General features: G+C 31.5%; 1 protein-coding gene across 1 annotated transcript; it reads left to right on the plus strand.

The window, feature by feature from the left end:
- Positions 1-18,726: 18,726 nt before the first annotated feature.
- Positions 18,727-50,725, plus strand: LOC124532650 (lachesin-like). Its single transcript, XM_047107678.1, has 11 exons — positions 18,727-18,859; positions 18,971-19,204; positions 37,367-37,464; positions 40,420-40,627; positions 41,603-41,761; positions 42,705-42,833; positions 43,579-43,716; positions 45,074-45,223; positions 45,600-45,632; positions 47,412-47,474; positions 48,738-50,725. Exons 2-11 carry the CDS (start codon positions 19,102-19,104, stop codon positions 48,836-48,838), a joined length of 1,182 nt encoding a protein of 393 aa, XP_046963634.1. The 5' UTR covers positions 18,727-18,859; positions 18,971-19,101; the 3' UTR covers positions 48,839-50,725.
- Positions 50,726-72,089: the final 21,364 nt, after the last annotated feature.

A 72,089-nucleotide genomic window follows, 5' to 3' on the forward strand; every position in this document is an offset into this window, starting at 1 on the left:
AGTAACGCGATGACTCCGGCTTATCACTATCGGCGCCGCAGTACATCATGCGATAACACGATGGACCGCCTCGTTGAACGCATAACGTTTTCTACATTTGCCACACACAACCTTAATGTATGAATTTTGATATTCATTTAAAATTGATGTTACGTCAATGTCTTTATAAAGTAAAATAACAGCCTGTAAATGTCTCATTACTGGGCGAGCGCCTCGTTTTTAGGAGAAGGTATGAAGCTATTCCACCACGGATACAATACGAGTGGCAGATTTTCGCACAGTTTTAGGTTTATTATAAACGTAAAATAACACGATTTTTTTTTAAATAAATTATCGATGTAAAAGTATATTCAATTATGTTCATAAACGACAAAGAGGCTCTATGTAAGATTGTTAATTTCTTATTGTTTGAATAAATAATTAAGCTAACACCATTAATGCATTACCAACTTAAGATCTTTGAGTTTTTACGAAACTTGTGCCCGTCGTTATAATTGTTTGTAAAATGTTCTTCCCTTTTTCTTTCTTCTATATCTCGATATCTGAATTTGTTTCAGATACCAAAACGTATTGATTTACTTAATGAATTAATTAAGTAAAATGAAAAAATCGATTTAGTGTTATGGGTTTGATTTGAACCTAAACACTCATCGGATACATCTAGGGAATGATTATACCTTGTTGATATTTCTTCTAGTAAACTCAAGATGGAATATATTTACTGGTAATAAGGCAGCGGTAATAACCAGTCGGTTACATATATGTAAGTATAAGTACTGAAAAACATTAACAAAAATCATTTTAGTTTAACGTTCACATTTTTATTAAACAATACGACTTACACATAAGATATTACTTGGTGGTAGGTTGTGCAAGCCCGGCTAGGTGGGTGCCACACAATCATCAGATATTCTACCGTTAAACAACAGTACGCAATATTGTTGTGTTCCGGTTTGCAAGGTGAGTGAGCCAGTGTAACTACAGGCACAAGGGACAAAGCATCTTAGTTCCCAAGGTTGGTGGCGCATTGACGATGTAATTAATAGTTAATATTTCTTACAGCCTCATTGTCTATGGGTGATGGTGACCAGTTACCATTAGATGGCCCATATGCTAGTCAGCCAACCTTTTCGTAAAAAAATAAAATATCGTATCCGATCACTTAGTCTAAGATATTTTATGTAAAAAGAATTTAACGATTCAGCGTTTCTATTTAGTGTTGCTATTGAGGTTATTGACATCACATGCAGGCACGATTCTCGTATGTATTTTTCATATACAAGCAGATTAACTAACGAAAAGACTTTTATTCATTGTGAGAATTTAATAACTGTGAAAAGTAAAACAAACAAGCGGTAAAACGAAAACCTCGTAGATCTCCGCAAATCCTCGACCTGAGTCGCGACAAAGTCTGTTTGGGGAAATTTGTTTAACTCAAGTTGAAAAGGGGCAGATATCTGCAAACAAAAGTAAAAGATTCAACGACCGTTCCGAATGACAACAACGTAGAAAATCTTATTATAGAGCACTTACCCACCATTTAAAATTTGACAGGTGAAACGTTCCCGCCGTCTTTAATTGAATTATAGAAATTAATTTACATAAATAACAGAAAAACAAGTTTTATTTTTTATTTTTGTATCTATTGGTATATAATTTAATGGTTATTTGCTATATTTATATATTAGCTACCCGTTTCCGGGTTCACGCGGATTTCAATACCTACTATAAGGGTCTGATCACTAATTTTAGATTGAAGGAATAACATTAAAAAAAATATTGCATTTTCCGGCTAGCAAATTTGAAATTCTATACTATAACATACATGTACTATACATATACATTTTACTTTTGAAATACTCTATTTAATTATGAAAAATATTTGGTTAACGGTATGTAATGCGGTTTATCCGCATTACATTCATACATTAAGCTGTTTGGGGGGAAGCGAATTTGTTCCATATCTTATATAGAGATTTTTATTTTTTTATCGATAATACTTAACTGGCTCACCTGGGAAAGTTAAAAATATCTGCCGATTTTTAAATATAGACTAAAGATACATTTAATAATGTTTGTATCACAATTAATTAGTCAAACGTAAAACTAAATCTTAAAAGGAAAAATAACTAAATTATAACGAACATATATAAATATTTAACGAACAAAAAGCGTGAAATCTAACTTACCCCAACTGTTTGATGTGTAATTTTCGCACGTGATCTCTTAATGAGCTCACTACGTTTCACATATTTTATGTATACATATACTTCTACACTACAAACTCTACTACTAAATGGTCGTTTATGATAGAACAATTTCGTTTGTATTGCTCATTTGATTATATTGTTATGATAAATTGCATACACATATGACACACGTTATTTGTTGGCGTGGATAATAAATTATTCATAGAACATATTTCTCAACGGTAGAGTTTGTGTAAGCCCGTCTGTATCTAGGTACCACCTATCTAGCAATTGGTTGGCGGACGAGCGCCACAAACCTTGGGAACTAAGATGCTATGTCCCATGTGCCTGTAGTTACACTGGCTAACTCACCCTTCAAACCGGAACACAACAATACTGCGCACTATTATTTGGCGGTAGAATAACTGATGATTAGGTGATACCTACACAGACGGGCTTGCACAAAGCCCTATCACGAAGAAAGTGGTAGAAGGGAGATTACGGGAACAACCATCATTCTAAGTTACTGAGTTGTGTCAATATGGTGACCACGGTCAGTGTACTTATTTGTCTGGTGGTTGGTTTTTTTTATAAAAATGTACATTCAGTGGTAACAAACTCGTAATGTTCGTGTGAACTACTGGACTATCTTGGCAATTTAATTGTATTTGATTATCACTACATATTATAAAACGAAGTCCCCCGAACGCATCTGTCCGTCTGTATGTTCGCTATAAACTCCAAAACTACTAAAAGGATTTTCATGCGATTTTCATTAATGGATAGAGGGATTCATAGGAAAGGTTTAGCCGATTCATAACCTGGGTCGGGCCGCTAGTTATTTATGTTATTGGTGTATAAGATTGACCACTGATTGTCCTGTTTATTTAGTGGATCGTATGTTCTTAGCCCGTTATTATATTAAACATCTTGTAAAAGGATTCATAACTGCTCACTTGAATCTACTTGAACTATATTTTGATTTTGTTTCTCCGATGTACTTGGGATAAGGAAAAGTGTGCAAATTTGCATCTACGATACATGCAATATACGAGATCTGCCAAATGATCAACATCTTATGCATCTATTAAGCACGAGAGTTTTCGTTAAAACGAAAAATTTAAGTACATAGTATGTCGCTAAGCTGAATCGGTTTGGCTCCAGCCCAGTTCCGAGTCCGGGGGTTGAAGGTGGACAGCATTATGCAAATTACCATACTCTTTGTTCTGTTCCGTAATGTTATTTACATCTTATTTATTTAGAACAATGTAATGGCCCGGTCACGATGCCATCTACTGCTGGGCGGCTTAAGGGAGGATTCAGGGATATGTAAAATATTCATGATATTATAAAGTTTACGTTGAAAAATAATTATTCTGACAAAAATAGTATTACTTGTTTTATGTTATTATGAATCCTTTGCGGTTTTATATACGGAATTTTAGGAAAATATGTTTTAGTATTTTTCATCATGCTGATGTCCAAACCGAATGATATGATCTTGATGAATGAGAATCAAAATGTAATCTCAATAGTCTTAACATACCCGTATGCGTGTACGAAGTTCGAACTATAAGGATTTCTATATCTTATAATTTTGTCTATATGTTGCAATTAGATTTTTATAAAACAAAAATAGATAAAAGATCTTCAAAAATCGAACGAAAAATCATTCGAAAATCGAACAAATTGACAAAATACATGATCTTTTATAATAGATATATTATGTATATCAAAGAAAAAAAATATTGTGTTTAGTGTAATTGTAAAAAAGTGGTACAAACTTTTTTCTCAACGTTTTTATACCGCCCACAACTTGAGAACACAAGCGGTAACGTCGATAAAAATGTAGGCGTTCTTTTCTATTTCTCTGGTTTTGATATTAATACTTATATAATTGAATAATATTTTACCGTGACGCTGTGATCCTAATATAGACCTCTAATTATCTGGGGATAACTTTCCGACACTCAATCTTAATGGAGTCGATCAATTAACTTCGGCGCTTCTTCCGGCATCTTAACGTTGTTGGTTCTAGCTCGGATTTTTTGGGGTTTGTAAACTCTATTTACATATACATGTGCAATATAATATACAAACAATGATTACTATGATATATTCACTAAGATGGCTCACTGGTTAGAACGCGTGCATCTTAAACGGGTTCAAACCCAGGCGCGACTGAATATTCATGTGCTTATTATAACTCTTCTCGTGCTCGGCGGTGAAGGAAAAAATCGACGAAATCTGCATGTGTATAATTTCATAGAAATTCTGCCACACGTGTATTCCACCAACCCGCATTGAAACACCGTGGTGGAATATGTTCTCAACCTTCTCCTCACAGGAAAAGGAGGCCTTAACTCGCCAGTCCCACTGCTGAGTTAAGGCTTTAAAGGCTGTGTAAATTTATAGACTACGATATTACATATGAGTTAAAATAAAGGAACATTCTGTAAATGTAACCCCAAAAATCTCATACAATCCTTAGATAGTATTTTCCTTGTATTGTATAATATGAGTTCAAAGAAAACTCAATGCGTATAAAATTAACAGATCTTTATTTGACGTGCGTATAGGTTGGTAATTTAAATGTGTCTCTACAATGTCATGGCGAATACGACGAGCTTCTCGGAACAATTAGATGTGCATAGCTTGATTATTTTATGCGTACCGTCTAGAACAGTAATATGTGGTCGCATCCGTATACAATAGGTCGTAGATGTTGCTATGCTATTTATGTCAGGCACTAACAAAGTATATATCACAAATGAAATGAATTTAGTACTTTCTACATATTACTAAATTATGATATGCGTTTAGGGTATTTTTTATTCAAATCGTTAGGGTAATTTTCGAAGAGTATGCAACGAATTTTTTAAATCGTAATTGATCGTTGAAAATTTTGTCGCTTGAAAAATCTAATATATAAATGATCTTAGTGATTTAATTTGCATTGTCATTACGAAGAGACTGAGATGATCAAACGGCACTCATAATTGAAAGCGAGCGTATCTGGCGTGCGCACAAACACGGACTGTGGACAATGGACTGATGGAATGTTTACCTTTCTGCTGCCGTACACTCATGTTATTAGGGTTCTGGAGAGATCTTTATGTCTTTTAAATTTTATGAACTCTCTATACTAATATAAATATATAATATATAAATGCGAAAGTAATACTGTCTGTTAACTCTAAATCGTTAAATCGATTTGTATGAAATTAAGCATGTAAGTGATTTTTTATTTTACCCCAAAGGAGTAAAATTCGGGTGACAGTTTTTGTACTATAAGTAAAGTTTTATTAATTCGCATGTAAAACCTCAGGTTCAGCTAGTTGTTAATAATATAAAGAGGTGAAATTTTATGGAGGAATCTCCAAGACATTTATTTTAAAGTCCGATTCAAAAATTAAGTAAGCCATATTATTCCTGAGTAAGTTAGAGTATCCATTATAATAATATCGTTTTATTTTGTTTATTAATAATTTGCACCCGTGTGATACTGGGGAGGGTTGATCTATTTGTTATGTTTTAGAAATATGATGTAAATGATGAACCACGGTTAGTGTCCTGGAATGGAAAGTAATAATATAATAATTTATTTACATTATTAACAGATCGCTTAAGTTTTTAATTTTATAGTCATCAATTCCTATTCATAATTTCAATTCTCATAAGAAAGTAGATTGAAAACCATCAAGTTATCAGACAAGTTAAAATAAATTTGACTTATCTGATATGACATATAACATTAAAATCGTTTATTTTATTTAACAGGAGCTCTTTATTGTCAGCATTTGAGGGAACCGGAAGAGCAAATGGACTATCTGATGGAAAGTGGTATTGGCACTGTGAGAAAGAAACATCAATCGCCGTAGGATTTAATATATTACATACATTGTGGATGTAATCACGGAATCACTCACCTTTCATCCAGAACTCACCTATACAGAGTAAGGATGTTTGGCAGTAGAATAATTTATCGCAGATGGTATCAACATTGACGGGCCTTTGTCAAGCCCTAGTGGAAGCTTGATCTGCGACATGATCCGGTTTCATATTTATAATTATGGACATTCAAATGACAACTTATGAAAACTGATAATAGTAGCGATCCTCTTAATTTAAATATAATTTTTTTTATGTCTTCGTAATCTCAACAACAACAGCCTGTAAATTCCCACTGCTGGGCTAAAGGCCTCCTCTCCCACAACATATCCCACCACGCTGTTCCAATACGGGTTGGTGGAATACACATGTGGCAGAATTTCTATGAAATTTGTCACATGCAGGTTTCCTCACGATGTTTTCCTTCACCGCTGAGCACGAGATGAATTATAAAGACAAATTAAGCACATTAATCAGCGGTGCTTGCCTGGGTTTGAACCCGCAATCATCGGTTAAGATGCACGCGTTGTAACCACTAGGCCATCTCGACTTTCGTAATCTCATATAATATTAATGATAAATTTTGTTCTCAACTATGAAGATTTTTATAGTTTGGTGCCAGGCAGAATTTCTTATAGAGTTATGAAAATAGTTCATTGCAAAAACATTTTATACGTGACTAACAGAAGCTCAGATTTATTTCACTGCATGACGTGCGACTTATTTTGTGGGCTTCTGACAATGAGCCTACATTAAATTTGCGATGGAGCTACAAACTACTCAACCAGCTACACAGAAACAGAATTCAAGATTATATTTTATTAAAATGTATAAACCGTTAAAATACGGTGCCATCAGTAAAAAAAGTAGCGATTCTGTTTAATTTTAAAATTTGGAGCAGTATATTAAATACCCATTGAAATATTACAATGATAAATTAAAATTTTATCAGGGAATATTATTACATTTTTAAAATAAGAACAGTATTGTGTGACATTTTTAGAAATTTTAATCACAGAGCATAAAACTAATCTATACATACGGAACACAGTCGATGTACGATAGTATCACGGGAACCCTGACATCACCCTGAACGCGATCTTATATTGCACTCTACGGGGTCACTGTAGGTCATTGTAGGTCAGCTGTTTAAGTTGACAATCGGTAACAAATCATATATTACTCGAACGCGAACATACGTTAGTTACTTTAGAAGAAAAGGGATGTTCTAAATTTAAATAGTTTTCAAACCAAAAACTATGATCTTTTTAATTTTTTTTTTCGGATGGTTTAGATAATCCAGATCAATCTTAAATAAAAAAGATTCTTAGAAGACGCAATATCAAAATTGTAAATTGAAAGTATAACACTAAATATATATAAATTAATATAACATTTAATTAAACACAAATTTATAATATCTTACGTAAAGTGCTAACAGAAATAGTTTTCCTGGTAATATAAACCTAAAGTAGGTAAGAACCTCTTAAATATTATATGACCAAGTATAATATAGGTAAATTTATTATCTCTGGTGGAATTCTTTAAAAATGAGGTACTTGTCAATTTGGACTCATAATAATTTAACAATTTATCAAGCGATCTTTGTATAATAAGATAAATGTCATTGAACGTATAAAAAATGTAAACTTCAAAAGCGCTATAAAGCGGTCTGGCGATGTAAAAAGTCGTAGGATCGATTCTGACCCCTTTGGCTATTGTCATCCCCACTCCTAACACACGTCATAAACTCAAAAGAAGGGGTAAAAAGGAATATTAGTAATCCCTCAATTAATTTCCTATAGTGGTTTCTTTCAGGTGTTAAATATATTTAAATACAAATTGAAATTAAAGAAAGCTTCCGTAAGCATAATGACCGCTTAGAATAATCGCAAGAATGCTTGTAGATTTTTCCGCATTTTTTATTTTTTTTTATTTGTGCGATATGAACCAGGTCTGTTATTAATCTGTGGAAGAAAGAAGAGGTGTTACTTGGTTCCGCCACTTTTCTTTGATGATATATCCTTGTTTAATATTTTAACAAATATGGTCGTGAATATGAAAAAAAAATGTATGAAAAATGTTTATTTTAACACAGAACAGTTTCAAAGTTATTTTAATTTATCCGTTGTTGCCCATACTAGGTAATCCTCGTGGGTACCCATTTCGAATTTAACAATAGCTGTACATTATATTGTAAACCTGTTTTTATAAAACATGATATATATATATATATAAATTAAAAAATAATTATTATTACAAACTTTGCACGCATTTGATAACAATCTTAGTCTATAGATGAAAATTATTTGATGATTAAAGAATATTTAACGATTACTTTTGTCAGAGGTTAGTGCAAACCCGTCTGGGTAGGTACTCTACCGCGAAACAGCAGTACCCAGTAATGTTGTATACCTGTTTGAAAAGTTGGTTAGCCAGTGTGACTACAGGCTATAACATCTTAGTTCAATGGTTACTTAATTACTTTGGGGGTTTTATTTTTAGTTTTATTTAAATTTAATTACCATCACCGCTCTACGGGCCTTAAATAAATAATAGTCTACAAAGAATGTTTATAGTAGGTATATATATACCTAATAGTTTGATATATTCAACAATTATCGTTATTTATATTAACAAAGCATTGATTAATAATACAACTAAACCTTTTTAATGCATCGATCTCTTCATTGTAAAAAGCCTCATGAAAATTTCCCGTTCATACAGTAATTAATCGTTTGATGGTTTTTGAGTTTATCGCAGTCAGACAGACATACAAGAGGCCTTTGTTTTATAACGTCTAGTAATCTTAAACCGGTTACATCCTTGGATTTGTAAATTTAAAAAAATAATAATTATAATTATATTACTTATAGAGACTTTGAGTTAAAGACATAGCTCGTAATTTGAAATTATTATATTGTTTCATTTTGTTATCATTTTTAACTTTGCCGTTTCGTAAATTCAAATCGTTTGTAAAAATACATTGGTAAAAAAAGCATATTATTCGATATAATTTATAGATGATAAAAAAGCGTGGAGTTAATACCTGTTGACTTCCAAGCTGGATATACTAATTTAAATAATTGTATAAACTAACATGACTTTGTATTTTTTAAATGTTGAAAAAGAGTAAATACAGAGTTTCTTGCCGGTTCTTCTCGGTAAAACCTGTATTCCGAACCTGTGGTAGCTTCACATAATTGTATAAATAAAAATTTTAACAAAAAGAAAAACCGACTTCAAACAAAACACTATTTTAAAACAAATGAATATGCACGAAAAAGTAATAAAAATAATTGCGTACTCAACATATTTTTTAGAGTCTTCCTAAGTTAAATGAAATGAAAAATATTAGACTACTTAAAAGTCGATTAACGATTATATCATGTAGTTATAGTTATTGGTATATTTGGAGCCGGTGTCAGCCACGGTGCCCTTGCCCCAACAATCAAAATTGATCCAGTATATTATTGTAAAAAAGGTAATTTGTAAAAAACATATTTGTTAAAGTATTCTCGTATTGTTTTTTGATAGATATACTGTAGGGTTTTATTGGCTGACACCGACTCCAAATATAACAATAATTATAACTACATGATATAATCGTTAATCGACTTTTAAGTAGTCTAATATTTTTCATTTCATTTAACTTAGGAAGACTCTAAAAAATATGTTGAGTACGCAATTATTTTTATTACTTTTTCGGGCATATTCATTTGTTTTAAAATAGTGTTTTGTTTGAAGTCGGTTTTTCATTTTGTTAAAATTTTTATTTTTTTTTTATTTTAAGTGAAGCTGATGTTGACTAACTAATTTTTTTTTAATATGGATAGATTAAGCGTTCCGTTTATATGAGTCAGAAACTACTTTGAGGACAATTTCAAAGGAAACTTGCGAATAAAGCAAAAATAGACTTTCGAAAATGCGGATTTAATACGTCACGCGGCGTAAACTACAAGGATCCCTCGAAAGAGCTGTAATCGAACTCAGCAAAAAAACTTTGAAAAAGACCAACTATATTTTGGACATCATATGACATCACATCACATACACAAAATTTGATTAAAGATAGTAAGAAATTCTGCCCCATATCGCACCCTAACTGCGAGCCGTATAGGAGTTCCATCACTACATAGTATAAAACAAAGTCGCTTTCTCTGTCCCTATATCTTTAAATCTACGCAACGGATTTTGATGCGGTTTTTTTTAAAAGATAGTGTGATTCAAGGGGAAGGTTTATGTATATAATACATGAACAATATAGTAAAGAAACACTGATAATTTTAGAAGTTTGCGATGTGATGTCGTAAATACACAAATTCTGTAGTATATTTAGTATCAGTATTGCACCCGTGCGAAGCCGGGGTGGGTAGCTAGTTGATTATAACATTCGACTATGATAATTACATAAACATAACCACATTACGGAAGGTGACTCAAATATCCAAATAACCTATAAATAAAAGATTTGACTGAGTATCGCTAACGTGCTCCTCAGAATTGTTCCGTTCCCTTAATTTGTCATGGATCCTATACTCAGAACCTTACCAAACTTTCACCAAACTACCCTTAAAGTATATCCTTTATAATAAAAAAAGAATCATCAAAATTGTGCCAACCAATTTTGAGTTATTCACCTATTTATCGCGCACATACATAATGCAAATTTAAGACTTATGTCGTTTTCATACGGATACCATCATCGGAAAAAAATAAAAAAAAATGGAACCCCACGGGAAGCACTACCTTTCAAACAAAAAAAAAATTATCAAAATCGGTCCACCCAGTGAAAAGTTATGAGGTAACAAACATTAAAAAAAAAAAAAATACAGACGAATTGATAACCTCCTCCTTATGGAAGTCGGTTGAAAATGACGACGTGTGTGTAAAAGCCTTCTTTAATAAAGTTCATTTTGATTTGATTTTGATTTCTTAAATTAATGACAATTAAAAGCAATACACGTCGACAATCTATACTATTATTATAAATGTGAAAGTAACTCTGTTTGTGTGTCGCTCTTTCACTACCAAACCTCTGAATCGAATTTGATGAAATTTGAGAAAGGACATAGGCTACTTTTTTGCCTCACACGACGACCAAACTCCAAAAACACTAGTAAAGCCGCGGGATACAACTAGTACAAGCTAAGTCCGACATGCATAGATCATTAATTGGAAAGTTTAATAACGTCTGACGGATTTGTAAGCGTTGCAGAAACCGCGAACCGTATCTGACATACCTAACATTTCTATTTCTGACAGCCAGCCTTGATGATAACGAAATTATTACATCTTAAGTCAGTCAGAGTTATTGATGCTGTATTGTTTGCAAACTAAGCTATATGTTGCATATTCGATAATAAATTGTATATATGACTGTAGTGTTGTGCTCTAGGTTCAAAATTAAAATATTTTGAGATATGTATTTGCATATAGGTAGAATTATCGAGAGCTGAGATGGCCCAGTGGTTAGAACGCGTTCAACTTAACCGATGATTGCGGGTTCAAACCCAGGCAAGCCCCACTATATATATATGTTCTTAATTTGTGTTTTTAATTCATTTCGTGCTCGGTGAAGGTAATCGTGAAGAAACCTGCATGTGTCTAACTTCATCGAATTTCTGCCACATGTGCATTCCACCAACCCACATTGGAACAGCGTGATGGAATATCTTCCAAACCCTCTCCTTAATGGAAGAGGAGACCTTATCTCAGCATTGGGAAATGTAATGGCTGTTACTAGAATGATCGTGAAATGTCAAAAGTGATATGCGAAATAGACCATAATAATTATAACATTTAAAGTATATACGCACGATTAATCAGCGTAATATTATAAGTACGGGAATATATGGGTTGTATATTAAAATATCTATCTATATTTATAAATAGTATAAAAATAATGTCACTTAACAACTAACATTTCTACATAATAATAGATCTTAAAATACATTTTTTTATAGGGAAAATTATCAATAGCGTATTTTTATCTTCTATGTTACACTTACTATAACTATTTTAATTCATTACATTTTTTTTGTATAGTTTAGTTTTACAAGTAACCAAGAATTGTAAAACTAAATTCTTATTACTAAGCAAGGATTTGTTGATGGCTACCTGATTGTATGTGGTAAGAAATATTTGTCATTCCATCCGTCAAAACATTGCGCCACCAACCTCTGGAGCGAAGATTTTGTCTCTTGTACGTGCAGTTACACTGGTTCATTTAGCCCTCCAAGCCGGAATATAATAATGCAAAATCTGTATGAGAATCATACAACATTGTATTAATATATTATTTGTATAATTAAAATAATCCTCTTTATAATTTAGGTATATATTGTAACCTAAATCGTCGGGATATGTATTTACATTATTCAGTCCACGTTTACATATAAAAAATAAACCATTATTATTCTTTGGTTCAATGAGGAGGCTTGAAAAAGCTAAACATTTAATCGATAGCGAATAAAGCAAAGACAAATTTGCCCTAAAACGTAAATAAAAAGGAAATGAAACTCGATACGTCCTTGTCAAACCTTCTCGATTGTACTGCTAACGAATACTTTTAATTGATGCTAAATACACGACTACAAACACTTTGTAAATTCCTTCCTAGAAATTGCTACGGAAAGGGCTATTGAAAGAGGAATATACGTACTGTTTAACAATCCTTTGGATATGTGAAATGTTTACCTACTGATTCTGTCGCATGATATATTATTTGGTTTTATTTTGGTACAATATAAGATATTATGTTATATCTTGGCTCAATAGCACTGTGATGGCTTCCTCCAGAACAGAACGATATTTCTGAAACGGCGGACATTCAAGAGAAACTTACCATTTGGGTACATCAGTATGAGCCCAAACCCATGATACACTATTACATTCTGATGACAAATTTGACTCGACCGTTATAAAAATTCGGCGGCTGGGTTACTTATTTTACGTATTTTCCGAGGTAGCCTGAATATTCGAGTTTCACGGAAGTGTAAGCATTGTCGACATTTAGACTTCATGTTGCGACTGAGAATTTCTAGACATTTTCATTTTATTGGATCGGCCCGGGATTTGAATCTTGGACTTTTTAAAAAAAACCAGGATTAAATATTTGATTTTAAGCACTGCAGCTTCAAACACTATACCAACAAGACACTGTTACAACTGTAACACCTACAAAGCACTACCAATTCTTGACAGAAGAGCGTTAATAAATCTTGGCAAATTAAGTTCCACGAACGCATACAAGGGTTTCAGCCGATTGAAATAGACTAAATTAACCCAATTGTGCCTACAAAAACACAATTTTGGATTCATCAAGCAATCATAGAAAACGGGCAAAATAAATGTAATTAAATTTAGTTAAATTTTGGATTTCTTCTTTGTCAAAGAAATCCAGAAGTTCAGATCAGAGAGGCATTTGACGTTTTACTTTAACCAGCACTAAGAAAAAGTCAATATTCATTATTTGACATATTTGTCAAACATAAGCCTGCATTATTCATTTACATTTCTAGAACGTCACCTACAGTATGAACGACGAGTTGTTATGCGTCTGGCATAAGCCAGTGTAATTAAATCCTTAACCCTATTCATACTCGAACTAAGCGATTCCTTTTGGTCTTAAATAACTTTGTTATTTATATAAATACATTAAAAAGACAGACAGACAATAATTTCGTGGCGACCACCTGCATATGCATTAGAGTCGTAAGAAATATTAACCAATTCTTACATCGCCTTATATAGCACTAAAATGCTGCGTCACAGCAATACTAAGTAGTACTGTTTGCCAGTAGAATATGTAAGGAGAGGGTGATACCCAAGGGGGCTTGCACCCTAACCGTCAAGCTTGTTGGTCTTTGATAGGCGGCTGATCAGCCGTGATTCAGTAAGCACATACATTGTATCTTATTAGTGGAATTTTGAAACCGATTTTTCTGATCTTGTGTTTATTGTTGTTTCGAGTCAGTTCTGGCAGAGAAGTTTTACAGATTACATCAAATTATTGTAATGTACTTTAAAATATATGTACTTTTAAAGTTTCAAATCTGTTCGAGAATAATAAATAAAATTATGATTTTTTTCCAAGCGAACCTAGTAAAGACAGGAGTTATATGTGCCACAACATTTCAAAACATTCTAAAAACATAAAAAAAATACACGCAATCGGCGTACGTCAATTGGTATAATTATTGTAAGGGTTCACGGCTACGATAGACTTTATTTCCTAACTGAAACTTCTGCGTACTGTTATCACAGGATCTGTTTAAAGTTCGCCAAACAAATTTAGCACGGGTCATTAATTTTAAGACTGCCTGTTTTTATCAAGAAGTTTAAAACACTTTTTCAGTTCGGAAATGTCGTATATTTTAATCATTTGTGAAGTTTACGCGTGTTCGACCTCGTAACTGGTACAGACTGGTACCGAGTGTCGCTTTATCTGTTAAGTCACTTTTGTTTCACTATTAACTCTGAATGGTAAATAATAGTCTTATAACATTCGGGTGTAACAAGAACATAGTACTTTGATGGATTTGTTTTCTTTGACTGTAGCTGTGTTTTAATTTAAAATTTTATTTTAACCAGTAATAAATACATCGGTATATACAACCTTTTTTTTAGTAATTGTTTAATTTTATTAGACTTTGAAATTAAACAAAAAAATACAAATCTCTTGATGACATTAAATTGGTGACAGCCATTTTATTTTTTATTTCGAAATTTTTATTAATTTCAAATCTATAAAATGAGGTTCTAAAATCGAAATTCTTTTTTGGAATCAGATACAATAAATACGTATTTATTAAATATTAAGTAATATTAATTTCAATGCATAAATAAGTATTTATAACAGAAGTAGTAAAATACGATTGTATTTATTTACTTAGTGTGAAGAAATATACCCTGTTGAAATACGAAGTGTAGGGTTGCATAATACCGTTAGGAATCTTTAGTTATGACTTATGACATTTCATTGGCTTCATGCTAATTTGTGACTTAACGTGTTTAGGGAAATAAAGTCGATGTAAGTAGCTGTTAATTATTAATTAGCAACACGTATACATGAGTTAAAAACAAGGACAAAAATTCAAATATGTACTATCATTACAATTTCAATACCTTCGTTTTCAGGAAGTCCATAGAATTGACACGATGACGCGTTCTTATTAATATACAATGACATTTCTAAGGCCGTTTACATGTTAGGAGAAAAAGGCCTAAGTTCGCAGAAACAATGCAGCGGCGACGTCCAGTCGGCCTGTCGGGGTTTCCTAGGAAAACAATAAATAATAAAATCCTTACAGTTTTCGATTGATTTTTTTGTCACGACTAGTTGGTATGTATATTGTGATATATTTACACGTATTATAGATGTACACGAGACTTGTTTAAACTAATATTATAAAGAGGTAATATTGACAAGATATGCCTCTCAAAACTTAAATTTGTAGCAGATATACCATTGATTACAAATTATATGTTACCAACAAATCGTTCGCTGTGAAATGGGCAATTGGAAAACCGGCTGTAACGAAACGAACAACAAATGAATTAACAATTTATTTATAAAGAAAGTTATTAATTAATTTTTACCCAAGCGATGTCAGGGTAGGTGTCAGATGCCATTAGTGTATTCTATATATGTACACAAATATGCAATTACAGAGCAGCTATAATTATATACAAAAATAAAAGTTTCTAATTTTACTGTATAATATAGTTACATATAAATGTAGATTACTCAAAATAAATTCGCTTGTATCCTCATAATAATTTAGAAATGAATTAAAACACAGTGACGATATTTTAAAATGTAATTATTATTTTAATTATTAAAAGCTTCCTAGTCTTTGTACTCCATCAGATAAGTCTAAAAATACGACTACAAGAGCTCGTATCAAGATCAAAGACTTTTCGCATTATTACAAAAAATACTCTAGAATAACGCATTGAGAATGTCCTCCTTTTTTTAAGTCGGTTAAAATATTTAAATGATTGGTCGTCATTGAAAAAAGTGCTTATTATACACCAACTTTGTTGCACACTGTTTTCAATATATAATAGCTTGATTTAATATTAATTATATTGTAGTTCATATTATTTTAGATTGAGATTTAGATAAGAGTAATGATATAAATATGCATGTTTACTGAGTATTTCATTTGATTTTAAAATATGTGAAACTCTCAGTTTGTTTGTAATTGAGATTTGAAGATTTTGATTCAAAGAAAATAAGGAAATAATTTTCCTCGACTTGTCTATTGATTATTAAATATTATACAAAGAGATGTTATTTTAGTTAAATTTATTTATGAAATGGTATAATTGGGTATCAAAATATATATCATATTTATACCGTAAAGATATAATTGCTATATAAGTTAGTAGCATTAGAGATGCTACAAGCTATCTCTTTGAACATAAGGGAGAAGATGTAGAACGTGTGACGTGTGGTAACTTCTCTCTCATTTCTACCCAGGGCGCAGTATTCCTTAGATTCTTCTCTTTTATTCGTCATCTCTATCAGATTATTCCTCACATTCTTCATTAATGTTTTCATAGGTCGTCATCCCTTCTCACCCTCTACGCTTATTCTCTTAATTCTTTTAGTAACACGTCTACGTCTCTCTGCGTCTTATACATATATCCATACAAAATCAAACGGTTTCCTTTCACTGTATCTATTGGCGCTACTTTTAGGCTTCCTGTTGTATACTCGTTCCTTATTCTATTCATTCTTGTTCTTCAGACATCATATAACATCTTCATCTCTGTTACATGCAAATGATTTTTATCTTTCTTCATCCAACGATCTGATAGTTGTAATTATGAATAAGAAGAAAATTAAAAAAAAAAAAGAATTTACAACGTGATAATTCACTATATAACAATATTACATATCATATAAATATTATAAGTGTGAAAGTAACTCTGTCGCTCTTTCACTACCAAACCACTGAATCAAATTTGAGAACCAATATGAAATTTGATATGAAACAAGCTTGAGCTCCAAGAAAGGAAATAGGCTAATTTTTTGCCTAACATATGATAACCGGGGTTGGTAAAAGCAAGCGAAGCCGCGGGCGACAACTATCATCATATAAATATTTAATCCCAATTTCAATCATGATTAGGATTTTAATCTAATTTTATGTTAGCAAAGGCGAATTGTTATATATCAAAATCAAAATCAAAATCAAAATAAACTTTATTCAAGTAGGCTTTTATAAGCACTTTTGAATCGTCATTTTACAATTAAGTGAAGCTACCACCGGTTCGGAAAGTAGATTCTACCGAGAAGAACCGGCAAGAAACTCAGTAGTTACTCTTTTTTTTTTTAACATTTAAAAAATACAGCGTCATGTTAATTAAATACAATTATTTCAATTAATGTATCCTGCTTGGAAGTCAACAGGTATTAACTCCACGCTTTTTTATCATCTACAAAATCTTGTATCGAATAGTATGCTTTTTCTACCAATGTATTTTTAACAAACGATTTGAATTTACTAAACGGCAAAGTTAAAAATTTCTGCGGGATTTTATTATAGAAACGGATACCTTGCCCCAAGAAGGATCCATTGACTTTGCGGAGTCGGAAACTTGGCGTTATAAGTTTATCCTTACTTCTAGTGCATATACAATGATTATCACTGATTTTATCAAAGTGATCAATGTTACTGTGAATATACATGATATTGTTGTAAATATATTGCGACGCAACAGTAAGTATTCCTACTCTGTTAAAAACATCCCGAAGAGAGTCTCTAGCTCCAAGATTATAAATAAACCGAATTGCTCTCTTTTGTAAAATAAAGACAGATTCAATATCTGCAGCGTTACCCCAAAGTAATATGCCATATGACATAATACTGTGAAAATAACCAAAATATATGTATTTATATGCAAAATCTACTTCAATATACGTTGAAGTGAGTTACAATCTTTCACTCTAGTTTTCAATAGCGTAGCTGTATTGAATACAATTTCTAAAAGGATCTTAGAAGGTTTCAATGTTGCTTCGAGCGTCAGAAAATATTTGGTTCACGAGGAAGTGTCGTATCATTTACAACCGCAGTATTTAAATTGAAGGTAATAAGGCTATTGTATGGATTTTCAAAACGGCCTTTTAAATTAACTAGAATTTCATATTTTAAGCCCAATAACAATATAACATCATTATAAATTTATGTTATAATATATGTATTTCATGAATTTAAACAAACTAGTGACTATTGACACAGTAGTCAATGTAATGGGTAATTACGGGTCCAATTCTCTTTCGTAAAGAAACATAGATACATTACATAAGGTACAAAAATATCTTGGTCTAGACGTTGTGTTAGCATTTCGCGTATTAAGTTAACATGTTATCATAGTGTGGGCTGTCAGTTTGGTAGGTTGTTACTGTGACGTGTTTAGTTTACACGTAATTCTTATGCGGTAAAATTCCTATTACCTATATATTATTACTCAATAAATTCAAGATATCAAATGAATAAAACAAGCCTACGAATTTATTATAATGTACTTTTCTTAGTATATTATGTCTGTAGAAAAGGGCTAACGAAAGGGGAGGCTCCGCGCCGGTGCAACCCCTTTGCACTGTTCTTCAACATTCAGTAGTCCGCGAGATACCGTGGCGAGCGGTCGTGTGCCGATTTAACGAAATCATCGTTAAACTTTTGACGGACTTCGAAGAAACAGATTATAAAGTTTACCGCCCTCTTAATCACTGCTTCGCGTGTGTTCAATGCTATCCAATGATGGTTAACGATGTGTTTCGTTCTTAAAATGCTTTATACGAGTGTGATTTTTTAGGTTTTATTTTTAATGTTCGAATGATATTGTCATTATTTTAATCATGCTAACTTTTTCAGTTCATTAATTTGGTGTCGAACGTTGATCGCTCGTTTCGATAAATTAATGGATTTAATCGTATTTTTGTTGTAAACAATATATAATAAGTGCTAAGACTTTTAAAGGCATTACTTTTGACTGTCGTATAAAAATGACAGCGATGTATAATTTAAGTTTTTCTAGACTCACAAACATTATTCTGTCATTTGTAATATTGGATTGGTTGCTCGCAAGAAGCATACACGCTACGATACGTAAGTGTTGAAACATTTATTTAATATTAAAATCGAGGCATAACGTTAACTTATTCTTTACGTGATTTCCTTGCGTTATTTTAAACCGATAATACTTTATGCTATGTTATACTTGCTGAAAGGTCAATGTCGAAACTTATAAAAATATAACTGTGAAGTATGCATGAACATATTTTTCGGTAAGCAAGCCTCTTTGGTAAAATAATTCTCATTTTCGTGAAATATGTACGTTATGTTTGTGCCTAATTGAATCTGCGGTATTTTTATTCGTTTCTGATAAATAAAAAAAGAAAGCAAGGCAATTATGTTCGCGTATGATCAATGTATTTTTAATTAAAATGTTTTTTTTTTATATATATTCATGATAATCGAGTAAGGAGATTCCTGTTGTTTTTACATTTATTTAAAAACCAACAAAAAATATTAATGTAAACAAAACAGATAAAATATAAAAAAATATCATGTATAAAACTCACATAACTTTTATAATATCCTGAACCGTTTTATTAACTGATTGCAAAACAAACATAATAAAATTGAAAATGGCCTCATTTGTCTCTTTTTTATTTTTCCCGCCAATTCCTGCTTTATCGACGCATTAATTTTGTCGACCAACTTTTCTACTCTCGCTATTTGTGAAATACATGTTACTGTTTATAATTACACAACACACACACACACACACTAGCATATTCCACACACACACACACACACACACACACACACACACATACACACATACACTTTTAAAAATATTATATTATTTCTATAATGAAACACAATTGTAGGGTTTGAATGTGTGCGTAAATCTAGGTGCATTTTTATCAGCTCACTCTTACAATCGTTTGAGACGCCGACGCGTCTGAAGAGTGTTAAGGCTCATTATCAATAACCTCCATGCGTTCTGAGGCATTGAATGTAAACACTGGCATCTTACAAAGCTTACGATAACACTGAAAACTTATTGAAAAAGAAAACGTTTTTAGTAGCCGTTTGTATTTGAAGACAAGTTTAGTCAGTCAGTAAATCAGTAAATTATACATAGATTCAGTATTACGTCAGTAAAAACTCTGTTGTTGTCTTACGATATTTTCTATGCATTTTTATAAGCATCTTGCAATACAATGAAAAGTTCATTTTCAATTAATTAATTAAATAAATAATTAAGAAAGTTTTTGGCTAGTTAATATTTTTTTTAAAGTTAAAAAACTACGAAAATTTATTTTTATAAATTTTGGTCACTCAAACAAATAAGTTTTCACACACTTAGAACATAACACACAATTTTTATAAATTGCCTTTTGGTAATGTATTAGGTAGGCAGGCTGACAAATGGGTCATCTGATTGTAATTCGTCACCGCCCATGCCAGTACCGTTAGAAACATAAACTATCCCATACATTGCCAATGTGACACTAATATTGGGAAATAAAATTGTAATTCTATGCCCTATGTTTCTGTACATTACGTACTGTTGCTTGGTGTAAATCCACCAACATAAAGTTACCTACGTGAAAAATTATTTCATTAAAATAAAACATCCAGAATACGTCAACAACAACAATAACGATATCCTGTAAATTTCCCATAGCTTGGCTAGGGCCTCCAGTCCCTTTCGAAGAAAGGGTTTGGAACATAATCCACCAAACTGTTCCAATGCGGGTTGGTGGAAAAAAAAACGTGGCAGAATTTTTATCGACTTAGATACATGCAGGTTTTCTCACGATGTTTTCTTCGCCGCCGAGCACACATATTATAAACACAATTAAGCACATGAATATTCAGTTGTGCTTGCCTGGGTTTGTACCCGCAATCATCGGCTAAGAAGCACGCGTTCTAACCACTGGGCCGTCACAGCTCTTGGAATACGTCAAATTCATTAAATTTGACGGAAGCTTGTATTTTTTCATTGATAGTAAAAAGACGGACGTGAAACGATCCTTGAGGTAAGTAATTAACTCGGGCCGTGTGTGCTGCACTTTGAGAGACATTAACGATGGCAAAGCTAAGTTTTAATACCCCTCGTTCGTTTTATTATACTGGCTCGCTTTGAATATCAGAACACGCGTTGCTTTTTAACGTAACAGTGATTGTGTACCAATTAAGATGGATTTGTTTTGAGCGCTATTGGTTTTAACCTGATTGAGAAAAAAATCGCAATGTAGTGCTTATTACGTATGTGTAAATATTATTTAAATTGTTTTTAAACATTAATAATTATATACATATCATATCTTAATAATTTAAAATATTACAAAGGCTTATTATAATTACTTGTTTTCTTATAAAATTAATATTTATGTAGTCTTTAAGTAATACTTGTGTAAATCCAGGTGGGAACAAGAATATTATATATTTAAAACAAAACGTTGGCGAAATGGTAAATGGTCTAACTAAGGGTAAGGGTCACCGACGCCCCCACTGACAATGTGAGAAATATTACCCATCCCTAACATCGTTAATAAAGACTAGATGACACAGGGGTTTGAAAAGTGTATCTTAACCGATGATTGCAGGTTCGAACCCATCATAATTTAATTTCCTCTTGTTTATAATTCATTTCGTGCTCGACGGTGAAGGAAAAAATCACGAGGCAACCCACATTTATCTAACCTCAATGAAACATGAACATTAATCAATCAGCATTAGATCAGCGTGATGGAATGTAAGAGAGAGAAGACATGTTTGTACGTATGGGTCATGTACAGTCTATAATTTAAGTTTCTTCTGACATCATCAATGCATCGCTTACCTGGACAACTACGACGTGATGACGAGGTCTTAGCCTGTATTTGCATTACTTAATCTTTTAGATCGGAACACAACAATACTAAATTGTACTACGCGGTAGAATAAGTAATGACTGGGTGGTACCAATCTAGATATGGTAAAACCCTACTAAGTAAAAAATACATTTATTAAAGATAAAAATATTACAAGATAACGTACAACATTTTTAATTACATTTTAGGGTTAATACATTCAAGAACCCGTACTTAACTATCTTACTTATTTTTTTAGTTTGTAATTAACCATGTTTATATGAAGAGGAGCAATTTTTAATGACTTTAAGTACCTCGGTGTTCTACTTTACTTGTAAAAATGTAGCGCAATGGTTTTATTACTATATATTAATAACTAGCATATATACCCGCGATTTTACAGGTCTCTACCTACCTAATGCAAACCCGTTCATTCCCTGGGTTAATTTATCCTGAGTAAACATAGTTTATGAGTATAAGCTTGATGAACAAATTAATCAACATATAATTCAATTTCCGCTTGCATAAACAGACAGAAATTATGTATATTTTATTCGCAAGCGGATCTAAAGACATGCAAAAAGTATACATATATATCTTATATATTTGGAATGATATTATTAAATTTATTGCCATACTAATTCTTGTCTTATTGAGAAAAAAATTCAATGTGTGCGCGTTTCCGCACATACATATGTTTTTATGTTATCTACTATTTAAATTGTATGTATAATACAAATATTTATTTAAATTATTATTATATGACACGTGGGCTATTTGTTTCGCCGTCAGTCAATGAAGTATGTCTACATTCTGAGAAGGAGTAGAGTTCTAGATATGTTATAGTTGTACAATAGATGTTACCCGCGGCATTTGTTTTCAGGTTTGAGGTATATGAAGTAAGAATATATTCTCCCTAGCTCCCTTCGTACCAAATTTCATCAAATTTTTTTCATTTGTTTGACTGTAAAATTGTAACACAGTTACTTTCTTATTTATTATATTAGTATAGATAAAAACAGCAGCAAAATCATGCAAAAATCACATCAAAACAATATATAGTGCATGTGTTAATACGCTTGTATTTTATCCGTTTTTAGGGTTCCGTAGTCTACTTTCCTAGTAATACATATTTATATTTTCGTCTTCTCTTATAGTTTCGTCATGTCTGTCCGTCTGTCTGTCCTGGCTCGTTCTCCGCCGTTTCTGCACCGATTGCTACGAAAATTGGTGGAGAGAGGTATATTGATAAACCAAAAATTGGTTTTTAAAATTATTGAAAAATAATTATTTTTTACGTCCATCACATACAGCGATAAGTTAATTAAAAAAAATTGACTTACCCCATCGTGTAGGGTATTGTTAAAAATATATCTTTAAATACAACAAAAATTGCCATGAACCATGTGGATCAAACCCCCCAGTCTCGAGATATATTAAAATAAAGTCAAAATTGAAGTGCCCCCCCCCCCTTACTTTTGAAGTACTATTACAATAATTCTGAAAAAAGGGTGCTGTATACCTCCAACTAAGTGAAAGTACTTTCAATGAAAACTATAGCGGACTCTGTACCATACATAGTTATTTTTATACAACTCGACCAACTTATGATGTGCAGTTGCCCTAACTAAATGGTAATGTATGGAAATAACTACCTACTAACTGTGAAATATGAAAATAAGTAGGAATGTTACATACCTACATATAGAAGTGGGCCAGGGTAGAAATAGAGATTGCTAAATTTCCATCTTATGGCCAATCTTATGGCTACGGAACCCTTTCATGTGCGTGTCCGACGCGCTCTTGGCCGTTTTTTTATAATACACATATGAAATATGTATTAATTAGTGGCCTAACCCCGACGTCGTCTCGGCAAAATTATAATATTCAGTTGACATATTTATTTTATAATGTTTTCTATTTATTAATTTATGTAATAGTCAAAAATTTTATGTTAAACGCTCAAAGTAACTAACATATTATAGAAGAAACATGAGGAGAAAACTTTGTACTCCTTTTTACAAAAATTATGCGGAAGGATGACTGTGATATTTGGCATAGTTAAAGTTTATATGGTGGAGTGCGGAAAGCTAATCTCTGCATAGTTTAAAACAAAGTCGCTTCCCGCCGTCTGAACGCTTAGATGTTTTAAACTACGCAGCGGATTTTAAAACTGTTTTCATCAATAAAGAGTGATTTAAGGGGAAGATTCTTGTATTTAATACATGATAGCATCGTTTTGTTCTAGTGGAACTCTTATATGGGTTATCTTGGGAGCTGCTGCCTTATGACACAGGTCGGGCCTATAAATTATTGGGTTTTCCTATGGAAAACATTCATTAACAACTCAAAGTCTATGAGTAAAAAAGCAAACACTCCTTGCTGTGGAAAGCACGTAAATCCGTTGGTTCTGCGACCGAGCTCTTTCGGCTTTTATTTCGGAAATTATAGCCGGGGAATGCCGAGAATATCATCTTCCCTAGCCAGAAAAGACAATCATTTTTCTATTTTTGTTGTTTAATCAATACAAAAGTTTTGTATGGACATTGATTGCACCCGAGTGAAGTCGGGAATGGTAGGGAATATTGGTTTACAGTAACTTCATGTAAAATTAATCAAAAACCTATACACATATTTAATATGAAACATTCACACCTTATGATCATACTGGCAATAAGAACATACGTCATGTCAAAGTTAAAAATCAATGACGCATTCTTTGACATTTGGATTTTTAATCGTAATAACGACAAGGTATCGTGTTATTATTCCTATGTTTTGAATTCATGAATCTTATATTATTGTTAGCAATGAATAACGGATTCTAATTTAGATCAATGAGCGACAACTAAATACATTTTATATTAATGATTAAAATTTCACTGTTTAAATATTTATATTTTATAATTAATTAATGGAGCAAGCAATTTTTTTTTTAAATATTAATGTTTGTGAATATATATTATCGTGATAGGTCTGTAATGTTTATTCTTTTTAAAGTTATTTTTATTGCCATATCACGCATCAATAGCAGTGTTATACATAAAAAAATCCGCTGGTTTGCTTGTCATAGGCGCTTTGGTTCACTTTTTGGCGCGAAATTTAAGTGCTTCGGAGATGGAATTTACGAATCATAGAATATGTAAATATCATATAAGTTATACTCTTATTGTAAAGTCAGTAGTTATAAGCCTATTCTTTTAAAAATACATTGTCACGTCTGCTTATAGTATATTATACGTAAGTCTGGTTAATTTTTTGGTTAAGCTGCACTCAAATTGTTTATTTAACACAACAACAAAAAAAAATTATGAAATAAAAACTTTTTGTAAAGCGACTAGAGAGTTTGTTATGTTATAAGAGTTGTGCATATCTGCAATTGATATATGTATCGTATGTATGTTAATTAAATATTTGGAATTAATATTTGGATGCGTATGACTCGAATAAATAAATAAATTATCGGCTACATTTTATTACATGTTTAAAAATAGATGTCAAGAGACAATTCCATTGCGTCTAAAAGCAAGGAAGCAGCTTGTTAAGTATGTTACCGGAAAACACAATCGACGCAAATTTAGTATCGCTGAATATTTATTACAAAAATATATTGAAATGAAACTAGTGCTATTTTATGTAATATTTTAATAAATCAAATATTATATGAGGTCAATTAAATCCAGCTCTTTAACCAGCTTTAGAAAAGATAATAGAATGTTTAACAAAGATATTCTATTCAAGAATTATATTTATGATAAAAATTATAATCTTCATATTTTAAGAATTAATTATTTATTCATAAAATGATAAATAAATTTAAATGTAATAGTTATGCGGTTCTTCTAGAAACTTGATCTGTGATTTTACTTTTTGTCTTGTCTAAATTCACCAGTGTGAATAAAAAAAGAAAAAAGTTTGACTCGGTTCTTATTACTATGTATATTCGGGAATTCAAAATAAATAAATAATTGTGATGTACAGGTAAAAAAATGTCTATAAATTGGTAGGTAATATACTATAGGTATAAAAAATGCAACGGTCTAAATTGAGATCGAGTCTATCTTAAATATTTTCATTTTTACCTAAATATATAAGGTATTTTTTTTAATAACAAACAATACAAAAAGTATTCGGTATAATTAATAAAACTAATCATATTTTGTAACGTGTAAATACTAGATAATATAATCGTAAAAAAATGTATCTTCAAATTCAAAAGATCCGGTATTTAGTAGTTGTTTGTATAAATGCATATCACCGAAATCACCGAAATAGTTAGAAGTTGACAAACGATACTTTGATTTGATAACATAATGGTTATACATACATATAATAAAAATGGTGTGTCTGTTTGTAATGTAAAATAAAAAGGAATATTTTATCTTTTTTACTCAACTCATACGTATGTATACACTGTACATACACCAAAATAACACTTCTTACAATTTTGTATGTCTATTTATTCTGGGTAATCTCTCAAACGGCTGGACTGACTTTGATGGTACTTTCCCTGGCATATAACTGATATAACAAGGAGTAACAGGCTACAATAACATTTTTTTCTGTTAAATTCAAACGCGTACAGTGTCGCGGGCACATCTAGTTACAAATATAGACCAATGAAACTTAAGAGAGAACGCTGTCAAAGTTTAAATTATTATTAGTTCGGATGAAGAACAATGAGCTCAGTCTAGATAGGTAATTCATCTTCATTAAATAAACATTGCATTCGGTTGCGCTGCACATGATAAGAGGGAAGCTGGAGGCTTTAATGTGCATTATTTTTCGTAAATTAAATCAAATTGAAAGCTACAGATCGTGAATGATAAATATTACAATATATGTGATTATAGCTGGCAATATTACATTGACTTAAAATCCTAGATCGGGTTTGTAAAGAATATTGGACTATCCATTGTGCTGTGATATTCTGGAAGTAGCGGCGTTTCCTTACCAGCTCATGACTCACTTTTTAACTCGCTCCGGTCGTATCGGTTTCTCGTCTGGGTGACGTGGGTGAGTTAGGGAAAATAAAATAGAGTTGTAATTACGCACACATTTAAACACTTAGGGATTTATAGGGATAACATTATTTTATCACAAAACAATCACTTATACACAGAATCAACTCTTAAGGGAACCGTCATAAAATAAGTCATACCTATATATCTTTATGCCTTTATGATTTCAAAAATCAATCACTATTAAAATTTAATTTAAATCTTGTAAAACGAGCGAGTAACGACTAACGACTAGTTCGACTAAAAAATCCTAAAAACTCGTATACATAAATTCGTACCCACAACGCGCCGCTAGTGGGTATTGCATCGCCACTGTCGAATATTTCCACACGATGATAATATATTTTTTAACGAAATTTATTACGGCCAAACTCTATCAGTGGCAATATTTGTAAAACAAAATACAAAAAGAATAAGTAACGTATTTTTAACAGTAATATGAATGTCGAAAAAAATGTAGTGTAACACTTCGTTTGGAATTAATAAACTTTCAGTAACTTTGAAGACAGTATAGTGTTGATATGCAAAACGAAACAGATAAAAAATTTGCCTTGCAAACAAAAATCAGAAAAACTGAGCCTACCTCAGTATTTCTCTTTCATTTTGTGGTAAAATACGCTTCTCCTCCTTCTACGATACAGGAGATCAGCAGTTGGGCATAAAGGTCTTTTCTTAAAGGTGGGTATACCGCTTCGTTACGTAACGCGTTACGACGACAATCTATTTGGCTGCCCTTTCTCTCACGCATATGTCAGTGGTAGGGAGGCTACTTCTCTCTCACTCTAACCCACAGCGCTAACCATATTTTGGATAGACGCTTCTTTAAGTTAATACTTCTGCCGGTCGTCCGTCAGTGTCTATAACACTTTTTTTTATTTATGAAAATTATGAAAAAGAAATAAGTTCCTATTCTACCATTTCGTATGAGACTTAAAGAAAATATAAATAACCATACATTTTAGAAATGTCTCATGAATATTACTAATTATAAAAATATTAATAGCGCTATTCATGTATTTTATTTTATTTGTTCACTATTAATTCAGATAATTGTGTTCTAAGAAAGAAGTAGTATTGCCTTATTTAAGGCATAATTATTTTTCGGAAAATATTTGATTGAAATCAGATCGATTTAATAGCTTTAAGTACACGGACTTATGAACTTTAGTCACGAATATATGAACTTGACGCATTTCCTGTAATGAAAGCGTTAATAAAATATCCGCATTAGTATTTCACCTGTTTAAACTGCTTAATAGCAATTTGCATTTGTAACTAACTCTTTAAAGTAAGCAAGATTCTACCTTATTTAATATCAGATGCTTGTTTAATTATGTGATTAATAACTAACGATAAAGCGAAGGAAAATCAGTATTTATTATTATTATTTTGAATTAATATTGAAATATATATATATATATATATATATATATATATATATATATGTGTGCGTGTGTGTGTGTGTGTGTGTGTGTGACAGAAAACACCAATATTACAAAAAATTGTGGGTTTCGGGAATCATGCAGGTCAGAACTTCGGTTCCGAACATCTTACCGAGGAAGACCAGTGCTATGACTTCTTGGCTATGTTTTTTTGTTAATACAGGTTAAATATTTTTTGCAAAATTATTTATATTTAAAGTACAACTCGAAACTTTTTTTCTGAAAGGTGCGTAACTGCAATGACTAGGCGAGAATTAGAGTTACCGGGTGATATATATTTTATTGGTCTCAAGTGTATTTTAAAGTATCGATTTCCGAAGACTTTCTTTTTCTGTATTGACTTTATGCTAAAATGCACTCTGCAGTATTCATGGCTGGTGGCGAGTTGCTCATATTAAAAAAAAGTGCATGTGAATGTAAGAGATCTATTTTAATACAGTTCTAGTATTTAATATTTAGTTTTAAACATAGTTATGTAGTACGAGTATATCAAGTTCTATAATACGAATATATGAAAACATTTAATTGCATCAAATGTACTAATATAATATTGTTTATATTATATTTTAAGAATTTTAAATTTGGAACAATAACATCATTAATATTAAGAAATGTTATCCAAAGTACGAAAGTAAATGTTTAAAAGGAAAGTAGAAAAATCTTGGTCTAGTTTTGACGTCATGGATTATAATCTTACGCAGGGTCAACGATTGTTAATAGGGTTTTCTTTCAAAAATTGTCAAAACCTTTGATTTCGGCATATATCCGTAAGCAAATAAAACCGTTGCTTTCAAATGAGAACTGACTCTTTGTTTATATAAGATTCCCATTTATCAGAGTTATATGAATAACTAGTTGACGCCCGTGGCTTCGCTTTACGGTGTTGGTTGTCATGTGTCAGGCAAAAAAGTAGCCTATGAACTTTCTTAAGAGTTCAAGTTTGCTTGATACCAAATTTCATGAAATTCGGTTCAGCAGTTTGGTCGTGAAAGAGCGTCAGACAGACAGAGCTACTTTCACATTTATAATATTAATATAGATGGTAGTACTCCTGACTTTACGTATGTAAATATATCTGAATATATATAATTATTAATTCAAATATGTCAATATCAAAACACTTAAACAATATCATTGTACATGAACATCAATAACCAATAACGTTATTACCAATCATACGTAGACAGAATGAGTTTCATACACAGGTGGTACTACAAATAGTTTCCAAGTTCGTTGGCAACGACGGTTTATATTGTAAAAGCGGGTTTCATGAAACTTCCGGAGCTGTCACTGACAAATTGCGAGCGCTCCCCGGACCAGGCGCTAATTGACTGCGCGTCAAATTTAGCCACGATAATCCAAATAGAGTGAGTGATTTTAATACAACGTTTCTAATCGTCGCTGTCAGTGCAGCTATTAGTCCGGGCTAATGTGTTAGAAAAAACATTAAGATAGTTTATGTAACAGTCAATTATCGCTTACTGAGCCCTTAAGAGCCCTTGGAGCCGTGAATTTGTAATTAACTAAAATTAGGATAGACCATGTATCCCATTTATGTTTTGTATATTTATTCATAGACATGTCAGAAATAAAACTTTAAATATTTATTAAATTTTGAAACATCAAAAAGTAAGTAGATTAAATATACTAAGTGTAATTTTAAGTATTTTTTATTAGAGTTCCGATTTTTGAATATAGAACAAACAATAAAAGATTTGTATTTTCTTAGCCAACCTTATTATAGGCTTCTATTTCATGTCCATTTGAAAGCCATATTGTATTAAGTTTTGCAATATAAAAACAACGGAATCTGTAAAATGCCAAACTTTCGAAGGACGAAACTTATAAATGTAACATTTCGATCAAACGAACGGAAACAATTTTACAGTCTGCTAAAAATATATTTTACTAAAATTTTATAATTGCCTGTTTCACATACAAGTTATACTATACATATAACTTATTTAACTTATAATATTGAGCGTTATGTTCCTTATAACCGTAATTACACTGGCTCACTCGTCTATCAATCCGGAAACTAACAAAAGTAAATATACAGTAGTATCTACATATACATAGTTCTTTAAAGTTTTGTTCAGTATTTATTTGTTAAAAATGAAGGTTTGGTCACAATAAATACCTACCAAAGTTAAGAAAAAATGGCTGGTTTCTGAAATAGTTTCAATGCAAAATTCCATCGAAAACTAGGCTAGCATATTAAATACATAGTGTTAATCTGTTGATAACTGACTAACATTCTATTAATAATAATTGTTTAGTAAATCTAATTACTAAGCCATTGTTAAATCATAGAACCAGAAAAGACGTTAATGGTCCATATCACTAAGCTACTTATAGAGGATTCTCTGGAAATGAATTTTTATTTTAAGTGAATTACTTGTTCTGCCTTAGCTATCTTGTCAAAGGTTAAGGCCAAGGCTAACTGTATTGACAACACCGCTAATGCCTTTTGCTTTAAAACATGAATATTTTAAAGTATTCGTGATCGTGCTGCGTTTTTATTTTTTTGCTCAAAAAGTAAGTTCAAAATAAGTTCTTAAAAAAGCAGTACTGCTTTCTTTAATTTGAAGCTGTAAGAATCATAGTACAACTACATGGTCATCTTGGTTCTTCTAAATCCTTTATAATAGATATACTCAAATATCGAACTGTTTTGTTAATCTAGACCAGTAGTTCCAAAACTTATTTCTCCCGTGGACAACTTTCAAAATTATCTTGGATTCGGTGGACCCCTTCTGCTTCATTTCTACCACATTCTTAAAGTCGCCAAAAAATAAAAATTGTACTGCTTCTGAGTTTTGTTATTATATTCCGATAGGTAAACTAAAAACGTAAATTAGTAGTACATTTTCTTACACTTTACTTATTAAAAGAATAGAATTACAAGAAAAAATTAATAAGGTAATATAACTATGCTTACATTTTTGCTCTTTACTATCAAAAGCAGATAAATTTTCGTGGACCCATTAACATCTTTTGGACCTCCATTTTTTTTATTCACGTCTACGTAGACCCCCATCATGTCTCCCGTGGACCCCTGGGGATCCACCTGGACCACTTTGAGAATCACTGCTCTAGACGCTGCACTCTGCATAAGGCTGCTGATCATGAGGTCATTTCAAACCCCAGGTCAAACCGCAAAAAAGTTATGGAGTTTTAGTTATAATAACGTTACTGGAAAATGTAATTTTTTTTATGTTATAGGTGGTTATCAACTAAGTAAAGACATCGACATCCACAACATCTACTTTCCTGTTCTTTTGGAAAGCACGTAAAGTCGTTAGAACTGACCTCTTGGCATTCAAACAGAGTCTACTATCCTATCCGATTACGAGGAATAGAGATTACTCTTGTGTTTGTACCGATTGTGCATTATACCCTGCGTTAGTTGGCTGGTCTCACCTGAGATAGATGGCTGTTGTTGAGGCCTAAATCGGACAGTACGACAACATCACCAGATATATATTTTAACTCAAGGTTGTTAACTTTAAGTATTACGTCTAGAGTACAAAATACTCATGGTGCAAAGAAATACAGTAACAAAGAATTGCTACTCAGAGTGGTCAAAGATTGATTATTTATGAGTCGATTTTGGTATCGCATTTAAGTGATTATCTTGAGGTCACCTTATACTGGTTATGACCTGGATTTGTTGGTACAGTCTCGTGTCGCGTGCCAACTAACTAATTTAATCAAAACATGGTTTATTAAACCGTATTCGGCAATAACGCTTCGTCTCGACTGTTTCTGTTTCTTTCTTAAGTGGACTAAATAATTGAATTACCTCAGGCAACGAACGGATGCATTGAATAATGAAAAATCCATTCCTATGTGGACAAGCTAGTTGGGTTCCGTACTTTAAAATATACGGTCTAATCCAAATCGAAAACCTGAATTAAATCAGGCTAAAGTCTATATTGAGTCGTGAAGCTGAGAGGTTAAACGACGTGCATACAAAACAATCATGCTGACTTTTCCTGACCACCGAATTTTTATGTTTGGTTTGTGTTTATAATTTATCTCGTGTTTACATCGTAAGGGAAACACCAAGATTCAATTGTGTAACGTGTATCCAACACGGAGCGGAGTTATGGAGAAACCTTCAAACCTATTTCTCAAAAACAATAGGCATTGAGACATTTACAGGGTGTTATTTGGATAATGAAATGTAGATTTTTTCTAAATTTCTTATTCTTTAAAAATCTTAATTATTATAAATGAAATAAAGCGATAATGTGATTTTCGTTGATATTCATGAATGAAAAATATAAATTCAATTGTACATAATAATGAATCACTGTTATTATCCAATGATTGGATAAAGAAAATCGTGTCGAAATTTGCAACTTTTAAACAAAATCTGAAATTTTTTTTTTACGTAGTTGATTAAGATTGTTGAGTTAAGTTACTAACTTATTTCACTACTAAGGCATTGTGTTGATACACTTATTATTCATTCTAGTTTAAAGATCATGAAAGAGTTTTGTGTAGGCTCGAAAAGGTCATTCTACCCACTCATTGGATATTCTATCGCCCACAGTAATATTATTTGACGGATTGAGTGATGAGTGAGCCAGCGTATACACAAGGGACATAATGCTTTAGATCTTTTTTTTGATGGCATATTGGTAGTCCAAGTAACGAAAGCCAATTTCTTATCATTAATACAATCACGTGTACAATAATTTGCATCGTCGATATAAATGACTACTTGATCTTGCGGCCCTCCATTGACTCCTTTAAGGGGTGAATTAAACAAAGTATCCTGTATCCTTTGCCGGGAAAGTAACTCCATAGCAAATTTAATCTAAATCGTCTCAGCAGCTTAAGCGTGAAGTGATAACAGACAGAGTTACTTTCTCATCTATAATGTATGTGTGGATTGCAAAATGTCTTCGATGAAATATAATTTCCAATGTACTTTGTAACATTCAGGAAAGATGGATTGACTTGTCGGAGTTGGTTACCCATATGGTGTATATTAAAAATTGTAATACAATATATTACAATTTATTTATAATTGAAAAACATTAAATACGTTACGTTAATATGTTGTGCTGGTATAAAGCTAATGTTCTCTAATTTCAAATAAAAAAAAAATATCAGATTACTGGCGTGGTATTTGTTATTCTGAACAATAATATATAATTGCCTTGGCTACCTCAGCTAGCTCATTAAAATGTGTATCTTGTTTCCAAATTGTTGGCTTCATTGCCGGCCGAATTAATTTTGTACATTAACTCTTAGTTTGTGTAACCCTGTACCCGTTTGCTCTGATTTGTTTTTGCTACATTGTTTATTATCCTTAACTTTGTAAACAGTACGTTGAAGTGAATGATTAGACGGTACCGCTTTTCATCCCACGTTTTAGATTTTAATTTATAAATTACTGACATTGAACCATTCAATTTTTATTTTTTTTAATTAGGTAGAAATATTTTTTAAAGATCATGTTATGTTTAAGACTTGATATGCTTGTACCTTAAATATAAAATAAGAGATTTGACAAACTATAAAAACGTGTGTCATGCGGCCTATGATGGTTAATATATTATAGTTTATATAGAAATTCATTAATTTCTAAGCCGTGAGCACTCGAAATCTATCAAAATGTTCTTTACTCTTAATAAATTGTTTTAAATTGATAGAATTGACGTCCAAATGCGTAAACGCGATAAATGGGTGTCACATTCACCCTAAAGGTGTAAGACATACACGCAATAAATTTGACATGTCTATTTCTTATGTTGAATAAGTATCCATTAAAAACATCCTATGGGATCGAATAAGAGGATACATGTATATTTTATTTTTCTATAGAACTATAATTTATTAAATAAACAGTAAAAGATCTTAGTTCCTTCGTTCTTTCACATAAAAATAGCTATATCATAAATGAGCACCAATAGTGCAGAGGTATAAGGGCCGTAAGGATTTTGACCCCTGGGGCTATTTTCAATCCCACTTCTAGCACATGCTTAAGTTTAATTGTAGGTTCAAATAGGAATATTAGCAATTCCCTTTAATGGAGCATAGCTATTAATCTTTAAGAATTTTTTTATATAAATGTTCGTATATATATATAGGTATATTTATGGGGAAGGTTTTTCTACTATTTTTTTTTAACTCACGACTGGCGATGCATAATCACATAAGCTTTTATAATGTTCAAGCGATTGCTATGACAACGGAGAGGAAAAAAGAATAACGGATTTTACTAGTAGTGAAAAAAATTATTACGAAGAAGGTTAAATATTTTTTGTAACTTTCAGAAAGTCGCTAATAAAAACACAACATGTAATAATAGTTGCGTATTTTCCCTTTTGTAGTCAAAATGAATAATTTCTATTATATCACAAAAATAAGTTTGTGATATAATAGAAAATAAAAAATATTATCATTGTTTTAAAAATCACAGTCAAACATTTATAAGAAGATTTTTTTTTACATTTAGTAACTTACACTTTTTCAACACTTTTGACTCAAAGTTTGCTCCTAAGTAACTTAGAGACGCGATATACTTCTTTCGCTCAGACTAAATTAAAACAAAAAAAGTATTAATAAATACATTTTTAAACATGTTGTATGACGTTTTTATTTCTGCTACTGTATTGTGTATGGCTGTCCGAATTAATATCCATTCACAATTTTATTACAATAAAAAAATAATAAAAAGACTGTTATGTATCATAATAATTATAACAAAAAAGCAACCGCTCAATGATCACGGATGAATTGAATATTGACGGACGGACTGATTAAACACCTGTCACAAGTACAGACAACTTTAATTCACGCCAAAATTACGATATCTACAAGAGCAGTGACGATTACACGTGCGAGCTGCGATTGTACACGAATCCGTTAATTATATATTGATACCTGCGCCTTTTGTATTTATTGGCATTATAAATGTTGTTATGCATACTATGAAATTACAAATTATACCTTCATTTGTTTTGAGACGATAATAAAGTTCACTTGTTTATACATAATAGGTCATTAAAAGAAAAGTATTGCTTGATAATATTTGTATAGATTAATGCTCATAATAATTCAATATTATTTAAATACAAATAAAAGTATTTGAATGCATATTGTAGATATTTGTAGATACAAATATTCTTTCGTTAATCTATTCATAGTTGACTAAACTGAGTGACGGTAATCCAGGTCTTCTTTTGACTTTTAGTTTCGTGTAAATTTGACAAAGACAAACTACTTTTAAGGTAATCTCTTGTTAGCGGCAGCTTATGAAGAGACCTATGTTTACTTATTTATTTTGTTAATTTTCTGATATTCAGTATTATTCGGAGTTATTTGAATATAATTAAATACAAAAATCTCAGAACTTCCTTAGGTAATATTATAAATGCGATCTCAATCGAACACCATCAAATTTAACATACAAGTTGTCAGAAGTATAAAAGGAAGTTGGGATTTTACCCCTGTCATTAAAATTATTCCAATGTAATGTTATTTAAATAGTATAATATTTTTTTACTTATCATGGCTGACTGTTCGATAACACGGTTTAGAGATGCTATGGATTACCTTTGAATTTTTTTACTGATCTTTATAGGTGTACTATCTATGTATGTCTTAAAAATGAAGTGTTTTTTTGATAAAATAATTTATACTAATATTATAAATGTGAAAGTAACTGTCTGTCTGTCGCTCCTTCACAAACAAACCAATGAACCGAATTTGGTCTGAAACAAACTTAATTTCCACTGAAGGTCATAGACTACTTTTAGCTGAAAAGCAACCCTCTAAAACGCAAGCGACGCCGCGAGCGTCAACTAGTATAATATAAATCAAAGGTTTCTTTCATATCTCGTTACTCGATTACTCGTTCTAAAGAAAGCGATGGATTTCAATTTTAATTTTTATATAGTGTCTACGATTATTATATATATATTAAAAATCAATACTTACAGAGTAGTGGGGCTTTAACGTTGCTCATATCAACGTTGATTACATATAAAATCGAAGGTCTTAAAGATAAACTCGCGACTCATATTTCTACCGTTTGTAGAATAAATAGCAAGCAACAAATAAACACTTGATTGTAGTACTTTTGTCCCCTTGGCCCACCTTCCACCCGGTCATCATAATTATGTTCCACTGCCAAATATCAATATTTAGTATTGTTTTGTTCCTTACCCGTCTATTTGAAGCCAGTGTAACTACAGGCAAAAGGGGTATAAGATATTAGTTCCCAATGTCGGTGGATCATTGGTAATAATATGATTAAATTTTTCTGATGATAATAACCGTATATATCGCTTAACTAAGGTAAATTATTTAAATAATGTACATATGGAAGCGTATTTATTTCTAATAAGTCCGAACAGTAATAAGCGTAATAATAAATACATATGTTTTAATGCTTTAATAATATATAAATAAATATAATAGGTATGTATATAACTTCAACTTGAATACATAGGCGTCTTGAAATTTCGAAGAGCGCTTTGTACTGAAGGTATTTTATTTTACGATGGTTGCTCCGATCTTAACACTTTTCAACGGAACCCAATCGACCGGTTTTAAGTGACATACTTTAAGCACACCAAAACAAATGAATATTACCTATACACTTTTATTAAATGAGACAAACCTACATTTTGTAACTATGCTTATAGTTTTACATTTCTAGAATGATTTATTATTAAATTTTGAGGTTATAATTATCTTTAATTATTATTCACATAAGTAAATACATTAATTTTTTTTAATAAGCTGCTTGCTTGTTGGTTCTTTAATATGATCCTTATTTAAACCGGCATTAGCTTGACTCATTTAATTAATATCTACAACATTTACGCCTATTCGAATAAATATATTTTTCCTTTTTTATGATTTTATTTTTTACGAATAAAAAAGAGATTTATATTTGTCGTATTGTTTCAGATGAGCCAGGGTTCAGCGGACCCATAGAGAACGTGACGGCGCCTCTGGGCAGGGAGGCGATACTAGCGTGCACCGTACACAACCTCTCCACATACAAGGTGCCTATTATTCGCTATATTGAGGCCCCTCGATACTGTATGGGTGGTATTTAGCCGAAATTCACAGGAAACCATTGAAATAAATTTATTGTTGCACCGTTATGAAACAATTGCAGGGCTTAAGCACGACGTTACTCGTATTTTCCTTTGAAAAGATTTATTTTACATTACGTTAATTATGTCCTAGAATATTTTATTTGTTAAAAATGCCGATAAGCTTTTTTCGAAATTAATTTTAATGAATACGTAATAATTAATTTATAACGCATATATTTCCTAAAATGTTAAATGAAACAAGATTTATGTTAAATATGTTAATTATAAATTGAAATGATTCATGTGACTTTTGTAAAACGAAATACGTTATGCAGTTAATATTTCATTAATATTAATGATAAAGTAGCTATAGAATGTCCATTAAGCCATACTACGTACTAAGGCAACGAAGTTACTATTTAGTTCAATAAAAGTTTCCTAAGTACATACGTGTTCTTCGCATCACAACTTGCATCTCAAATTCACTAGCAAGGCATTAACATTACGTTCAACAGTAGAGTGAATACAGATTATGTTCAAACAAGGCTTAAAACTAAACGACGTCACTGAACTAAGTTAAAAGTTAGCAGCTGTTGGTACTTTGTTGCGAAGATTTTATTGATATGTTAGTAAAGCACACTTACTCATACAACAACTTAGTCGTATAATTTATAGTACATTTTATGTTTCAGAAACAATATCTGACATATAAACAAACTACGAATGTGAATATAATTTGTATAGATTATCTCTGTTGTATTGTTTGGATAGTTGACTTGTACTATTTAATTTTCTTTGTATCATATTTTAATATAAGAGTTTGTATTCTCTATTTGAATATTATGTCAAAAGAGAACTATGCCATTTATTTGTCATCCATATATCTTGAGAAATGACTTCCAGTCTATCGAAGGATTAATATATGTGGACGGAAAATATTACAAAGCAGATACGGAACACATATAGTCACATAGAAATCAAATGTAAAAACAGCAATAATAAAATGCTGCTAGCATTCTTGCCACCATTCCACGCGGTCATGATTTATACAGTAACTAGTTTTAGTTCTTATTTGTATATATTTAAGCAATTAATGTTATTTTCTATATCATATTTTTTCTTCATATGAATGTGTGTGTACATATTTAATACACATATATGTACATAAATAAACTTCTACTGATTTGAAAGAAATTATACCGTGACGGTGTTCATAGCTCCTTATAATCTTTATATTGAAATAAAATTTAGGACTACATTAAAATATACATTTATTTTTTGTCACGATATTTCAAAACACATGCGTTGGAACTTTTGTTCATCACAAGCTCAAGAAACATACTTGCACTTTGACAAGATTCTATTAATTCATATAGTTGATCGAATGTATTTTAAACATTAAAATTTGGTATATTTTTCTTCCGTATTTTGGAAACCCTACTGGGTGTAGTCTGTGCTCTGTAACTAATTCTACGTAGGCGGGCTTTTTACCTGAACCGTGTTCCAATTTCCAAGTAAGCAAAAACGTACAGATTTTTAACGCTTTCGAAAATAGTACAAGATTGCTTTCTTTTGTAAAGAGAATACTAAATTGAATTTGAGTTCGCTTAATATATATTTACTAAATAATAGCCATAGTACTAGCTCGTCGTGAAACACAAAGAAAAAAAATCCTTTTTTATATTTAGGAAAGCGCGCTCATTATTTCGAACATTTTAATTCTACTGCTAATTGGGGACTTACAGAATTTCTTTCAAGATGTTCAAGGCGTTTTTTTTCTCACTACTAAGTAATGAAAGATATATTTTAGCTTTATGCAAATATCGGATTTTAATATCATTCATGGTGCATATGCAATTTATGATAATATTTTATATAGCCATTTATCAAGGAACGGAGGGCGTACTACGGATATCCGCATACCTCCAGTTGTGTTTATTTTCCTACTCTTATGATATAAGTATTATATTTTTGTTTTATTTTGAAAAAATATTTTCTATTTTATCAAATGTTATCAAAATCTAGAAAAGCTATTGTAAACTTTAAAAGTTTTCAATATTTCCCCGATTTTGGTATCGATTGTTATATAGAACAATGTTTTTTAATAATCTTTAGTTGAAACTAATTTTGCAAAAAAAAAAACCTAACCTATATAATTTATTGGAAAAGTCAAAAGGAAAACTAGTTTCTTTAAAAATATATATTATTCAATCTTCAAGATATTTAATGGTTGGGCTTTTTGGATGACCGTGTTAGTATTAATTAGTATTGTTATGTTACGGTACGCGGGTCCATTTCTACATTCACAATGACATTAGAGCTACGAGTGAGCAGAGTGTTGGCGCATTGGAATGTTTAAAATTTCTTACGGGACCAATGTCTATGGGCAGTATTAACTTTCTATCAGGTGGTCCATTTTCCACCCATAGACCTGTTTCATAAAAAACATAGTTTTCGTTCATGGATCAATAATGATGATTCCTAATAGTTTGATATTTCAATGTAATTGTAAATCAAAATATACTTTATTCAACAAGCCTTACAAGAACTTACAAGCACTTTCGAATCGTCATTTAACAAACTATATTAAGTGTAACTATCATGTTTGGAATGTAGATTCCATCGATAACTAGAAGGAAGCTAAATCGCTGTGTTACCGATAAGGTCGCCTCTTGTACATCTTTCCTAACCGTGTCTATGTGATTTATTTACTGGTGTACAATAAAGAGTATTTTGATTTGATTTGAACTCAGTAGTTACTCTTTTTCAACATTTGAAAATAAAAAGTCGTGTTAGTTATTTACAATTATATATGTATGTAATACATCCTGCCTGCAAGGGAACAAGTATTACGAATTCTAAATAAATAATAAATATGCTTCAGTAATGTCAGTTGTGATATTATATATTTTTCACCAGGTTGCATGGTTAAGAGTTGATACTCAGACAATACTAACCATTCACACGCACGTGATATCCCGAAGCAGACGAGTCGGTGTCACTCACAGTGACCAGAGAACTTGGTTCCTACACATCCGAGAACTGCGAGAGACAGATAGGGGATGGTACATGTGCCAGATAAACACAGATCCGATGAAAAGTCAGATCGGATACTTAGATATCGTTGGTAAGTTTTTCAGTGTCATGTAGTTTAATTTATTTTTTGTGTTATGACTTTATCTATTACTCCTTTAAAGGTGTTGGTTTTCATGTATTAGGCAAAAAAGTAGCCGTTGTAAAATGTCCTTTATTGGAATTCAAGTTTGCTTCATATAAAATATCATCAAATTCGATTCAGCGGTTTAGTCATGATAAAGCGTCAGACAGACAGGCAGACAGAGTTACTTTTATATTTGAATCGATTTTTTACTATTTCTTAAGAATTATTATTAAGTAAATAATGTCTAGTGAATTACAAACTAGCATTCGACCCATTGGTTTTTCAAATTGCTTACAACACACTCGTTTGAATCGATCGTCTCAGACAAGAAAGTTCAAATTATTTTACCACCCATGCGCTCACTTTTATTTCCATTATTAAAACTCCTTTTCAAATCTGAGGTATCGTTTCAAGCTAACAAAACATTGACGTGAAATATGCAAATATAATTCGTCTTTATCGAGTAGAGATTTTAGTTCAATTTCATTTTATCTTCCTAATGAACCTAAAGACCGCCAGAATGTTATGTTCCTTGTGTTGTTGAATGGTTTAAAGGCTCACTTACCTTCCTGACCTAAAAATTTAAGAATTGTTATTGATATATAAGTGGGTAACCTATAAAGAGGCCATGCACAAATCCTTTCTATACTTAGTAGACACAGTTAACTCCGTAGCGGAGTCTGTTCATTTCAAAATATACTTGTATTATACCTCAGTACTTAATCGCAGTAAAAGAGTATACAAGGAAACCAACCTACATGTACCACTTTATAATGCTGCAAAAAATGCACTAACAGCCGTTATCCATTTTCCTGCGAAATACTTTAACTACCTGGATAGCTAAAACCATATTTTTCTATTACATTTATTTAATTATAAGATGTAAATAAATAAAAATCTGACTCAACCTTGTATTACAAATATATATGTTTATAAAATCAGTGCCGCCCGATATATTGGACCGAGGTACGAGCGCTGATCAAACTGTGCGGGAAGGGGCCTCGATCAGTTTGACGTGTGCGGCCACTGGCTCGCCACATCCTCAGATCACGTGGCGGAGGGAACACTCTAAGCCCATTACTGTTTCAGACGGGGTACAAGGTAAGATCGTTGAAGCCTTTCAAAGTAACCGACAATAATATCTTTGTAAGGATATCCTTGTAAGGTAAGGTAAGGGTTTTGTACTCGGTTGATTTCTTATTAGTAGATATTAAACAAATTGAAGTGTTCGATACGATCTACGATGTATAAATTACTGTTATGTGTGCCCTGAAAATTGTATTTAGTAATAACAATTCGTTACATTTCTTAAATAGTTATAAGTAAATGAAATGTAAATAATATTAAAACTTTTGAAACAATCAATTGCTTTGGGATAAATACACGGAATTAAATAATTACTAATTTATTGTAATTTTTGACTCGTTTTGACGATTACCAAAAATATGCAAACTGATAGTACATAGAATAATACAATTAATGGTTATTACTCTCCCGTTGAGGTGAACATTTGAAGTATATTCCTCATACACATACATTACACATGGTTGGTGTAAACACGTGTAGTAAAAATTCATTGAAGTTTTAGCTTTATGCAAATAACACATGCAGGTTTTACGAAGTTTTCGCTCATTGAAGAGCCCGAGATGAACATTTCCTTAACAAATCTATAATAAATAAGATTACATTGATTACATAAGACAATTATATAATGTCTAATAAAATGTGCTGAAAGTAAAAACGAAGGCTCCGTCTATCTTTCGAAACATTTTTATTAATTAATTAATGCATATAAAATATAAACTTAGACTTTTCCTTTTGTGTTTAATAGAAAATGAAATTTAAATAATGTGACTAAAACTTCATTAATTACGACCTATTTTTTCAGTTAAATATATTAATCACATTAACTCCAACTTTTATTAGCAATTATTGATTTCATCTCAGTTCTCCGAAGACTCCATTCGATAAATTAAATTAAATTCAAATTTAGAATGACAGTAATATCATTCAAGACAGACCTGACATATCGGTTTAATTTCAGTGTCGTCGCTTGAAGGCCCAGTTTTAAATATAAGTCGAGTAAATCGACAGCACGCTGGGGCATATTTGTGCATTGCTTCAAATGGAGTCCCGCCGACGGTGAGCAAGAGGATAATGCTCACAGTTGAATGTAAGTATAAATATAAATATGTAGACGTATCTATAAGTATCTATATCTATGGTTATAACTCTCTTCAGTCTATTTTATTTTGACCACGGTGGAAATATTATTGTGTATAAGTTGGTAGTACTTCGGGATGGCATTCCGATACCACCGAAGAGGATTCTTCACCCACTTTTCTCGGCTCTAGATTTTAATGTTTAGCAACTTTTGAGTATCAAGATTCAATTGATAGTTACACCATAAAACAATTAATGTATATTAATATGCAATTGTTAGGATTTGAAACCGCTCTAGGCTTGTCGTAGGATCCCAGAACCTGGAGCCGCATATTTATACCGGATATTAGAATAATCAGCATTATAACTTATTGTAATTAAGAATTTATTAATAGATAATGAATGAAGATAATGATATGATTCTTTATTTAACGTATGTTTTCATCTCTTAATGATAATTAAATGTACAATCAGGGTAAGAAACCATCAGTTTTCGAATTAAGTCCTAAACTCTTAGTACCTTTTTAATCTAAGCATCAAATTACCTTGACGCAATATGTCATTTTCGATCCGTAAACCAGAATTTAGCTCACACTGAGCACACGAAAATAGATCTTAAGGTGACGAACCTTTTCTTACCCCAACTGTACATATATGATAGACATCTATTTTATTGTGCTTTAGGTATAAATCAACTGGAATAAAGCGTTAGTAATTTAATTTTTTTCGCTTATTTATCTCATATTTTTTGTCAGTTCCGCCAGTGATTGTGATACGAAATCAACTGGTAGGCGCATCGCTCGGCACAGATTTAGTGCTGGAATGCGAAACGGAGGCCTACCCGAAGCCAGTGAGCTACTGGAGTCGAGATAATGGTGAAATTGTTCCTATAGGTAAGATATTACATAACTTAGCTTAAAGCTTCGAATCACAAATGATTTATATTACGATTTGTTTTTTATTACCTGTAAGCAGTGAACTTATAGTAATCTTATTGTGAATTGATTTTACTTAAATATGTTTACAGGAAGTAATAGGAATTGATTGTGAATATACTTAATTAACCGATTTCAAAAAGGAGGTTAATTAAGCACAGTTCAGTATTAAAGTCATACCAAACAAGGCAGGTGATTCATTGGAGCTATTCTGTAATGACTAGCTTAGTGTATCCCACTATTTTGAGTGTAATATTGATATGTTATATTGACTACAATTATTATAACATTTATTGGGACATACATCTCAAAATATAGTACTACAATTAGTCTTTTTTTTAATTCAAAAGTGACATTCGAATTGAGTTTTAACAGATTTTATGAACTAATCTTTACTGAGCTACAGTTTTTTTATCATAGTAAAATTTTAAAAAAAAGGTATTACCTAGATTTTATATATAAAAATGTTAATTTATAAAATACATGAAACATATTTTCACCTTGTAGATTAGAAAAGTTAGTAGTTTTAACAAAGTTCAATTGTTATAACTTTAAAATTCAACAAAGGATAAAGTATAAAACTAAAGTTGAACAAATAAACTCTTCGTTTATATGCTCATTATATAAATTTAAATTAATAATGATTACAATAAAATTACGAAATTATTAATTATGTTCAAATTTAGATTAACATTGTTGGGTTAATTAATAAAAACTACACGGAATTAAATCAAAATTTTAATACGATCATGATTCGAAATTGAAATGCAATTAATTGTTTTAATGAGACAATTCGAATCAATAAAGGTGATTTCATCGTTAAGTATATGAAATAAAATTTCGATGACGTCAATGAGTGAAGTTGTTTAAGTATTTTGTGATAATTAATTGTCATACATTTAACCAGAGAATTAATCACGGGACTTCGAACGATTTAAATTGTAGAATATTCAAACATTCTGTCTTTATAATTTAAAAAATAATGCGAATCCGATTATTTACAGAAAATGATGAATCAAAATGTTTTTAGGAACGTTAATTACTACTTTCGGACTTATTATGTTTCTCATCAATATAATTTAAAATCATTACGCAGTATGGCAAAGTCGCTTACCCCTGTCTGTCCCTATGTATGCTTAGATCTTTAATATTACTCAACGGATTTTGATGCGGTTTTTTTAATTGATAGAGTGATTCGAGAGGAAGGTTTTCGTGTATAATACATGGACAATATAGTAAAGAAAGCCTGTGTGGATCGCTAGATGATTTAAATAAGTTAAAAGAATTGTTGATATAATGAAACATTGTTATCTAGGAGGTGGTTTGGAGCCGCAAAAGGTTGCTGGATCCTTCCGGTCCATATTGAGGCTGCCTATACGAAGGGTAACGACCTCAGACTATGGAACATACAAGTGTGTCTCTAAGAATTCACTAGGAGACACCGAGGGAACTATCAAATTATATCGTAAGTGACGCCATAACTTATATCAAAATAGATTTTATTTTAATAAAATTACGATTGCATTTTCAGTGATAATTAAATATTATTTAAACCATTTATAAAATATATCACATAGAATTCTCTAAGTACATTTCAGAAGTTGTATAATCCAAAAAAATAACTAGTATTCTTAAAAACAGCATATATAAAACATATATAAAAATAACATTAATATAACACGTCTAGACGAAGTTATGTTTATTAATTTTTATATGTAATATAAAAAAAGAAATATATGGTATATTTCATTATAATAATAGAGCTAAACGCTCTCGTATATGTATATTTATATAAAATTGTTGTTATTTGTAATGTGTTGTTATTTAAATATTTGTTACAGCTATGCAACCGCCAGCGATGGAAAACCGAAACGGTTAGTATTATAAAAAAATGTTCGTTCATTATCAAAATTACACGAGTTTGCTTTTTTTGCGTAATTATTTCCGCTTGGTACAATTTCACTAATAACATTATACTTGCAAATATTTTATCAACCGTCTCTAATTTTATAAAATATCGATCAGAGACTTCTATTAAATTGTATGTTAGAATAGTTTATCTATATTATTATTATAAGTGTGAAAGTAAATTTGTTTGTCTGTCTGTCTGCCGCTCATTCACGACCAAATAGCTGAACCGTTTTTGTTAAAATTACGTATAAAGCAAGCTTGAATTCCAATGAAGGATATAGGCTAGTTTTTACCAAATACATGACAACCAATACCTCAAAACGCGAGCGGAGCCGCGGGCGAAAACTAGTAATCTATATAAATGAGCTGTTCGTTGTTCATCATTGTTAATAAAAATTCAATTTTCAAAATTCGAATTAGGTTTTTTAACGAAAATAAATATTGGAATTCAATACTTTATATGGAGTGAAAATTAGACAGACGAACGTCCGTCCGTCTGATTGGTCAGCTAGCTGTCAAATGAAATATTCGCGTATTGTGATTGGTTGATTCTTAACAGTAGCTACAAGTTAGGTTTGCTGTTTAATTTTTAGCGTTTGTCTTTTGTTTGTAAGCATAAAAATATATTAGCTAGTTATCCTTGGACTACCCGATTCTTAATATCTGCTGAATCTGGTGGTGGTAGTGTTTGGGTAAGCTTATCTGACTCTCATCACACATTGAACTGCCAAGCAGCAGTAGTTCCTATTATATAAAAAATAAACATACGAAGACTTCATGCAATGGTAATGTTAGTAGGGCTCTAAATATAAACCAGCGATAAGCTCGTGTTTATATAATTAAAGGCGTGAAAATTCAAATATGTATGCAATGAGAGGTGAAAAGGTCACGACACACAATGTCACGTATAAGACAGAATAATTATACTTACGAGTATATTATGTGTGTATTTGTTTAGGCTATGTTTGGTTTACAACTAAGATATTTCGGCTCTTTAAATAGTTACCAGTGGGTGGGCTCCGAACGTTCGCGCTTATTCATAACATTTTTTGGGAATTCAAATCCTAAAACCTTAGTTTTCTATAACAATCCAGTAAACCTTTTCCTCTCTAAAATTAATTCTTTAATTAAATTGTAACAGTTTTATAAATTACAATTAAAAATGCTCTTTATTTTCTTGCACATTTGCGATTTTAGCTATTAAAAATAAGACCAGACTTTGTATGTGCAGCTATCGTCCCATAATCACTGGGACAGAAATCGGCTAATGCTATTAATAAATAAGATGGCTTATTAAATAATTATGGTGATAGGACATTGTAAGGCTGACTGAAAAGGTCATCAATCGCCCACTCATCTCATATTCTACCGTCAAACAGTAACACTTAGTGTTATTGGTATTTTGATCCATTGTAACCACAGGCACAGAGGATATAACCTCTTGGTTAAGGAATGGTTCATTGGTGCCATCACCATTACTATTAATCCATCACCATCATCACTAAATACTATTAAATGGCCCCTTAGTTCGTCTATCAATTTCTCTCACTCTTCTACCAAAGAAAAGTCTTGGATACTAGTCCACTAGGTCGCTCGTCATGAGCTAGGTGTCTATATATATTTGAAGCACCTTTACCATCCGATCTATCAGAAATCTTCTGTTAAAATTCGGCACTCCCACAGTATTGTATCGATTTTTTTTTTCAATAATAACCGTATAAAACTTTATCGTTTGTTAACAGTTATCCAAAAGCTAAATATCGTTGCTGGGAAGACTTCAGAAAGTACCCCATTTGGCGCACAAGGTGAGTATCTTATTATAATAAGAAAGCGTTTCAGCGTTAGTAAGATACTCTTAAATGGAATCTTGAAAACGTTCAGAATTTCCTTAGTTAGGTCTAATATTCAAATAAATGTTTTGAACCGTTAATAAGTAAATATTAATAATTAATATTAAATAATTGTGTTATTTGCCTTGCGTTCCTTTCCTAGCAACCGACTATAAATCGAGAGCCATTTGAGTGAAGAATCTGACATTAGATATATATTTTAACAGATAAAGATACAATAATAGTTACTTAGGAATAAATTTATTTTGATATAAAATCAAGAAATTCAAAGATTCATTGAAAGTTGTCGTTTATAATATTGAATAACAAATACATTTTAATAATAGTTTGTGGTATATAAAACCTTAAACTTCTTCACAATGTTACAGAATAAAAATATTTATAATTATTTTAAGTGTAAAAACTCACAGCATGTCTCGATGGTGAAATGTAGTAAATCAATTTACAATGATAGGCTATTTTGATCCATGTGTCCTTAAAATGTTATAATTATAAAGTCAATGTCGCTTATAACTTTTTGACACATCACGATCATATTCCACCGTGAGTTTCCTGTTTCTTCTCACAGAATAACCTCTATTAGTCATTGAATTTTGTCAAACTATTTTCGAAATAGTCACTTAAGGCAAAAGCCAGGCTATTTTAACTTCTCTTTCTCTTTCTATTCTTCATTTAAACTTCTTAAGGTTGTTTATATTAAAAAAAATTGGTTATTGTTTTAATTGACATGGGACTTTATACACAAAAAAAAATTCAAAATAATGTCATTATTTTTAAACGTTGTTAATTTATTTGTTTGTGTTTGTTATTTAATACATGATACATAACGAAAAGCAGCTTCGTTCCTACCGGGTATACTTCTATTTTTTAATGGGGTTTTTTCAGAGTAGGTAGATAAAGTTTGTTAAATTTTCTTATTTATTTCATAGTTATAAAATAACGAAATGGCGGTTTCGGTTAACAAGTCCGTTATTTAGCTAAACACGAAAACATTGCTTACATAGTCTCGTAATCTTGCTCATTAGCGAAGAATAACTTGTAAAAAAAAAATCTTTTATATATTATTTAATTAGTATAAAGAAATTTTCTTATATTATAATGTTTTCCCGTTTTCTTTGGAAACAAGCGAAAAATTACATGTTAAAAGAATGTTCACGATCGTCGAATGTTTTATTTAGTTTAACAATACAAAACGGTCTAATTAAGAATTTATTTCAGATTTCAGGTTACAGGACTACAATAAGGGCGTTTTGAAGGATACCCTTTGTTACACTTCGATGTTTTTATTTATTATTTTAATTAACGTAGTTATACTTTAATTAATGCAGACATGATTGTTTACAGTTTAATAATTTATAAAAAAAATATTATTTAACAATATAACAAATTTGCTAATTTCAAAAAAGAAATACATATGAATTATTTATTATAAGTATTTAATTAGAAACGGAGTACACAAGTTACAGAAATTGTTGATATTCAAAGAATTTGATCGAGCATAAATCAGTCATTAATTGAGGGATATAAAATTAAATAGAACAAACAAATAAAACATATAATACACTGTTTCATAATGAAAATTCCTACATACGATTATTATTTTTAATTACATGTTTATTTAGATATATTTTCTTTTTGATTCACACGGTACAGAATATGTTACGCATATCCTGATGACGAGTATTATAAAAAAAGTTTTTATATATAATTGAGTGAAAGACAACGAACTGACGTTTTGAGAAATAAATTAAACAAATAAATGTAATTGCATGATTCTGTCATCAGTATTCAAAATTTGTTTCAAGGTTGCTAATATATTCATCAAAATAACTTAGTTTTGTATTTATTTGAAACCTTAAAATACTTTATGTTTATAGCTTATAAAAACATATAAATTTATTGTATATCTATCATAGTACAATATAAAACGCATTATATTATACAGTATTTAAAAAGTATTATATTTCTCTCATAGTATAAAAAAAAACTTAGTGATATTAATGACATAAACTATTTTGTTACTGTAATATAGAAGACGCTTAAATAGCTTGCAAATAATTAGACTATTAAATTACATATCGTATTTCAAAGACGATATGATAATAATGTAAATTATTAATCTGTAACAAAATATATATAAATAGTATAGGATATATGTATAAGTATAGACTGAGTTCAATATTTAAGCATGTAATATAAGAGGCTATTAGTTCATATTTTTGTGTTTAAGGTCCATTATAAATCAGTCTGTAGACGTTCAATTATTTTAACAAAGGCAGAATACCTTTTGTTTGCCGGTAACGAACAATCGAGATTTATAAACGACAATTACTACGTAATTTTAATTTAGATAATATTTCGCTATAAAATGATTTGTGCAGCTTAAATAATTTGTTATTGAAAAAAATATATATTAGGCTGTATAGTTGTATACTTTTGAACACGAAACGGGATTAAAAAAAAACAAATGTAACTGGCTAGTCAATTATTATTATAATTTCCAACAATTATTTCAATAATCTGTGCCCTGTTGGCACAACTAAAAGTAATTGAACTAAGAATTGAATTGAACAATTATTTCGCTTAGTAAATTATTCGTTTATAAGTATAATTTATGAAACATATTAATTACATATTAATTATCGCTTTCAAAATAATATGCTTTATGTCATTACTTATACTATGTCATATTTTTAATAATTATACGAACGTTTTTATTTTATGTTTTGTAAAGATCTGATCACCATATTCGTAATGTATCTTTAATTTAAAAAAAAATGGTGAGTTTACTTTGACGTTGTTATTTATTTATTATAGCAGCTCTAAAGGGATTTATATTCTGCATGTGTGGTATCGGTAAATTAATGCAGCGGCTTAATGCGCTTATTTTGCCAGAAACTACACGTGGATTCCTGCCTTTTAATCCACAAAACAAATGTTCATCGATTCAATGTAGTGGTAGTTTATTTCGTATATTTTATTCGGATTTGAATTTCTTTCTTTTATTTTTCACGTTCGACTGCACGAGTTTTGTTTGTCTACCGCCATTTTGTTTTTATAGCCTATATTAGTACTACAATGCTTGAATACTAAAAGTGAAATGGATGTAGATTAAAAAAAAATCCGTGATGTTACTGTCAGCGAATGAGCTCGTACTCACGATAAGTGAATCACCGTCAGAATATCGTTACCTAAAAAGGAAATAATATATAATAGGTGTACAAATAAGTTTTGAGGGGTTTATAAAAACTGGCATAACTAGTACTACATCGCATTGGACTATCTTGAAACTTGTGTATCCATGTTAAAACATGTCCGTTATCCTCTCATAGGAACATTTACTTCGTTGAAGTGTAAACGACATGCATTTTTGAGCTTCAACAATGTCAACTTTTGTGCCAAGTAAACAGCATTTGCGGGAAGCACTTCTTTTTTGCTTCAACTTAAAAGAAAAATGCAGCTGAAGGGCATCGACAGCTATGTGAAGCGTATGGAGAGTATGCTCCATCAATAAAAACATGCAGATATTGGTTCCGACGTTTTAAAAGTGGTGAATTTGACATCAGTGACAAAGAACGCGATGGGCGGCCAGTAAAGTTTGAAGGCGCAGAGTTAGAAGCATTACTGGACCAAGAATCATGCCAAACTCAAGAGAAACTTGCTAAAACCTTAGGAGTGACTCAACAAACGATTTCAAGCCGTCTCAAGGCATTAGGTATGGTGCAAAAAGAAGGACATTGGGTTCCGCACGAACTCAAACCGAGAGACGTCGAACGCCGTTTTTTCACGTGCGAACAAATGCTCCAAAGACAAAATCGGAAGAGTTTTTGCATCGAATAGTGACAGGAAACGAAAAGTGGATTAAGTACGACAATCCAAAGCGCAGAAAATCCTGGGGTAAGCCCGGCCATACCTCAACTTTAACGGCCAAACCCAATATTCATGGCAAGAAGATAATGCTGAGCATCTGGTGGGATCAACTTGGAGTTATCTACTATGAGCTACTCTAGCTTAACGAAACCATCACTGGGGAACGTTATCGACAGCAATTGATGCAATTGAGTCGAACATTAAAGCTGAAACGCCTCCAATATGACAAAAGACATAACAAAGTCATCTTTCAGCACGATAACGCTCGGCCACATGTTGCTAAAGTTGTCAAGGAAACTTTAGAGGCACTGAACTGGAATGTCCTACCATACCCGCCATATTCACCAGACATTGCTCCTTCGGATTACCACTTGTTCCGGTCAATGGCTCATGCGCTGTCTGAGCAGCATTTTAGTTCTCGCGAAGATTTGAAAATTTGGCTTGATTATTGGATCGGCTCAAAAGATGAGGAATGTTTTAAACGCGGAATTCGTATGCTTCCTGAAAGATAGGCAAAGGTAATACAAAGCGACGGGCAAAATTTAAATAATGTACACTTTACCAGTTTTTCTAAATAAAAATTCAAAATGAAAAAAAAATACCCTTAAAATTTATTTGTACACATAATACAATATAAAATGAATAAAGTATTTATTCGTAAAATATATAACGCTAAATATAACTATGCCGTCAAGTTTATCAATGAAAGGGTATACAATAAAGATCTTCATAACAATGTCTAGTCACTTGAAACAAAGAATTATTGAATGTTTGTTTATAAACAAAGTGTGAATGTATTTTATTTATAAATTATTATGTATTTTTATTTTAGTAAATAACTATGTAAGGATTGATTTTTAATGTATTAACAATCTAATTTCAATTATATGTCAATTTAGTTAAACGCGGACCACTTTCGCTGAATAGTAAAAAAATAATAAAATAGTGTATAAATCAACAATGTATTTTTTATTTCCTCCTAATCATAATCAGACAATGTTAAATCTGATTAAAAACCCTTACCTAAAATATATATGAGTAACAGAAAACATAGGTGATTTTGCTATAACAAATCTTGAGAACAAATCTTGTGAGAAATGGTTGCTGTTTTAAAACATTTAAGCACTTATAAGACAATTAACAATATAATTTCAGTGACGATTGTGATACTTTACTAAACAATATTTAATATGGAAATTATATTTTATAAGTAAATATACTTATAGAACAATAACGACTCATATTTCTGCAGTCAATCGCAATCCTTGCTCGAACAGAAGTCCTTGAAAGTTTAGTGAGGAGCAAATCTTCTTGGATAATTGCAATATTTATTTTAATTCGTAGCCGACATATTTTTTACAGCTATATTTTGTTTAGATACAAGATTTCAGGTATCAGGAACTCAGGTTCCATACTAAATTCTCTACGAGTGAAACAACACGAGCTTTTATTAAATAACAACTTAAATTTAAAAATTAATACATAAGTAAATTTCAAATAAGATTTTATTTTAAAAATATTAATGAGTTATACTTAAGAGCTTAGAAGCAAACAGAAATCATATTGTCATACAGATATTTAACTAAATGTAAAGTTCGGCAATACTTTTTAGTCCAGCTTAATTTCTTGTAACTTCTAAGATCTTGAGCATATAATATAATATTATAAAAAAATAGTTCATTCTTATTTTTGAATTACACTTTGATATACTGTATATATTGTAGAAACGTCCTGAAACTTATTTGTCAAAAAAAAGGAAAGATTAATAATTTGTCAAGTTGGTATTTTTCCAATGAAAGAATAAATAATGAAGATCTTTAATGAGTCACTAGTATGTGATATAGACGGATTCTATCGACAAGACGTACGTTCATGAATTGAATTTGATGGTATCAAGTTAACTGACGGTCTGTCAAGCATACGGTAATCAACTTAGGTAAGCGCTGCTTACTGTAGTCCCTAGTGTGATATTATTTGATAATCAGAACTGACGCTATTGTCATAATAATATTTGTTTACTTATATGTTAATGGAGTTCAGTTTTGTCTGTGTATCTTACAGTAGTACCTTATGAAAAACAAGACATGTTCAATGAACTATATAAATACAGATATGTCATATTGTAAATAAATACGATAATATTATGTTGCATTGTCCTAGTACATTAAATCGGTATGTTAAAAAAAAAACTTGAGAGAAATGATGATACAAAATATTTGTTATCTATCTATAAATATAATAAAATTTGAGTGTTTGTTTGTAATATTAAAAAAAGCCCTTTTTACTCAGTGCATATGTATGTACACAGGGTACATATACCAAAATAACATATTTTTACAAATTTGTCTGTCTGTTTGTTACGGCTAATCTCTGGAACAGCTGGATCGATTTTGACGGGACTTGAACTGGCAGATAACTGATATAATTAGGAGAAACTTAGGCTACAATAATATTTATTTTTTGTTACATTCAAACGCGTACAATGTCGGGGGCACAGCTAGTATTTGACATAAAATCCTCAATACCCCAAGCAATATACAATTAAATATAAATAGGAAATTGTGGTTAACGTTCTATTATTGTTTTCATTATGTCTTGGAGAGTATTATCGATAATATCTAAAGCCAGCTCCAGACTTTTGAAAGCTGGTATAAAATCACGCATCGATATTCTTGCGTACTCAACGTGAAAACACGTTTTTTTATGGCATAGGTGGTAAGCGAGCTGGAGGCTCACCTGATGGAAAGTGACTACCACCGCCCATGGACATCTGCAACACCAGGGGGCTTGCAGGTGCGGTGCCGGCCTTTCAGAAAGGAGTACGCTCTTTTCTTGAAGGTTCGACAACCATCAAGTTTTGGGGGGGAGGGGGATTGGGCCTCCGGAACTCTCACTTACCGGACGAAACGCGGTAGCATAGCTACCACTTTACGCCGATTTTAAGTGAGAGAGTTTTACTTCCCCGGGCATGCCGGCCCATTCGGCTGTAACCTGAAGGTATACAGCGTGGCACTAACACTTTGCAATGCGAAGAACTGTTTAATCATTGATATTTGAATTCCGATTATTTAAAGATGGTAAATACTGCTTTGTTTACATCCGCTGCATTTCTGTTTGTAATTGACATTGAATATCGTAAGAAAACCTGCACGTGTCGGATATAATTTTGCCAGATGGGTACCAACACCCAACATAGTAATTTGATGGAAAAAGGTCCAAATCGAAATCTACTTTTCGAAAGATATTTACCAAAATGTAATCTTTCAAGCCTATTAAAGTATTTGACGCGTGCATTATTTTTATTTATTTATGAATATTGTTCTATATATAGTTAAGTTAAGAGTTTACATGTGGCTGCGTCCCTTTTGCGTACATAGCTTCTGTGAGCTTATATACGCTTTGGTATTATTTCGTAGAGCGAAGGCATCCGTTTTCAATAACGCTGAAATAATTGTATAAAGCGATTAACACTATTTTTCATAATTTAGAATCGAACCTGCAAAGTATCACAAAATGTCCATTCTATTTAACAATATTACATAATTCGTAATCGTTTACAAATTACATACAAATATAACATAATAGTTATCGCATAAGTATATATTTGGAGAGTTTCCAGAGGACTAATAATAGTCAATTTGCTTCCCTTCGTTACCCTCGTAAGATACGGAAGTTATGAAGATAGTAATTGGTTTGGCTTGAGGACTATTGTAATACGAAGTGATAAAGTTTGTTATTTTATCATTAAATGATATGATAAACGATATATTGCTTTTAAATTACTTTTATATCCAAGTACTGGCTATTTAGGGCTAGTGGCTAGCTCATAAGGCTACACTTATGAAGTCTTGGGTTCAAACTTCAAAACAAATAGAATTTTATTGGATTTTTACTAGTTAAATGTTTTCAGAAGCCGTAGGAAGTTAGAAAAGTAGCTGTGTTAACATTACTATGCACTATGTTGATCCTGGTGTTTCGTCCTGTCGTTTTGGATTGCAATCTAGAAAAAGAAGAACCTGCTGCGTGGTGCAGTTACAGAAACAAGGGAAAAACTCCGATGGGAAGTTCTTCTAAGATATTTTAGCCCTGTGAGCCAACTCTTCTTTGGTTTGGGTATTAAAAGTATTAAAGATATTCTATAGTGGATAGCGCACCTCGAGTAGAGTTTCAGAGGAACACCTCTCCTGCACAAAGTGCTGAACTAGACGGGCAGTGATAATCTTCTCAATGAACTTACCTCTCTCCGATTTCAATCCAGTTGTAGTGTAGCCATTATATTAAACTCAACAAATAACACTACTAACAACAGACTGCATTTATATACGTACTTAATTATTCTTTGTTATGGATGAAATATGGTATTTGCCCATTCGATCAAATCGTTTAAATTTATACTTAAAATAAGAACTTCTATCGAAAAAAACTATAATCCTTTGTTTTATAAAATAACTTCGAACGCTAAAATAATAAAGTGAAATTTTGTATCATGTGGCAAAGTGCCCGGTATGCTCGCAGTATTTCCTTGCGTTTTACTTTATGCAATCGTTGGAAGCGGAAAGTGCCGCACCTCCTCATCATTTTTCTTGTTTCAAATATAAAATAAAGCATATATGGTACTTCATACGTATTTTCAAAAGATAAAGACATTTAATTTTAACATAAGCCGTGTGTATCGCAACGTCTTACAAGGTTCTTTTTTATGTAGGTTGCAGATTTATTTATATATTTTTAATTTTAGAACACAAGACTTGACTGTAATGATAAATATTAAAGTAATGCTATCTACTCTTAGGAAATATATCTCACTATTCAAGCACAGTTTAGGTGTATACTCGTACGTATAAGCAGCATAATTTTTCCGACATATGGACCTCGCGGTCTTCTCATTCTTCGCCTAGAATAATTATTTTAGAAGATACACGTTATCATCATACCATTGAAGAAATATATATATAAATGTCTAAGCTAATATATGCTATTTCTAGCCTTTATAGTCGTTAAAATAAATTTGTAATGTATCCTTTAAAAAAAATCAAAACAGATAAGATAATAATTTAGGACTTACGGTAAGGTGCTGAATGTAATGCCTTGCATTAACAAGAAAACACTATTAAATATCCTTAAAAGTAAATATAAATTTTGAACAGTTTGTGATGTAGGTTGTTATTGCCGATACTGGCAATTAATATGTTTTCACTGTATTGACGTATAAATGTAATGTGTCAGTTTTTGATGATAAATTGGTAATAGAGAATATATACCTATATTATTCTGAATTAATATTTTATAACTGCCAGTTCTGACAATATCAACAAATCCACATCACTGCTATAAATAATTTCAAAGGATAGCTGTTTAAATAGTTTCAATGTACATTAGGTAGTTGCGTATTAACGTTAACAAAAAACTGCTTGTACGCTAATATAGGTTAGGTTTTTTCATTGAGTGGCTGTGATTTTGTCAATATAGCGCATCCGTGGTCTCGTGCAGTGCTGGTGCTCTCCTCAGGGGATGACGATGATCCCATCACACCTATCCGGACTACAGGCTAGTGTGAACTGAAAAAAATAAAGTTTTCGCAGATTTTGAAGAGATCTTCGTTACGTAACGCGTTACGATGCCAGTTTTTCTAGCATCCCTTTCTCTTACGCATACGAAATCCGTAGATAGGTGCTTTCTCTCTCATTCTAACCCAATGCGAGCCATATTTCAGATACTTAAATTTATCTTTTCTGACGGACGTCCCGAGACGCCCACGTATATTTTTCCTGTCCATTCCGACAACGATTATCAAAATCATAATGCTAAGTACCTAAAATCAATTTTAATTACATTGGATTAAATAATAAATAGTGAGTTAACTTAGTAGGCTTACAATTTTGGAGGCAAGCCAGAATATACTTGTCACCTGCAAAAATGAATTATTAGCACAATGTCATAGTAAATGTTTCCTAAACAGCATTAAATAATACTGTTCAGTGCTAGAGCTTCGTGTCTGAGATTTATTATCTATTCATTAGTTTTAAAAAGTAAGAAAAGAAAATTTATCAGTCAATATAAGTATTTCTTCCAAAAAGTATCGTATAGACTATAGACTAAGTTACAAGACGGAAGGTACCACCGACTCATTGACGTAGTGCCATGTAATTGCACTCATATGGTACACACAATCTTGGATACAACGGTTGAGTCAGTATACACAACAAAGCAGAATTATGAGGCAGACATTTAGTTTTTTATCGATTTGATTTTGATCCCAAAACTTCGGGATCTGAAGTTTATAAAAGATAGCCAATACACCGATATGGTCATCGAATAATCATATTTATATCATAAAGAGGCTTACCTCTTATGATAGGATAAAATACGACGATATTCTGCTTATACAGAGCGGTCATATTGGCATAACGTATACAATGGAGTGGCTCAGATTTGCTCGGGTTTGATCTATGGTATATGTAACAAACGAACAGGAGTCTCACTTCATGAAAAGTGAGGCTAACAAGTTATATCGGTCCGGGAAAATCGCTGGTTCCGCAGACTGATTGTGAGAAGACAGAAAATGTCATAAAAATCGTGCTATCACAGATTTGACATTATTAACAAACTATGACAATTCATAATATTAACACCAGTTTTGTAGGATAAGTTGACGTTTCTGTTTGAATATTTTCATTTACCGTATACATTTACCATTTACATTTCTAACCTTGTTAAAGGTTCTATGTAAAAGAGAATAAGCCCATTTAAACTGATACGTAAATACATATCGAAAGGTAAATAATTGCTATCCCTATTAAATACGTTAATACGGATCCCATGTAAGGGAATCTCATGAGTACTATCACTCAATTAACTATGTTGAGTTGCTCTACTTTAAGAACTTATCAATTCCCAAAAGATTATCCTTCTTATCAGAGTCTGAGCACTTGTTTGTGCGAATCAAACTAATATAGTGGATATGCAAAGTAATATGAGCCGAGGGTTCGTTCGAATTTGTAATTGACTATTGAGTTTATGCTTAGATAATTCACCTTGTATTGTGTATGGTTTTGAAGGGTTGACTGTAATTACAGGAACGAGAACAGTTGCCTCGCGGTTGAAAGAACACTCCGTAATCATCTCACACGAAATTTAGCTTATACGAATTGTTTATTCAGAGTGCTTAGAGAAGAATAATTAGTCTAGCCTACGGCGTGTTAAATAAAACTGATTTCGGAGTACTGATAAAGTGCACGAGTGCTATGTAAAATATACGCTCTCTTAACTTTTTACTAGATTAATTGCAAAAGATTGCCTTTATTTTATTTGGTTTTTTGTAGCATTACTATGTATTACTCTATAATATGTGAACATAAGAAGGCAAAATTTGTACCTATACCTTGTTTAGAAATTCAATATTTGTTTAATGTTAGTAGACAATCATTACATTTAGGTTATTTTTTATGCGAAACATATGTTGATGCGTCTTCGAGGTAAGATTATGAATACATGAATACATTTATATTAAATGTTTTTTTTTTTTAAATAAGACCAGCAATGCTTCACATTAATTAAGGTATAATTAGTATTCCTGTTTACCCCTACTTTTAAACTTCTCACTTATGTTAGGAGAGGGGATGACAGTAGCCCAAGGGGTAGCATAAATAAATCTTAAATAAATAAATATAAATAAATAAATCTAGCATAAATCTTGCGAATTCTAACGTCGCTAAATCATTGGGCGGCCCGTAAACCATTGGGCTATTGACGCTTCAACTTACTTTAGAGTAAATAAGATACAAACATATAGTAACACTTCGATTATTCACAATAGGGCTTATGTTTAGGATTAATGAAAGACTACATCGCCTCCTGCGTATTAAAAGCGCAGCAAAAACTGTTTTACACAAGCCTGTGAAACTGTAATATACACTAGTATTAAAATAAGCATTTATTGTGTTTGTAACGAACAAGAAAATAGATTCAACGAGTAATAATATTTTCATAAAATAATGCTCTCGAGTTTTGTAAGCAAACATTGAAAATTCAGAATATACATATTAATTCCGAAACCGTTTAACCCGCCCTCACACGTGTGTATTTTATTCCCGCTAAAAGCTAATCCTACAAAACATTTAAGGGTTAAAAATCACGAATGACATCATAACGCTCGAGCTCCAAGTTAATTCAGTTGGATAACTGCTGGCTCATTAAACAAACCCTGGATTATCAAGTTGGAATTGCGCGACCGAGCGATATGAATACAATGATGTAAAAAGCAATGAGAAACTGCTCCATCCACGGATAATTTCAGTCGCCATAAAAACTTGGGATTTCGTTAAATATATTAATTAGGTCAATGTGAAAGAACATTGTATGTTATTCTTCCGTTTTCAGTTTTTTTTTTCGAGTTTTCAACAGATAAAAAATTATTGTGAAAGGACCTTAATAAAAAAAAATTTAATCAACTTTTTTTTTAAAACAATGTTGGGGTTAAAATCGTCTTGATATAATAAGTATATTTTTAATCTACAAATAAAGTCTATGAAAAATTCTATTGGTAATTAGTTTGTCTTTATCTTTTTTCCATAGGAAAAAGTGTTGATTTCTAATATGTGGAATCGGCTTCGATTGACTCTAGTGGACATTTCTAATTTCCTCCTCGGAATGAGGGTGCTCTTTTAAGTGGATGACATGATTATCACAGCGATAGTTTTCTAGGAAACTGTGTACACGGTAGATTGTTAACGGAAAAGTAGAGGCCGGGATTTGGTAACAAGCACTGATGCCGGATAGAGGACGAAGTTGCTGGTACTCTTAATTTCATCAAGAATTTAGAGATAAGATTATCACTAGCGAATGAAAGGCTTGATCTATGTTTCACTGTACTATACGTAAGCATAACGATTTTTAGCATCTTCAAACGAGCATCCTACTCATGAAAGAATAAGTACTGAATAAGAACGGTTTAGGGAACCGCTTATCCGGGTAGAAGAGGTGGAGAAAGTAGCGGTCTCGCCTATAGTCATATGTAGGCTGATACTGAAATATTATTGTGAAAAAACTAAAGGCCTAATCCGGTGTTAGTATACTAGAATTCTATTCATTACCGTGTTTTTAAACCAACGATTTGCAGGTATCTAAATAAAATAAACACGTTTCGGTCCAAATATTGACGTAATTCAATAACATTTTAAAGTTATCGTGTTTATATTTTTATTAGTATTCTATCGGTACACCGTTGTACTTTTTCAGTAACTACTAATAAATCAATTTTAGTAAACTTTCCTAGTTATCCCACGGGGAAAAGTTACGAAGTTGTGAAAATTCCATTGAAATCCGCCAAATAAAAAACGTCCAAATAACTTTGGAGAGGTCATTCCGGTCGTACCTATTGCTCAATATCGATATTAGAAATAATTTGATTTTGAAAAATACTGAATAAAAGAAAACAAATAACAGGTGACTTTGTACAGCTAACGTAACGATATTTAAGTATAAGGCTCATTATAATGCCTACCGATGTGGATATTGTTATACAAAAGTGATAATTAGTAGTACAGTAAAAAAATTTTACGTATGAATGTTTGATACTATAGCTTATAATTAAGAATACAACATAGTGTAGACCCAGCTTCAGATAAACAGGAACATCAAATAATTAACAACATTTAATATGGTTTACAATATTTAATTTTACAGTTTTCTTTAAAATCATCCATTTTCCGTCGTATTTAAAGGCAGATTAACAATTCCCATGTCAAATTTAATAATATTCTATTTCTATTTTTATTTATAAAAATGTCAAACCAAAAAATATTCATTACATTCATATAATTCTGTGACTGAATATAGCTCAGCGGCTAGAAGTTATATAGCCTTTAATGATTATTTATAAATATTATATTTAAAAACTTTATAGGCTTACAATAGGATATAATTTATAAAGATATCATATGATACCTGGTAACCAACATCGAATCAATCCGCAAGCGAAAGCTAGTTTTATAAAAACAATTTAGATAACAAAGTATGGAAATAATATTTACATTTGCGAAATGTGAAAGTAATTGCTCCGAAAACATTTTATTTGTATTCATTGTTTCTGAAGCGTCAGACATTTATCAGCCAATTAACGTGAACTCTTGTGTTTAATTAATAAGCTCATTGTTGTTAATAATACTTTTGTATTTAAATTAAGTTAAAGTTTATTTAGGTATCATTACTTACGCCGGTCGTTTTGTGAACGTAGATTGTTAGTAAAACTTTGCATATTTTCAAAATGCTAAGAGGATTGGAGCCGTATTTTAGAATTTGTGCAAGAGATTTATAATTAACAGCGAAATTATTTATTTACATTAGGTAGGCTCGTGAGAACTATTCACTACTATTCGTAAGCCAGACTCCCCCTCCCTTATACCGTTAATGGGCCTCTAGCCTTAGGTATTAAGATGTTATATTCATTGTATCTTTAGCTATACTGGCTATATTAAAAGTCACCATTCAATGTCAAAGCTTGGCGGTACGATATGTGAAGAAAATGTGGTACCCATTGGGGTTTAAACAAAGCTTTAATACTAAGTGAATGCAAATATAACATTAATATGCATTTTATTAACAATAGACTTATAATTTATGATCGTAAACTTTATATAACCATTGTTATCGTATTGAATATTTTTAATTGGGAAACGAAAAATTTTCATAGCGTGCTGCGGTATAATGTTGTCCCATAACAAGTATGCAGTAAAGCGTTGACCCTTGATTTGGTCTCGATAAAAACCCTAAATACATCGTCGACTGGTAAGTATAAAATTGGGTCGAATAAATAAATAATTTTACGATTTTACCCCACACAATAAACTTTACTCGCCCTTTGAAGGAGAACCTCTTCCAAAGACCGCTAAATGCCATTGAGGTTATGTAACTGTTTAATTTGAGTATTTAATATAAATATATTGAGCCCTTATATAAAGAGCCTCGTTAATCTAGTGGGCAGTTAATAAGGCCGCAAGTCCTCTTGGGTTCAAACTCTAGGTCAGAGCAATAAAAAAGTTATTAGGTTTTCTGTTGAGAAATTCTTAGTAGGTTTGATTATGGAACATCTGAGTACTTATCAGTTCATTTCCACTCAGATTTGTCATCCTATCAGATTATCAGTTCGTGAATGGAGAGAATGCTTGTACATGAATATGTTCTGTGTGTGGATATATATCTATTTATTTAGATTATAAGAAGAAGGTCTATATACCATTTCAACAAAATTCATTAAAAGATTAAAATAAAATTACGTTTTAAATTACGCTGTTACAGTTACAAATCAAGAATTGTGTTATTCTATTTAATTTCCTAAAACTATTGTACTGCGTTATATTTTGGTGATTCCCATAAATTCCGTTTAGATGGCAGTCTTAATTTCCGGGTGCATGTGTAAATCGTTTGTTTCGACGAGCATTGAAGTACACTCAATTAAATAATAATAAGTACGACCACAGTACTGTTTTGTAACTTTGTTTCCATTCAAACTTTCGAGCTGCCAGTTTTTCAAGTCATTTTCAACCGACTTCAAAAAGGAGGAGGTTTCAATCAATTCGTCTGTATTTTTTTTTATATTAAGAAGAGGTGAGATTACTTTTATCTTTATTGACGTAATACATCTGATTTGTTTTATAAAAAAATCGTGTTATGAAAACTTTCAATTTCAGGAGTCCAAAAGACTGGGAAGGATATAAATACTAAAAGTCTTTACTAAAATAAGCATATACAGGGTTATTGGTAATTTTAAAGAGCGACCTTTAGTACGAATTCGTTCATGTTCGAATACGAATTTTCACCAGCGTCCTTTCTGATCATTTTATTTCGGTTGCATTGGAATAAATTCCTACTTTTTATACATTTTTGGAAAGCTAAGAAAACGGTTATGTTTTAAAATAATCTGCAGAACAAGTTTCATAATGTTTTTTTCTTGTTTTCAAGGCATTTTTGAGGAAAAAAAAATCAAAAACAATTAAAATGATTTCGTTATCCGTCTGGCATTTTTTAAATTTGGACCGTTGTTAATAAATGTTTAAATATTGATAGATTAGATAGATAGATAGACTTTAATAGATACTTTTTTTTACAATACATTATTGAAGATGCATTTTTGACAAATTTTAAAAAAAGCTAAAAAACGTGATAACTCAAAAATGGTTAATTTTTGCCCCATGCATGTAGGGATTAAAATTATTGCAAATAGTCACCTCTATCACCTCCTAACGGATATATGTCGAATTACCAATAACTCTTTACAAATGTATATACAAATATGCTAAAGCATTGTCATACATACATATGTGAGAAAAGTACTCAATTAATAGTTTAGTGGGTTTCAGAGTAAGTTTAAGTATATAGTATGACTTAAATTATGTAAGTAGCTGCGCCTTGCAGTTAAATCCGCTCTAAAAAAATCCTATTAACGGGATAAGCCTGAATGGTCATGGTCTCGTCTCTAAATAAAGTTGCAGCTATATTATAAGGTATAAGGACGCAGATTCCGAGGTCCCGGGTTAGTTCCCAACTTGGGCAACAAGACGGTATAGGTTATTGGGTTTTTGAGTCGAGAAAATCTCAGTAAGCATGTAAATTGTTGTCTCTGCACCTGAGCTATTTGCTATCGTGTAGGGTTTGCCATCACATCGGATTATAAGTTTGTCTTTGTACACACACTTGTGCGCTATAATATAACCTGCATCATCTTCATCTTCATCATCATCAACATTATCATTTTTTAGTAACCTAACATTTCAAAAGTAACATCCCGTAAGTTTCCCAGTGTTGGGCTAAGGCGTCACTTCTTATGAGGAGAATATTAGGAGCATATTCCACAACGCTTCTCCAACGCGTGCTTAGTGGATTCTCGTGTGACAGAAATTGAAACTATTTTACTCTGGTTTCCCTTCAAAACGTATAAATCTTTCGCCTTTTAACCTTTTTAACCAGAACGAAACGATACCAAGTATTACAGATTGGCGGTTGAATACGTGATGAATTCGCGGTACCAACCTAGACTTACATTAAGCCCCTACTTAAAAAATATTCAATGTTGTTTCTTTGGATTTTAATTCGTTGAAAATAAAATTACGTTTTATACATTGTGTTAAATTAAATTTCTCTTAAATAACTATATATAAAAACATGAGCTCATACACATAACGTGCAGCCTTAAGTAATTTGGAACCTCATATGTTGTATTTTGAGGACTGCAGGGCATTCATCGACGTTTCATTTGCTTAGTTTTTGTTTTTGACAAGTTGACAACATTTGTCAGTGAAGGCATTGTTAGAAGACCTGCGTATGACGGAAAACCTGCTACATTTAGATCAGCACGTAAAGAAATAACCACATCGACCCCAAAAAAAGGAAACGTAGTCTTTACATTTACAATCCATAACAATGAAATTAATTTTGAAATTGTCTATATTTAGTTTGTATTTATGAACGAATGGAATAAAATCGTAAGAATTAAACAAACTTTTCTTAAATTTGTATTGGATTTTTTGTTTAGTTTTTTTTGTCGCCATTCGAACAACTTCTAAGGTTCTCTGAGGTATAAGGTTTCTTAGCTACAAGTATAATGCGTCTATTGTGTAATTTATCAAAGGCTGCGTCAACCAATAAATAAAAGGTTCTAAAAATATTAAATTGCCAAAGAGTTGAATGATGCGACCAGACCAAAGGTTACGAAAAATTTGTTTAATACATAAATATATAATAATATATATACACGAGCTGCCCGTCCGGATGAATTCTGAGTAAATAAGAATTATATAGACATGTTATATGTTAATTATAAAATAAATTCTGCAACCATATCAAAGCGGCACAATTCCAGCACTCACAAAAAAAGAAAATGTAACGCTAGTTGTTAGGAGGTGTTCACTACTATACAAAATTATAGAGGATAAGTAGCACCAGATAACAGATCTAAAATAAATCGGTCTCTCTTAGGTATATTTGGAGTGGTATTTAGGAAACGACTCCGAACTAACATAAGCAATATGTTTACCACCAATAAATGAATGAAATCTTAAACCAGTTCCTCTGAGCTGTTTCACTCTCGATTGTACTAAATTTCAATTGAAAGCCGCTGGCCAACGGCTTTTCGTGCAGTCCGAGGCATGGGGGTGTACATACATACTTCCAATGTTTCCCAACTTTTCGGGCTGCTACTGGGATTTTTTCAGTAAAATTAGTAAAATAAATTTTGTATTTTAGAAAATTCAGTAAATTTTTGTGAGGGCGATCTGTATACAGAACCTCATTTTCCGTGGCCTCATATCAAGCCACAAAACCGTTTAGAAATAGTTGGTGGAAAGAATAAACATAAAATTAAGAACGTTGTTAGAACCCGTGCATCTTAACCAATAATTAAGGGTTCAAACCCAGGCAAGCACGTATATATTCATGTGCCTCATTTTTCTTTATCTCATCGCTCGGCGGTGAAGGGCAACATCGTGTGGAAACCTGCTTATGTCCAATTTCATAAAAATTCTATCACATGTGCATTTTACCAACTCGCATTGGAACAGCGTGGTGAAATATGTTGCAAACCTTCTCCTGACAGGGAGAGGAGGCCTTAAAGAAATTTACAGGTTGTTGTTGTTGTTGACATCTCCAAATATATTTGTATGTTTAATTTTAAATAATTTTATTTCAAAGCAATCAACAAAGATAATGTGTTTAAACTATAGACAGCTTTTGAAAAATATTACCACTGTGAGTATTATTAGCAAACAATTCTATGTTGTAGGGTCTGAAGTGTTTATTTCTATTTTTATCTACAGAGAGGGTGGTTTTCGTAAGTGATTGCTTGTTTTGGGAAATCTACCGGCAACTGTGTTTGGGGAGTTGATATTTCGTGTGATTGTGTAAATATTGCAATGTTCGAATTCGTTTTGCGTCCCTTGAAATATGTTGAACGTGAATTTGGACATGTTAAACGCTTTTAACTCATGAACAATTGAATTGTAAGTTATCTGTTTAGATAATGTTGTCTTAAATTTTCGCGATTACACATTGAAATAAAACTAGTTATAACGGATTTGAATCGCGTATATTAATTATTATTATATTACAAAAGTTGGCGGTAGTTGTAAATAATATTTCTTTTGTTCTCCAAATAGACAAATGCCACCTTAGTCTACCCGTGACCACGAACGCTGTAAAGTGCTCGAAACGTCGGGATGCCAAGAATAATTAATATACGCGATTCAAATCCGTTATAACTAGTTTTATTTCAATTTATCTGTTTAGGATATCGTGAAAAACCGAAGACAGAAGAATCTGATATATTTGCATTTATAGCATAGAGGAGAGCGGTATCGACATAATAATGCTAAAATGTTAAATAGTTACTCGTATATTCCCTAGTGCTTTGTTTAAGCCCGTTTGATTGGGCATCACGCACGGCTTTCTACTGCTAAATATCAATACTTAGTATTGTGGTATTCCAGTTTGAAGGGCGAGTGAGTCAGTGTAACTACAGGCACAACGGACAAAGCATTTTAGTTCCTCAGCATTAACGAATCTATCTATCTGAGACTTGAGATATAGATATGACAGCATGGCTAATATTTTTTTGAAATTATGATCACTTATCATCATCCGGCGGCTCTTTAATTTTGTCCGCATATCAATAATATGAAAATACAGGCCTTGGTTGGACCGAAGTTTACGAGTTCAAATTCGAGCAAAATCCACCATTGCTCTATTTGAGCTTAAAATTCAACTCGAGTGAGGTTACATTTGTCAGATAAAATGTATACCAAGTCGCACTGAATAGTCCGGTGGAATGAGCTTCAAATATTTTCCATTAGAAAATTCCTAGCCAAAGAAAAAGCCAAGTAATGATTGATGAATGATTTGTTTTCCTTTTTTTTAATTCTGTAATCTGCTTTTATATTCCTCATCAAATCATGTCTTAATTACATTAATTATATAATTTAATTTAAAATTTTATTTTACGTGTTATATAGGTTAGTTTGGTTTTTATTTTTGTAAGTCAATGTTGTTTGGTTCGAGATGTGTGTGTGATATGTGATGTGTGTGTGTGTGTGTGATCTTGAATATTACCTATATCAAATATTAATTTTATGTTTTTAGTAATAAGTCAATGCTGTAACTTTCATAATAAATAAATAAATGATACATGTATAAATACATAGACATAGTATGATTACTTCACTTCTAAGAAGATTATAATTTGCGAGATAAATCCAGTCTTTATAAAACTATTTGTCTCTTCTAAAAATGTATTTATGATCGATCGGAATGCTTACGAAATGTGTCGAGTGGCAAACTGTTGACGGAGATCAAAGAATCAAGTGTTACGATCTGATATCGATGTTAATAAGTCAATAAAACGTCGTTCAAGTGGAAGCAATCTCTTTTTATAGGTCCCGAGAGGACAGCTATTGGAATCCAGCCCTTGATAGTATCTACCTAGCCTATAGTACTAATTTAATTTCAGTACCTTGTAGTTTAGCTTTAAGTTGATTATTTTTTTTATGGTATAGCTTAGCGTACGAGCATATGAGCCACCTGATGGTCGTGGTCACCACCGCCCACAGACAATGGTTTTCTAAGAAATATTAATCATTCATTACATTGCCGATGCTAAACCAACCTTGGGACCTAAGATCTTATGTCCCTTGTATGTTTAGTTACACTGACTTACTCACCCTTCAAACCGGAACGCAACAATGCTAAGAACTGTTCTTTGACGATAGAATATCTAACGAGTGGGTTGTACATACCCAGACGGACTTGCACAAAGCCCTATCACCAAGTGCTTACCATTAGGAATTCATATTAGTCTTTTTTATTATTATTGAAAAATATTTTCTTAATGTTCACCTATGTTTAAGGAATCCTCATTTACATTTTCATTATGTTCATTTCACCGGTTAAGATTTTATTGTATGTCAGACAGTTATTTGAAATTTTTATTATGTAGACTAAATAGACTTTATTAACATTGAGGCCTTCACAATATGTAAAAAAATAGTTAACGTACAAATCATGACTATGTGTAATATTGTAATATACAAGTTAAAGAGTGGAATCTGTGAAAATAACAATCAATCTTGTATTCAGTAATTCAAGAATAAATCTGAGTTTTCTTGTCGATATTGTGTTCCCGCAGTATCAACCAAGTACTCATCGAAATTATACTATATCACATACCACCAAGACATTATGGTATCGTGATTCACAGACAGATAGATAGTTGTAGCCGTATTGTTGTTGTAGGTAATGGTTTACATAAGCAGTAGTATACCATTAGAAGGTCCAATTATCAGTATCCCTAGCATAAAAAAAATATTGGATTGTATTGTTTGGATTGGAAGCTGTAGCAAATCTGAATGGTTTGTTTATTGGGTAACTCGACCATATATATTTGAGAGGATTGATCAGATCTTGCCCTTATAAATCATATATATGTAGCACCATACCTTAAAGAGAACATTGACTCGTAGCTCTATCGATATTTTATTATTGAATAAATTACTGGTTTGATCGAAAGGGTTACGGGGGTACAAGCGAAATATATTATATTTTATATATATTTTATAGCATATGATATATCTGTCGTGTTTAGTAAGTTAATATTATATCTTTCAAGTGAATGCTGCCAAAATATAACAGACAAAAATGATTTGGTATAAAAGTTTTGTAACTTTTAAGGAGAAGATAGATAAGTAACTTGAGTGAAATGCTATATCTTTTATAAATAGCGTAACACCTTGTAAGTGTCCCACTGCTGGGCTTAGAGTTCCTTTCATTTGAGTAATTGATTCTAATGACTAAAAAACTGGATTGGATGATGGATGATGATGATGATATGATGATGATTGGATGAGGCAGTTTTTCGTTGAAATTAAACACATATAGGTTTCCTCAAAGTATTCACCGCTGAACATGACATGAATTATAAACACACATAAAAATTCAGTAGTGTTTGCCTGGGTTCGAACTCGCAATCATCGGTTAAGATTCACGTGTTCGAACCACTGGGCCACCTCGGCTCTTTAGGAGACCCACATTGAAAAATTAAAGAAGATAACGATGACTGTAGGTTATTTTTCAACCTATGAATATAAATATTTTATTACGACCAGATAGTCTTAGAAGTATAATGAATTCATAATGTTTTATAAATCATATTTAACCTTTATTAGCTTTTATGTATAAAGTAACCGCATCGCCAATTTTCTTCGCAACTATGTAAACATACTCGTCATAAGCTATGCTCCAAAAACTATGCAACATATAAAAACATAAAGTTTGCAGCTTCTAGCCGCTCTCGAACTAAAAACATGCTACGGATATTTCATATCAATCGATTTGATAGGTTTTGTGTGTATTCAAAACAAGGAATAAAAATACGTTAAGGAAAATAATTACCTCTTTGTATAATTAATAGTAGTTTATATTCACAGTAAATGAAATTAAACAGAAATAATACAATGGAAAAAACCCAAAATATCATTCATGTATTTATTGAGGAGTTTGATCTTAACTAAACACATTTAAGTAAATATATTTATTAATAGTACTTATACGTAAAATTACTTGAATCGAAAAAGTCAAAGAAAATGGATTTCGTCATCATCATCATCAGCAGCCCATTTTAGTCCACTGCTGGACATAGGCCTCTCCAAATACCCGCCACTGTGGTCTTTCTTCGGCTACTCGCATCTAGCTCCTGCCAGCCGTCTTGCGTAAATCGTCGCTCCACTGTGCCTGAGGACGTCCGACACTACGTTTGCCGAGACGCAAATGGATTTAAGTACATTTATATTTTTTCTGTTATCGTTACATACAATTAATTAGGTATTGATATTTTTTCCCATCGTAGATAGAAAGTTTTACTTCATTTTGATTAAATGTGTTTTATATTTCGTAGAACTCAATTCTTATTTCAAAACAAACGTAAAAAGTAAAAATACTTTTATAAATGGAACGAAAAAAAAAGTAATGGCCTAATGAAATAAGTTTCTAAAATATTGTCTCTCTTTTCTATAAATAAATATTAAAAAAAAATTGCTTAAATTGAGTAAAATACTTTCGATATTTTTATGCAAACACGTAAAAGGACCAAAATTTTACAGGCATTTTTTTCGATATAGTCGAATAAAGGTTCTACGAAATTATTGGAATGGAATAACGCGTACCAGGAATATTTATAACTGTTTCCGTTGTAAAAATATACAGAGTCAATTTTGATAGCAGTTGGTAAATATTTTTATTTAATTTATATAAAATATATTTAAATGCAATACCATCCACGAAATATCACACATTAGTTTTCTTTGATATACATATTTTCTTTATTTAAATGATTTTATTAGATTACAAACTTATACTCCTAATTTATAAAAAAATCGCTTTGTATTTGATCCACTTTAATGTTTCACGCGCACTATTGACTGTGTTATAATCTGTGGTCACAATACGTTCTCCTTGGTTTTGATGTATTTTATTTTGTTAATATAGTTTATTTTTGATGACAATTAAATTAAATAAACCGAATCTTGTAGATGTAAATGTAATGTTGTAATTCCAAGATGGCTCCTGTCACAAAATTATGGCTTATAACATATGGCAACCTCTATAATATGAGTATCAAATAAAAGGAGTTATTAGTAGAGTGCAGGAAACAAATTTTCATTTTTTTTTAAATTCATTTAATCCCTGTAATATGGGTAATAGATATCAAATGAATAGCTTCACAGATAGAAAAAAGTAAATAGCAAATCATCGCGCTTTAACAGTATACATTAAAATTATGTCAGAGGCATCTAATTTTAGTAAGGGATTTCGTCAAATTATAATTTATTGTTGGTAGAGTTTCTGCTAGCTCGTCTATGTAATTACCACATAATCATGATATATTTTTTTGCCAATCAGCAATATTTAGTATCAACGTGTTCCAGTTTGAAGTGTGAGTGAGCCACTTTATCTACGGGTATAGGGGACATAACATGTTAGCTCAAAGTTAGTGGCGCATTGGTGATTTAATATTTTCTACAGAGCTATTGTCTTGGACAGTAGTGAACGCTTTCTTTTCAAGACTTGGATACGTCTTCATTATGATCATTAGGATGTTGTACAATAAACTATTTTTTTTAATTTTTATTGTCATGTGTCAGGCAAAAAAAAAGCTTATGTCCTTTTTTGGAGTTTAAGCTTCATAACAAATGTCATTAAATACTGGGCGCAACAAACAGACAGAGTTTCTTTCACATTGATAATATTAATGTAGATATTAAGAATAAAAATAAAAACAAATAAATTATCAAAGTTTTTTTAATAAAAATAATAACATTAATGTACTCAAATTTATTTAAAAGAATTTTACAAAATTTGTCTAAAAATATGTCAGCTAGACTATCAGCGTGGGTTACTTGGGAAATTGAGTTAAGAAATACTTAAACTTGTAAAATTATATCTCACTGAAAATTAATACTTAGCTCCACTGGCAATAGTGTAATTTTATAATTAGTAATTTGAATATCCATTCGGTACATTAGATACTCAGAGTAACCTGAATATATATACGGCCTACAGTTATATTTTTGATCAATACCACACATTGGTAAAAAGAGTTGTGTAGCAATTTGTACCAAGGACCTACCTAATTCATTTTTAAGTTCTAGTACATTATCTACATTA

Source organism: Vanessa cardui, chromosome 9 (genome assembly GCF_905220365.1).
Source record: "Vanessa cardui chromosome 9, ilVanCard2.1, whole genome shotgun sequence".
Classification (NCBI taxonomy): domain Eukaryota; kingdom Metazoa; phylum Arthropoda; class Insecta; order Lepidoptera; family Nymphalidae; genus Vanessa; species Vanessa cardui.

What these genes read in the sequence shown, in the direction of transcription:
- LOC124532650 (XM_047107678.1), top strand. Translation starts at nt 19,102, where the DNA reads ATGACAGCGATGTATAATTTAAGTTTTTCTAGACTCACAAACATTATT. An exon ending in AAGCATACACGCTACGATAC is followed by an intron (nt 19,205 to 37,366) that starts GTAAGTGTTGAA and finishes GTATTGTTTCAG; the next exon opens with ATGAGCCAGGGTTCAGCGGA. An exon ending in GGGAACTATCAAATTATATC is followed by an intron (nt 45,224 to 45,599) that starts GTAAGTGACGCC and finishes TATTTGTTACAG; the next exon opens with CTATGCAACCGCCAGCGATG.